This window comes from Anomaloglossus baeobatrachus, chromosome 5 (genome assembly GCF_048569485.1).
Source record: "Anomaloglossus baeobatrachus isolate aAnoBae1 chromosome 5, aAnoBae1.hap1, whole genome shotgun sequence".
NCBI classification, from domain to species: Eukaryota; Metazoa; Chordata; class Amphibia; order Anura; family Aromobatidae; genus Anomaloglossus; species Anomaloglossus baeobatrachus.
In genome coordinates this window covers 588246173-588318261 of record NC_134357.1, presented here as the reverse complement: position 1 = coordinate 588318261, position 72089 = coordinate 588246173, and the positions used below count along the sequence as shown (strand labels likewise).

Below are 72089 nucleotides of genomic sequence, written 5' to 3'. Positions count from 1 at the left end.
CTAAGAGACAAAAGGTTTTGGACTTTGCAAAATTCATGAACCAAGTTTGCCATTTCTAACAATTTAGCACAAAAATTTCAACTGAAGCCATAAAAGAAGGAAAGAAGCTTAAAAAAAAGCTACATAATGATGAGTCGGGCCCTAAGTGTTTTATCTTTTAATAAATATATGTTGGTATCGTAATATAATGACCAAAAGCAAAACATCATGGTATTTCTACCACGGAGAGAACAGGGTAGAAGTAGAACTCCGAGAAACAGTGGCAGAGTTGTCGGAGCCCAACAGTATGAAGCTATCGGAGCCCGTCCCGTGGACATTATATTATTTTGGGCTATTCATTTTTCTTAAGGGTACCTTACATGCTGCGATATCGGTACCGATATCGCTAGCGAGCGTATTCACCCCTGTCAGTTGTGCGACACTGGCAAATCGCTGCCCGTGGCACACAACATCACTAACACCTGTCACACGGACTTACCTTCCCTGCGACGTCACTCTGGCCAGCGATCCGCCTCCTTTCTAAGGGGGCGGTTCGTGCGGCGTCACAGCGACGTCACATGGCAGGCGTCCAATAGAAGCGGAGGGGCGGAGATGAGCGGCCGGAACATGCCGCCCACCTTCTTCCTTCCGCATTGCTGGTGGACGGAGGTAAGGAGATGTTCGTCGTTCCTGCGGTGTCACACATAGCGATGTGTGCTGCCTCGGGAGCGACGAACAACATCGTACCTGCAACAGCAACGATATTTGGAAAAGGAGCGACGTGTCAACGAGCAATGATTTGGGCAGCAGCACTGGGCCCGAGGCTCCTGGAAGGCTTATGACGCCCAAACCACTCACCATCTTCACGTAAATGACGGGTGGCCCGTAGCTGTGGACACTAAGCTGTGGAAGCCACACTCACTCTGAAAAGATTTTGGATCTCGGCAGTCTCGTCTTGTTGGTTTCAAGAAGCTGCACTTCAAACCAAAACAGCCATTACATCCCGCCTGACTCCCGTTTATTTGAAGGTGTATGTACAAGTGTGTATCTCAATAAATTAGAATATCATCAAAAATGTATTTATTTCAGCAATTCAATACAAAAAGTCAAAAACATATATTATACAGAGTCATTGCACACAGAGGGATCTATTCCTATATATTATATAGAGTCATTACACACAGAGGGATCTATTCCTATATATTATATAGAGTCATTACACACAGAGGGATCTATTCCTATATATTATATAGAGTCATTACACACAGAGGGATCTATTCCTATATATTATATAGAGTCATTACACACAGAGGGATCTATTCCTATATATTATATAGAGTCATTACACACAGAGGGATCTATTCCTATATATTATATAGAGTCATTACACACAGAGGGATCTATTTCTATATATTATATAGAGTCATTACACGCAGAGGGATCTATTCCTATATATCATATAGTCATTACACACAGAGGGATCTATTCCTATATATTATATAGTCATTACACACAGAGGGATCTATTACTATATATTATATAGAATCAGTACACACAGAGGGATCTATTCCTATATATTATATAGAATCATTACACACAGAGGGATCTATTCCTATATATATTATATAGAGTCATTACACACAGAGGGATCTATTCCTATATATTATATAGTCATTACACACAGAGGGATCTATTCCTATATATTATATAGAGTCAGTACACACAGAGGGATCTATTCCTATATATTATATAGAGTCATTACACACAGAGGGCTCTATTCCTATATATTATATAGAGTCAGTACACACAGAGGGATCTATTCCTATATATTATATAGAGTCATTACACACAGAGGGCTCTATTCCTATATATTATATAGTCATTACACACAGAGGGCTCTATTCCTATATATTATACAGTGCCTACAAGTAGTATTCAACCCCCTGCAGATTTAGCTGGTTTGATAAGATGCAAATAAGTTAGAGCCTGCAAACTTCAAACAAGAGCAGGATTTATTAACAGTTGCATAAATCTTACAAACCAACAAGTTTTGTTGCTCAGTTAAATTTTAATAAATTTTCAACATAAAAGTGTGGGTCAATTATTATTCAACCCCTAGGTTTAATATTTTGTGGAATAACCCTTGTTTGCAATTACAGCTAATAATCGTCTTTTATAAGACCTGATCAGGCCGGCACAGGTCTCTGGAGTTATCTTGGCCCACTCCTCCATGCAGATCTTCTCCAAGTTATCTAGGTTCTTTGGGTGTCTCATGTGGACTTTAATCTTGAGCTCCTTCCACAAGTTTTCAATTGGGTTAAGGTCAGGAGACTGACTAGGCCACTGCAACACCTTGATTTTTTCCCTCTTGAACCAGGCCTTGGTTTTCTTGGCTGTGTGCTTTGGGTCGTTGTCTTGTTGGAAGATGAAATGACGACCCATCTTAAGATCCTTGATGGAGGAGCGGAGGTTCTTGGCCAAAATCTCCAGGTAGGCCGTGCTATCCATCTTCCCATGGATGCGGACCAGATGGCCAGGCCCCTTGGCTGAGAGACAGCCCCACAGCATGATGCTGCCACCACCATGCTTGACTGTAGGGATGGTATTCTTGGGGTCGTATGCAGTGCCATCCAGTCTCCAAACGTCACGTGTGTGGTTGGCACCAAAGATATCGATCTTGGTCTCATCAGACCAGAGAACCTTGAACCAGTCTGTCTCAGAGTCCTCCAAGTGATCATGAGCAAACTGTAGATGAGCCTTGACATGATACTTTGAAAGTAAAGGTACCTTGCGGGCTCGTCTGGAACGGAGACCATTGCAATGGAGTATGTTACTTATGATATTGACTGAAACCAATGTCCCCACTGCCATGAGATCTTCCCGGAGCTCCTTCCTTGTTGTCCTTGGGTCAGCCTTGACTCTTCGGACAAGCCTGGCCTCGGCACGGGTGGAAACTTTCAAAGGCTGTCCAGGCCGTGGAAGGCTAACAGTAGTTCCATAAGCCTTCCAATTCCGGATGATGCTCCCAACAGTGGAGACAGGTAGGCCCAACTCCTTGGAAAGGGTTTTGTACCCCTTGCCAGCCTTGTGACCCTCCACGATCTTGTCTCTGATGGCCCTGGAATGCTCCTTTGTCTTTCCCATGTTGACCATGTATGAGTGCTGTTCACAAGTTTGGGGAGGGTCTTAATTAGTCAGAAAAAGCTGGAAAAAGAGATAATTAATCCAAACATGTGAAGCTCATTGTTCTTTGTGCCTGAAATACTTCTTAATACTTTAGGGGAACCAAACAGAATTCTGGTGGTTTGAGGGGTTGAATAATAAATGACCCTCTGAATAAACTTTTCACAATTTAAAAAAAAAAAAAAAAAAAAAGAAATAACATTCTTTTTTGCTTCAGTGCATTTCACACTTCCAGGCTGATCTACAGTCCAATGTCACAATGCCAAGTTATTCCGAATGTGTAAACCTGCTAAATCTGCAGGGGGTTGAATACTACTTGTAGGCACTGTATAGAGTCATTACACACAGAGGGATCTATTCCTATATATTATATAGAGTCATTACACACAGAGGGATCTATTCCTATATATTATATAGAGTTATTACACACAGAGGGATCTATTCCTATATATTATATAGTCATTACACACAGAGGGATCTATTCCTATATATTATATAGTCATTACACACAGTGGGATCTATTCCTATATATTATATATAGTTATTACACACAGAGGGATCTATTTCAAAAGTTTATTTCTGTTAATGTTGATGATTATGGCTTACAGCCAATGAAATCCCAAAAGTCATTTTCTCAGAAAATTAGAATATTAAACAAGACCAACTGGAAAAATGATTTTAAATTCAGAAACTCAGAAATGTTGGCGCCTCCTGAGAAGTCTGTACAGTAAATGCCTTGAAGCACTGACTCCAGCAGCGTCCACTCCTTTTGAATATCCCCAAATTTTTGAATGGCCTTTTCTTAACAATCCTATCAAGGCTGCGGTTATCCCGGCTGCTTGTGCACATTTTTCTGCCACACTAATTCCTTTTTCCTTCCACTCAACTTTCCATTAATAAGCTTGGATACAGCACTCTGTGAATAGCCAGTTTCTTTAGCAATTACCTTTTGTGGCTTACCCTCCTTGTGGAGTGTGTCAATGACTACCTTCTGGACATTTGTCAAGTCAGCAGTCTTCCCCATGATTGTGTAGCCTACTGAACCAGACTAAGGGACCATTTTAGACACTTAGGAAGCCATTGCAGGTGTTTTGTGGTAATTCTAATTTTCTGAGATAATGACTTTTGGGTTTTCATTGGCTGTAAGCCACAATCATCAACATTAACAGAAATAAACACGTGAAATAGATCCCTCTGTGTGTAATGACTCTATATAATTTATGTGTTTCCCATTTGTATTGAATTACTGAAATAACTTTTTGATGATATTCTTATTTATTGATACAGTTGTATATACTTGGTCCTTTGTGTATGTATATGCTCCTGTATATAAAAGTATGTCTGTGTTGTGAGTATCATGCATAAAATTGGGCAACGTACGTGTGTGTGTGTGTGTGTGTGTGTGTGTGTGTGTGTGTATACTTATAAGCCTATCTATATGTGTGTGTAAACCTGCATATACAGTGTAGATCAAAATTAGAGAACAGCACACAATTTCCTAAACGTTGCAGTTATTGTGTCGTACAATCTGATTAACTCCTAACATGATGAAACTCGCAGGATTTTCCACTTATTTCATAAATGTAATTTATGTAAAGCACATAATAAAAATATAAATGAGATAAATGAAAAAAAAAACACAGATCAAAATTAGAGAACACTTACAGATCCCTGCAAATTATTGGTGTTAATCTGGCACCTGGTGCTAATTTCCTTAATTATCTGACCCTATGTAACTGGCGCCTAACTTTCCAGTTTGCACTGACTTTGCAAAAATGGTGACTGAAACCCTCCGGCAGCAGGTTGTCCAGATGAAGGCCAAAGGGGTGACCCTATCAGACATAGCAATAGAAGTTGGTTGTTCCAAGTCTATGATATTGAGAATATTGCATCTTTACAACATCACAAACTCTTTCAAGATGCTCAAGAAGGATGGTCGCCCTTGAAAGACAAATGTAAGAGAGGACAGGATAATGCGGATAATCTCCATGGGTAATCCTGTCACCACTGAAGATGGAATTGCTCGGAATTTCAGCACTGAACGGGGTAAGGATCTGTCTCCTCATACAGTCACGACGTTTAAGAGCATTTGGACTGAAAGCCGACTCTGCAGTGACCAAACCTCATTAGCAGAAAGAATCACAAGGCTAGACTCACCTGTGGTGAGGAGCATGTTGTGTGGACAGAAGTGTCCCCAGATCATTTTAGTGATGAAAGCAAGTTTAATTTATTTAGGTCTGATGGGAATCATTATGTTCAGCAACAAACTGGGAAAAGACTGAGCACAAAGTGTGTTAAGAAGTCAGTGAGCGGCGGTGAAGGAAGGGTCATGGTTTGGGGAATGTTTTCAGCAGAAGGAGTTGGACCTCTCATACAGCTACATGGCAGAGTGACTGCAAGTGTGGATCAGAACCTTCTTCACAACACGTGGCTCCTAAAGGGTGCTTTACATGCTGCGACATCGCTAGCGATGTCGAGCGTGATATTACCCACCCCCGTCGTTTGTGCGACATTTGGTGATCGCTGCCGTAGCGAACATTATCGCTACGGCAGCGTCACACGCACATACCTGTGCAGCGACGTTGCCGTGACCGCCGAACAATCCCTCCTTCAAGGGGAGGTGCGTTTTGCGTCATAGCGACGTCACTAAGCGGCCGGCCAATTGAAGCGGAGGGGCGGAGATGAGCGGGACGTAACATGCTGCCCACCTCCTTCCTTCCGCATTGCCGGTGGAGGCAGGTAAGGAGATGTTCGTCGTTCCTGAGGTGTCACACATAGCGATGTATGTTGCCGCAGGAACAACAAACAACATCGTACCTGCAGCAGCAACGATATTAAAGAAAGGAGCGACGTGTCAATGATCACCGTATTTGGATGATTTTGCGATCGTTGATCGTCGCTCCTTTGTGTCACATGATGCGATGTCGCTACCGGCGCCGGATGTGTGTCACTAACGACGTGACCCCGACGATATATCGGTAGCGATGTCACAGCGTGTAAAGCACCCTTTACTTGTGTCCATCAATCAGCCAGCAATTCTCATGCAAGACAATGACCCCTGTCACACAGCAAAATGGGTAACGCAGCTCCTGGAAACAATGAAATGGCCACAGCTCAGAGTCCTGATCTAAACCTAATAGAAAACCTCTGGAAAATCATTGGAAATTTGCAGTGGACACAACAGTCAAAGAACTGTGGAAGAGACTGGGAGAAGAGTGGACCAAAATCCCCCCAGAGCAGTGTGAGAGACTACTGCGGCCGCAGATGTGCTGGAGTCATTCACAGCGACGGCCGGTGCACGTCCTACTGATTGTCACTGTGGTTACCTGCAGAAAATTTACTGATAATCGCTCTCTGTGTTACAGTTATTGCTGCTCTCTAATTATCAGCATCACGTTTTGGGCAACTGTTCTAGTGGCATGGTGGACCCCTTACACAAAACCTTCACATGTTCATCAATGGAGATTACATTATTTCTGAAAAAAGAAAGTGATCAGACATTGTCCTCTAATTTTGATCTCCAGTGTATGTGTGTATACAACCCCGCCTACATGTGATCATGTATACAACCCCGCCTACATGTGATCATGTATACAACCCCTGCCTACATGTGATCGTGTATACAACCCCTGCCTACATGTGATCGTGTATACAACCCCTGCCTACATGTGATCGTGTCTACAACCCCCGCCTACATGTGATCGTGTATACAACCCCCGCCTACATGTGATCGTGTATACAACCCCCGCCTACATGTGATCATGTTTACAACCCCGCCTACATGTGATCATGTATACAACCCCGCCTACATGTGATCATGTATACAACCCCGCCTACATGTGGGTATATATGCAACCCCGCCTACATGTGGTCATGTATACAACCCCGCCTACATGTGGTCATGTATACAACCCCGCCTACATGTGATCATGTATACAACCCCGCCTACATGTGATCATGTATACAACCCCGCCTACATGTGATCATGTATACAACCCCGCCTACATGTGGGTATGTATGCAACCCCGCCTACATGTGGTCATGTATACAACCCCGCCTACATGTGGTCATGTATACAACCCCGCCTACATGTGATCATGTATACAACCCCGCCTACATGTGGGTATGTAATCAGGGGCGTAACGATGGCGGTCGCAGATTTCGCAACCGAGCCCGGGCATGGAGGACACCCGCCGACTCCAGATGAATGTGTCTCTCACCCACACACAAGTACATTTGTCTGTGTATAACAGCCATTGGGGATGGGCTGCTGTGTGCTCGCCCCCTCCCCTTGTCCCGAATATATAGCCTAGTGCTAACTACTGAAACACCATATACATAGCACAGTGCTAACCACCGAAACACCATACACATAGCGAAGTGCTAACCACCGAGCCACCGTAGATATAGCACAGTGCTAACCACTGACTCACCATACACATAGCACAGAGCTAACCACTGAGCCAACATGCTGCCAATGTATTAAGTATGAAACACAGTCGACAGATTCTTTTTTTTCCCCTGTGGAAGTAAAAGGAAAGCACGCAATGGAGTAACAGAAGACCTGCACCTACCTCCACCTGCAGAGCCGCACACTAGATATATGGCTGCTCTGTGCTTACAGGACCTGTGATGATGTCACATGGAGGGGAGGAGTCAGGGGTCACATGATCAGCTCCTCAGTGTATGCAGGATTCTGCTGTGCTGGTTGTCATGGTGCTGGATGAGGGGAAGTTTATGTGTGGGGTCAGGAGGGGTTTACAGTGTGGATGTAGCAGAGTCGTGTGTGTACGAGGTGTACGGAGCGGAGTCGTGTGTGTATGAGGTGTACGGAGCAGAGCCGCGTGTGTACGAGGTGTACGGAGCGGAACCGTGTGTGTACGAGGTGTACGGAGCGGAGTCGTGTGTGTATGAGGTGTACGGAGCAGAGCCGCGTGTGTACGAGGCGTACGGAGCGGAGCCGCATGTGTACGAGGTGTACGGAGCGGAGCCGCGTGTGTACGAGGTGCACAGAGCGGAGCCGCGTGTGTATGACATGTACAAACAGAGCTAAATGTGCCAGACTGGGATAGAGCGCATCGTCCGTTTTATCAAAAGGCATGTTCATAATTTCAATGTATCCATAATAAGTGGAAGCCTCATGGATGATCCAAATGAGATGTGTTTTTTCCCTTCCCCATGATCGAACCGAAGAATAGAGGGGATCCCTCCCAAGGACAGGAAACCTACAGCTTTAAAAAGCCTCTCTATGCGCATCAGTGGTTTCCTGTCCTCTGGGGAGACCTACAGTTACCCGGCGTCTGCCGGAGGAAGGTATTGTTTACCTTTGTCAGCAGGCCATCTATGGGGAGTGGAGCATGGCCAGGAATGGCATAGTATCTCCCCCTTAGTCATCCCTTAGTGACATCCAGACTGGGTAGTTTGAGGAATATTGTGAGGAATATGACATCCATATATGCCAGTCAACTGCCACTTTTCATATATCCTGCCTTGTGGCAAGAGGAAGTCACCAAGATCTGGGGACCAAATTACAGGTGACAAAAGCCAATTTAAACTAAGGAAGGCGCTCTAACCAGTGCAAGCCCCCATGCTGACAAAGTAATTCAGCTAGGGAAGTGAGCGGGCAACTGCAAGATTCAAGGCAGCTTCAAAGGTTTGGACACACCTTCTCATCTCTAGAACAACTATTAAGAGGAGACTTTGTGCAGCAGGCCTTCATGGTAAAATAGCTGCTAGGAAACCACTGCTAAGGACAGGCAACAAGCAGAAGAGACTTGTTTGGCTAAAGAACACAAGGAATGGACATTAGACCAGTGGAAATCTGTGCTTTGGTCTGATGAGTCCAAATTTGAGATCTTTGGATCCAACCACCGTGTCTTTGTAGAAAAGGTGAACAGATGGACTCTACATGGCTGGTTCCCACAGTGAAGTATGGAGGAGGAGGTGTGATGGTGTGGTGGGGGTGCTTTGCTGGTGTTTTGCTATATTTTTAGCACTAAGGTTCAGATACAGCTTTAAAGAAGGCAAATAATTAATTTTATTATAAAGGTTAATATAAAATACAAACTTAAAGGAAAAGTATGATATTGCGTACACTTTTGTATAATCAACATACAAAGGTTAAGTACAGTTAAATACTTACAATCACCAAGGAGTTTTGAACATCATCTGCCTGGAACATTAAGAATCAGAGAAGCACACCAAGGACAGAGGACTCCTGGAAATCCCAACACTGACCGGACGTCTCGGTACAGGTAACACGAGCTTCTGTCTGTGCTATATTTCTCTGATCTTAAATAGAGGTTTGTACAATAATTACAAACTTTAAAGTTAATGTGTTGTAGTCTTATTGATCCATGCCCTTTGATGGCCAATCTTTGGGCATAGATGAACTAGAGATACACCACACATCAGACAATGGGGTAATAAACCCACAGACATTCAAATCTCCCAAGAATACACATCAGGTATTTGAGCTAGGTAAATGGATATATTGTCTGTCTGTGTATATAGCAAACACATAAAACATCAGATTGTTGAACTAAATCAATCAGAGTTTCTATTTCAATGGATAGCAAACACACAAAACCATCAGATATTTGATGTAAGTAAATCATAAGGTTTCTGTTACAATGGTATATTGTCTGTCTGTATATTCAAGACAAACACACAGAAATCCTTAAGTATATACAAGATTTTGTAACCAAGTACACTTTGTCCATCTGATTAATCAATATGTTATAGTTTAACATAATGTATAGACTCAAAAAATAGCCATTTTTATATTTGCAATACAGCTGGTGACACTGTCGGGGATTTATTCAAAATTGAAGGCATACAGAACCAGCATGCCTACCACAGCATCTTGCAGCGGCGTGCTATTCCATCCGGTTTGCGTTTAGTTGGACCATCATTTATTTTTCAACAGGACAATGACCCCAAACACATCTCCAGGCTGTGTAAGGGCTATTTGACTAAGAAGCAGAGTGATGGGGTGCTATGCCAGATGACCTGGCCTCCACAGTCACCAGACGTGAACCCAATAGAGATGGTTTGGGGTGAGCTGGACCGCAGAGTGAAGGCAAAGGGCCAACACGTGCTAAGCATCTCTGGAAACTCCTTCAAGACTGTTGGAAGACCATTTCCGGTGACTACCTCTTGAACCTCATTAAGAGAATGCCAAGAGTGTGCAAAGCAGTAATCACAGCAAAAGGTGGCTACTTTGAAGAACCTAGAATATAAGACATATTTTCAGTTGTTTCCCACTTTTTTAAGTATTTCATTTAACATGTTTTCATTCATAGTTTTGATGTCGTCATTGTGAATCTACAATTTTTAGAGTCATGAAAATAAAGAAAACTCTTTGAATGAGGTGTGTCCAAACTTTTGGTCTGTACTGTGTGTATATATATATATATATATATATATATATATATATATGATGTATTATTTTAGTATTATTTAATTTATTTAGAGGCCTGTTCAATTGTCAGAGGTTTTTTTTTAGGTCGTATCAAGTGGCTCTGACTTCTTAGTGTCGTCAGGGTAGAGCTGCAAGGTGCGGTTTTGTCACAGATTGATAGGTTGATGATCAAGTGGAGGGGCGTCTGTGTGACACAATACTGCCCCCACCAAGTTGTGACAGGGAGTATGGCCTGGTATGGTGCGGTGTCTCCTGGGGAACCCCAGACAGTCATCCGGGGGGATACACGGCCTGGAATGGTGCATTGTCCTCCCCGTGAGATCTCTGAAATGGCGTAGAAGTATCTCCTAGGCTTCCTGTCGCCACCTGCGATGCTGGTGATTCCTGTTTAAGTCCTAACCGCCGCGAGGATACGGCAATGCGGTGTGTGTATATGGAGGCCTCCCTGGAGCTAGGATGAGTGGGTGACCTTCTGAGTCGGAACAGGATGTAAGTTTTGCATCTGGAGCACTGGTAACGTCAATCGGGGGGGGGGGGGGGGGGCATAAATCCAAATGCCGTACCAGAGTGCCATGTGCTGAATAACTGTTCCTGATGGATTCTACAAACCAGCTTTCTGAGGAAGCGTAAGAGACGGCATTATCGCCCTTGGTATCTCCCGCATCTGGTGGGGTGAGCTGAGGTGTTCCCTACACACGTCTCTTTGACACCTATGTTTTACTTGTGTTATTGTAGGACAGACTTAGGAAGGCACAGTCAAAGTCGAAACATAAAGAATTCTCACTAAGTAAAGTAAAGTTGGTTATGGCATACAGTAAAAGATTATACCAGGCCTCCATTAAAAGGACACTCTGAGAAATCTCCATCCCTTATGGAAAATGTGAGGTCACTGATCAGATTCGAAATTAAAAAATCATTGAAGGAATTCAAGGGACCAAGTACATCTTTATGGAGGCAAGAGGCCAAAGTGGATTCTAGCCTGGAGGAAGAGATTGAAGACAGGGAACTAGAAGGTGTTTTCTCAGAGGTATCATCCTCCTTGGACATTGGTGGGCCAGCATTGTTTTCCCATGAAGGATATGGGCAAACAGTGGTCAAAGCTATTAGAGCAACAATCAAAATGAAAGAGGTTAAAGACTGTAAAATTATGCAGCACATAATCTTTGGGGGACTGGAGTTGCGCAAGCATACATGTTTTTCTGTTCATAAAAACATAGCCACGTTGACTAAGAAGGAATGCAAATGATCAGATAAGAAAGCCTTTATCACAAGAGAAATTGAAAGGAAATATCTCTTCGACTTGGAGGATTCAGGGGTCTGGGATAAAGTCGCTAAGATACACTGGAGATCAATATTAGAGAACAACACACAATTTCCTAAATGTTGCGGTCATTATGTCGTCCTATGTGATTCTATCCTAACATGAGCAAACTCACAGTATTTTAGGCTTATTTCATATATTGAATTTTTCAAAAGTGCATAATAAAAAAGTAAATGAGATAAATGAAAAAGAATACTGATCAAAATCAGAAAACATGTTCAGATACCTGCAAGTTATTGGTGTTCATCTGCACCTGGTGCTAATTCCCTTAATTACCTGACAAATCCTATGTAACTGGCGCCTAACTTTCCAGTTTGCACTTGTAGCGCCCCTGAGACCCTCAGGGCACTACAGGGAACTGCATCCTCTAGGGGATACAGGACCTACCCCCTGGGACCTGGAGTACCAGTGCCGATACCACCAAAGCATAACCAAAATCCTAGTTCTCTACTACTCCACACCAAGAATATGGGGTTAATCCAGCAAGGGGATGGTCGCCATGGAAAGGAACAAGTCCCTGGGATTAGCCAGCCTGGTGGGAGGGGTCAGTAGAGAGTCTAGAGGAGTGTGGCACACAGGAGAGGTGTGCGGATGTGCCTGAACTGGGTCTGTGCAGCGGTGATCAGCAGGTCACAGGAGAGAGGTTGCTAGATTGGGTACTGGAGATACCGCTGGGACCGGAGCACGCCTATATCAGGCACCAGTTCTAAATGGTTTGATAAATATCTGCCCGGTGAGGACACCTTCATGGACTTCTCCGAACCAAATAATCCGGTGGGCATCAGCAGTAAACTAGGATCGGGGTTCGGACACTTACCTTCCCACAGGGTTTGCACTGCCCGCCGTACGTAGAAGGAGACTGTACCCCAAAAGGGACAGTCGGGCCCCAAACGCTCCACACTACAGGGACCCAACCAACAGAGAGTTCCGGGAACAGAGCAACCTGGGTCACTACATTGGCACTGATACTCCATGGGACCTGAACCAGCAACACCTGGGTCCAAGTGAGTAGACACTGTTAAAGACAACTTGGTGTGGTCTCCGTTATTATCCCTCATCATCTCCCAGGCACGGCCCAACCTGCGGAGGGCCTAACACCATTGCTGCAATCTGGACCAGCTCTGGGAGTACCCACATTTAGCAGCGGCAGTTTTCCATCATTAATCGCAACCCGCAGGTGGCGTCACATGACATTAACTCTATTACCCCTGTAAATATCCCCCCTTACAAAAGGGGCCAAGGGCATGGGACTGGGCAACGGTCACCAGAGTGACATTCCCATTTGTTACTGCCCGGGACCGAGTGCCCCCTTCCCTGGGCGTGACAACCCCTTTTTCCTGGCGTCACGAACAGGATACGGACAAGGCCCGTTAACACGGGTGACGTGTGCCTTAAGGAACAGTATTTAATGGACTATTTGTGTAAAGACTACCGACATCTTTAATGAAGAAAAATTGGCTGTGTAATCATTGTGCCCAAAAGAGCACGAAACTGCAAAAGCGCATGAGCAGAAGCCCTACCTACGAGTCCTCAGAGCACGGTGGAACTCGGAAGTGACCTGACTCGGAAGCTCCCAGTGTGCCCCAGTCCCCGCGAGAGTGGTGAGAAATGACCAAGGGGGAATAGCAAAATGGAGGCGCCGAGAGATGACGGAGGTTAACAGACCTGTAAACGGCAAAGATGTCTGCCCCTCTAGCCTGGCGACCCAGTCGCGGAGCTGTACCCTGGACTGTGGAGAGGCTGGAAGCGGAGGTCCAGCGGCTGGAGAACCTGCGGTGAATTGAGGAATGGGAGGCAAAGATGATGGGGGTAGTGGCAGCCATGGGGGCTCAAGAGAATGGAGCGCCGCTTGACTGGACTGCACTGTCCCAGACCCCCAGGGTGCATCCTCAACCAGGCAGCATCCCCGCCAGAGCCAGCGAGACCAGAAGCGGTCGCATCCCTCTCTCCGCTGGAGAAGGAACAAGCACCAGCTCCTGCTCCAGTGACAGCAGTCCAGTCTCCGACGTCATCGGAAGCCGCAGAGGAGGCTGCCACCAGTGCTGACGACTACCCACAGGTACTGTTCCCAGCCACTGAATAGGGAATGGCAGGCCTGATTCCGAAATCAGAATGGGTACCGCATGCAGGGGGCAAGTTCGTCCGCGATGTCGTGATATACGGTGTCTGGCATTGGAGCACCAAAGCCAGAGGAGCCTGTGTACCAACCTGCTGCGGTTCCCTTACCAGCCTCCGAATCTGCGACAGCACCGACACCCCAGCTGCCACCCAGGAGCAGTAGAGGTGTGCGTACCCAGTGCACCCAGACCTCGTGTGCTGATCTTAGGAGGCCAGATGACCCCAAAGACCCCCTTATTTAATGGTGATAGCGGAACCTGGCTACCCCAGCAGTTTAAAAGGTTAAAATGTTGAAATGTTATGTGTGCATTGGTTGTCTTCTTTAAAAAAAAAAAAAAATCTGCATAAATCAGAAAAATGTTGAATAATCCTTGGAACAGTAACCTGATTGACCTGTTTGAAAAATTAAGTTAAAAATGGACCACAGCTGCAGGACTGGCAGCAGCCAACACAAACTTGTGTATTGTACATAGTTGCACCAAGTGTGCCTCCCAGAGTAATCCTTTTCACCATCAGGACATTGATACCACCACCAAGGAGAGGAAGGTTGGAGGAAAGGTCTGGGATAGAGAAGGCCCAGACCTGGTCACCACTGAGACCGGTGACCTGCCTCCTCAGAGGGTTTTGGGGAACCAGGACCTTTTTGGGTGGTGGGTTGATGGGGGGATGCTTAATGTTGGTAACGTTTAAGTGAATTGCCTCCCCTGTGCGGGAGGAATGTTATGTTTGAACTAATTACCCTTTTTTCTATTCCGGTTACAATAAAAACTCTATTTCACTTACAGCCCAAGAATGCGCTGTGTTTAACCAAGGGGGAATGTAGCGCCCCTGAGACCCTTAGGGCACTACAGGGAACTGCATGCTCTAAGGGATGCAGGACCTACCCCCTAGGACCTGTGCCGATAGCACCAAAGCACAACCAGAATCCTAGTTCTCCACTCCACACCAGGCATAGGGGGTTAACCATGTAAGTGGATGATCACCATGGAAAGGAACGAGTCCCTGGGATTAGCCAGCCTGGTAGGAGGGGTCAGCAGTCAGTAGAGAGTCTACAGGAGTGTGGCACATAGGGGAGGTGTGCAGACGTGCCTGAGCTGGGTCTTTGCAGCGGTGATCCGGGGGCACAGGAGAGAGGTCGCCAGGTCAGGTACCGGAGATACCGCTGGGACCGGAGCACGCACGGGGCACAGGGCCCTAGATCAAGCGCCAGTTCTACATGGCTTGATAAATACCTGCCCGGTGAGGACACCTTCATGGACTTCACCGAACCAAATAATCCGGGGGCATCAGCAGTAAACTAGGATTGGGGTTCGGACACTTACCTCCCCACAGGAGCAGTATACTAGGATTGGGGTTCGGACACTTACCTCCACACAGGGTCCGCACTGCCCGCCGTAGGAGACTGTACCCCAAAAGGGACAGTCGAGTCCCAAACGCTCCACGCTACGGGGACCCAACGAACAGAGAGTTCCGCGGACAGAGCAACCTGGGTCACTACATTGGCACTGATACTCCACGGGACCTGAACCAGCAACACCTGGGTCCAAGTGAGTGGACACTGTTAAAGACAACTTGGTGTGGTCTCCGTTATTATATCTCATCATCTCCCAGGCACGGCCCTACCTGCGGAGGGCTTTACACCATTGCTGCAATCTCCCCCAGCTCTAGGAGTACCCACATTTAGCAGCGGCGGCTCTCCATCATTAACCGCAACCCGCAGGTGGCGTCACATGACATTAACTCTATTACCCCTGTAAATATCCCCCCTTACAAAAGGGGCCCAGGGCACGGGACCGGGCAACTGCAATCAGAGTGACATCCCAATTTGTTACCACCCGGGACCGAGTGCCCCCCTTCCCTGGGCGCAACACACTGACTTTGCAAAAATGGTGTGCCATTCCTAAGTGACAGAAACCCTCTGGCAGCAGGTTGTCCAGATGAAGGGCAAAGGGGTGACCCTATCAGCCATAGCAAGAGAAGTTGGTCATTCCAACTCTGTGATTTCGAGAATATTGTATCTTTACAACATCACAAACTCTTTCAAGTCCCCTAAGATGGCTGGTCGCCCTCAAAAGACAAATGCAAGAGAGGACAGGATAATGCGGAGAATCTCCATGGATAATCGTTTCATCACTACAGCTGGAATTGCTTGCCAGTTCAGTACTGAACAGGGTAAGGATCTGTCTCGTCACACAGTGTCACAACATTTAAGAGCATTTGGACTGCAAGCCGACTCTGCCGTGACCAAACCTCTCATTAGCAGAAAGAATCAAGAGGCTAGACTCTCCTTTGGTGAGGAGCATGTTGTGTAGACAGAGAAGTGTCTACAGTTAATTTTAGTGATGAAAGCAAGTTCAATTTATTTGGGTCAGATAGGAAGCTGGGGAAAGACTGAACCCAAAGTGTGTTATAAAGTCAGTGACAGGTGGTGGAGGAAGGGTCATGGTTTGGGGAAGGTTTTCTGCAGCAGGAGTTGGACCTCTCATACAGCTACATGGCAGAGTGAATGCAAGTGTGGATCAGAACCTTCTTCAACAACACTTGGTTCCTTACTTGTGTTCATTACTCAATCAGCCAGCAATTTTCATGCAGGACAATGCCCCGTCTCAACGTTTTGGTACAATTTTCTTCCAGGAGATACAAATTTGGTGCTGAAATGTCTGCACTAAATCCACATCTGCAAAAATAGCACCAAGACTCAATGCGATATTGATGTTTTTTTTAGCACCAAATTTGCATCGCCTGGAAAAAAATTGTACCGAAACGGCATCAAAATCGTTTTTGTGCGGTTTGTTTTGCTAAGAGATGCAGGTTTGGTGCTGAGATTTATACACCAAATTCCTGCACCAAATCTGCATCTTCTGTAAAAAAACAAACCACATCAATATCACATCAAAACTGCATTGTCTTAGATGCATTTTTTTTGTCAGAAGATGCAGACTTGGTGCAGGAATTTCGTATATAAATTTCATCATCATATCTGCATCTCTTGGCAAAACAACCCCCGCGGTTTTTTGCCAGGAGATGTAGGTCTGGAAACTCAGTTCACCTGAGGTGAGGTCACTGAGTTCAATGAGGTCACTTGAGATCAGATTACAGATGGGGTACCGTGGGAACCTCCAGCTGTGACTGCAGATAAACTGAGTGACATCACCGCTCGCAACTGTGGCTCAAACAGTCTCTGCCTGAAGCCACAGCGGGCGGTCACATTTCCTAATGTGCCTGCATGCTGCGACTTCAGTAGGTAGCACAACTGATTTAATTTTGGAGCCTCGTGTAGATTACATCGTAACTGGGTATTTGGGGTTAATAAATTGGAGAAAGATGGTGGTTTTTATTTCAAATAAAGGATTTTTTTGTGTTTGTGCTGAGAATACCAGCCCCCAGCTATTGGCGTTATCTGAGCTGGGTATCAAATTATTTTTTTTAAATAATTTAAGAAAACAAAAAAAAAAAAAGCTTCATAGGGTCCCTCTCAGTTTGATACACAGCCAAGATAAGCACACGACTGGGGGCTGTAACCTGTAGCCATGTGCTTTGTCAAGGCTGGGTATCACGTCAATTTAATTTATTTTGACACCTTTATAGGGACGCAGACATCGTGTGTGGTACCAACCAATCACAGACGCGGTCACACAGTGTGGGAGTGCGTTCTGACTCGGTACCACTCAGTAATTATAACTTTCCTGATCTAATCCCCCTAGCCCTTTCTTCCACCATTTTACAGCAGAATGTTTGGGTCCCCATAGGCTTATATGGGGAACATCATCCGGGCAGATGTTCGGGTTCAAGTTGAGTCCCGAACCGGATTTTTAAAAAAATCTGTCCAGACCTGCGAAACCCGAATATCTGCAAGTTTGCCCATCTCTAATTATTATATCTTATCGGGAGACAACACTGAAGTGATGAGACTTTGATACAATGTAAAGTGTACAGCTTGTATAACAGTGTAAATTTGGTGTGCCCGAGTGGTCATGTTAGTCATCCAGTTAGAGTTAGAGGCCTTTAGAGACTGCAGAGCTGGGACATCTAATCTGTACAAGACACGGACGTGTCAGGTGTTGTAGTATTGAGTTAAACCTTATTTTACTTTATTTTCCCACATGTCCACTATTGTGTCTGTTGGGAATAAGAATGAAATAACCAAAAATACTTAATTCAGCCATTTCTTAGACTCAGGTATATAGTTTAGTAGATGTAAACTAACACACATATTTATGCATGCTTTTGTTTCTTACTAACATATATATTTTTTTATATATATATATATATATATAGATATATAGCACATGTAACTTGAAGATGGCTGCCACATCCTGTCTGCACCCAAGATGATGAACAAAGGAGAATTCCTACAGTTTGGACTGACCAATCCAGCAGAGACTATGCAAATTCCTATACGTTCTGAGCCCCGACCTGCGATACTTGATTGGGCTATACTTTTGTCTACACCCTTTACTTCCTGGTCCTATAAAGGCTTTGTCTAAGAATAAAGTTCAGTTGGTTAGCGTCTGTCATGGAGAAGGTTCATAACTGATACAGTGTCTGTTATTTACTTCTCGAAGTGCACTCATGACATTATAATTTGGAACAGCAGTCAGATCCCGAGAGACCGCTTTAGTCTCATCATCCTCAACATGTCCATAACACGCACCAAGGAAAACTTTAAGAAGGCAACTTGCTTTTACAGGACAATATACCTGCTCACTTGGTCTATCATTTCTGGCGCGACAAACACAGTAGTGGAGGTGGCTCGCATGGTTTGTAATAGTGAGATCACAGATGTCCATGCAAGCACCATGCGTTGCACTTTTCTGAAGTCTGGAACAGTGACCGGAAAAAGGTGAAGAAGCCTCGGCTTCAATGTAGTCATAAAAAGCTTTGGCTCGAATGTGTAAAAAAGTACTAAAAGTGAACAGTAGAAGATTAGAAACGGGCGATTTGGAGCGATGAGACAAAAGTTAATAGACTATGCTCTGATGGGTGCAAATTGGTCTGGAATAAACAAAGGAAAAATTTGCTAACTGATCGAGAAAATGAAGGAACTGTCAAGTTCGGTGGTGAAAGCCTGATGATATGGGGTTGTTTCAAAGCCTAAGGCGTTGCATACTTCACCAGGATTGATGGTGGTCTCAATGCTGAGCTATATGTGAGTATCCTACAAGACAAGTTACTTCTTACACTCAAGTACTATGGGTATGAAGAACAACAACCTTAAGCATATGTCGAGATCGGTGAAGAAATGGTTCAATGACAATGAAGTAGAGGTGATGGATTGGCCCTCAGAGTCCCCACCCATAAATCAATCGAAGACTTGTGGGAAGTGTTGAAGAAAAAGCTGTATACATACCCAAGTGAGTCAACCAGTATGCATCAAGATTGGGAACGTGTAGAAAAGACTGCCTAATTTACCATCTGTATGTGAACAATTTTTATACTCTTTTTGAATAAAGCATCTACTAATTTTTTATTTTTTTTTTGCATCTACCACTGGCTCATTGGAAATTCTTGGACACTTTCAATCGTATGTTCTGGTACATGACAATTGGAACATAGGATTTCAGATCTGAGTTATTGGACGTTATAGCACAATGATGCGTCAGGCCATGTTTCCTGTATTTATACTTTGTTGGATCAGTGTTTGTTTAATCTCTCATTTCCATAGTGTATACCACCACAACAACATTCAATTAGGAGATTTACATGTTTCACTTATCATGTTAGATTTTGTTTTATATTAAATATTTATCCTGTATAGTAGGGTCTAAATTCGGAGGTATTGTTATGGATCAATAAGCATGGATGTCCCGCAATTCGAGATCTCTTTTATGGTACTATAAGTGGATCCATAAGTGGATCTTTTATGACATTGGTTTACTTTATTTGGTGCCATATATTTGTTGGGAACCTAACGAAATATAAGTTCTCTCAGAATATGCCCTTTTAGGAAAGATTTTGTTTGAATATGTTCCAATTTCCTTCTATAGAATTTTACAAATATGTGGTGATGAGATTCAGTATAAATAGATTATAGTTTTTTTTATGGTTTTGTGATTTGACAGATGCTTAGAGCCCCCCCAAAAAACAAACAGTTTGTGACTACTGATCGGTGAATAGTAACTATTCGTGTTCGGATTTTGTGCTATTCCAGTATTCATCCCAAAAGAAAGATGCTCGGGATTCCCCATTGATTTGCATTAGGTTCACAATACCAGAATAGTATTTTGGGATTCGTTACAAATAATCCGAACATGAATAGTTACTATTCGCCCATCACTACTTGTGACCTTAATTTGTATGCAGATTATTTCCAATAAAGTACCATCACAATTTCAATTAATCTTTCAGAGTCGTAATAACTTTATTAACCCCCTATCCACCCCTACCTGCCACTTGCCTCCAAAAAATCCACACAGTTCCAGTAATCAAATAATAAAAATATTGTGGATCTTTGATTGCAGCAGAAGAAAATAAATGTAATAAACACAGTAGGTTTATTGTAGGTGTATTAAACAAAAAATTTCCGGCTCTTTGATGTTTATGAAGTTATGTCGGTAAAACATTTCTAACATACAGAACATAATTATGTCTTATCCTTTGTGTGAGTCTTTTGATGAACAATAAGACTTGATCTCCATTTAAAACATTTTTCACATTTTGGACATGAAAATGGCATCTCTCTTTTGTGACATCTTTGATGTCTGACGAGATCTGCTTTAGCCCTATAACATTTCGCACATTCCAAACATGAATATGGTTTCTCCCCTGTGTGACTTCTCTGATGTATGACAAAAGCTGATTTATGGCTAAAACATTTGCCACATTCTAAACATGAAAATGGTTTTTCTCCTGTATGAATTCTCTGATGTATAGTAAGAGTTGATTTCTGCTTAAAACATTTTCCGCAATCTAAACATGAATATGGCTTCTCCCCTGTGTGCGTTTTTTGATGCTTAACAAGATTTGATTTCCAATTAAAACATTTTCCACATTCAGAGCATAAAAATGGCTTCTCTACTGTGTGATTTCTTTGATGCTTAATGACATCTACTTTAGTCCTATAACATTTGCCACATTCTGGACATGAAAATGGCTTTTCTCCTGTGTGAATTCTTTGATGTGTAACAAGATTAGATTTGTCATTAAAACATTTCCCACACACTGGGCATAAAAATGGTTTCTCCCCCGTGTGAATTCTCTGATGTGTATCAAGATCTGATTTCCACTTAAAAAATGCCTCACATTCTGAACATGCAAATGAAGGTTGCTTTTTCCTTGTGTGAATTCGATGATGTCTAATAAGATCTGATTTCTGGATAAAACATTTATCGCATTCTGAACATGAAAATGGCTTGTCTCCTGTGTGAATTCTCTGATGTATAGCAAGAGTTGGCTTCCATGTAAAGCACTTCCCACATTCTGAACATGAATATGGCTTTTCTCCTGTGTGAATTTTTTGATGCTCCCCGAGATTTGACTTTCGATTAAAACATTTCCCACATTCTGAACATAAATATGGCTTCTCTCCTGTGTGAATTCTCTGATGTGTAACGAGATCTGAATTATGATTAAAACTTTTCCCACATTCTGAGCATAAAAATGGCTTCAAGCTTGTGTAAGATCTTTGTTTTTGAGCACCCTGTCTGTTAGTCTTATTTTGCTTAACAGCCAGTGATGAATCAGAAGAAAGGACCTGTTGATCCGAAGATATATCCATGTCTTTGTTGTGAAGGGCTGGGGGTATATCTGGGATAATGACGTGTTCTTCATATGTATCTAGTGTAATTCCACAATCTTCAGCTTTAAATTCTAAGGACTTCAGAGAGCTCTCTGGGTTTCTAATAAAGACATCTATTAAGAAGTAAACAGATTGATTTTGTATTAATACAATAAGGGCCTTTAATTTCACAAACGCATTCTAAATATTTTCAGTTTTTGACTAAACACTATCCATGGCGGCCTTACATAATATCACCTAAGTAGAAGAATATTTTAGGAAACCATAAATGTACAAGTATATAAATATGTAAGTATAAAAATAAAATAAAAGGACACAGGTTCAAATAATGTGGCACAGAATCATTAGTCAGCAAGTGAGTATAATCTGTGGCTTCTCTGCATTCAATGGCTAGTACTCACCCAAGTGGTTATCAATAGCAATATCCTCTTTCCATAGCTCATCACTTCTAACGTATGTTCCTGTACTGTTAATATGGGTCAGATCTTCCCCCTGAAACAAAAAGTCACAGACAGATGGAGAAGTCACATCTACGATCAGCTCTAATCCTGCCATCTCCACCGCTCTCATTACACAAGAATAACACATATAATACTGGAGGAAAAAACAAGACTGAGCACAAGATCTTCACAGCCGTCTACACATCATAGGGAGATTTCATGGCACCTTCTCTCCATCTACCTGATGATCCTGAGGAACATCGGGATCTTCTTGTTTACAGTCCTGTGGGAAAAGAGGACGGGGACATCTCTCTGGTGTTGTCCTCTTACTGGATAGAGCTGGAGGAGACACATACAGGGACTGAATTCATTCCTTACATACAGATAATTATAGGCCGTGTGTATTTAGTCCTGTCTATTACCTGGTGATGTGAGGGGCTGGGGAGCCTCCATCATGGCGTCCTTGTACAGATCTTTGTGTCCTTCTAAATACTCCCACTCCTCCATGGAGAAATAGACGGTGACGTCCTGACACCTTATAGGAACCTGACACATACAATGATACCGTCACCCCCGATCCCTTCATAGCGTTACTGTATAATGTCCCAGTATTCCCAGCAGTGTCACCTCTCCAGTCAGCAGCTCAATCATCTTGTAGGTGAGTTCTAGGATCTTCTGGTCATTGATGTCCTCATGTATCGGGGGGTGAGGTGGAGGCCCCGTGATTGGGCTCAGGGGTCTTCCCCATGCCTCAGACACAGGGGCCTGACAGCGCTCACTAGAGGTCTTCTTCACTACTGTGTAATCCTGGTTATGGAGAGACACAGTAATAAATCTCACTACAGACATTTCCAGAGTCCTCACCTCTCCAGTTCTGTCCATCTGTTATTCCCATAGATAAGAATTATGTACTATGACGTCATCAGAACCTCTCACCTCTCCAGTAATCCGGAAGAGGATCTCTAGGGTGAGGTGTAATATCCTCTCCGCCATCTTGTCCCTGTCCCTATCCATCCTGGAAGGGATATCGTAAATTTTGGAGAAGATATGAACTAAAATGTTTGCATTTACTAGGAACCTAAATGAAAAGAAGATAATAAAATTATACAAAATAAGTTAAAAAAAAATACTGAAGCGTTCATGCTTGTATAATTTTTTTAAGCCTTTGTCCTATCAGTTGTGATCATAAAAGATTCAGACCATGGAGATAATTAATAATATGAGGAACTTGAGGTACAAACATCATTAATGTAGTGATTTTTTTTCTAAATAGGCTTTTAAAACTGCTCTGAGGAAACTAAAAAAAGTAACACGTCACTTCAATTTGGATTCCTCATTCCTACACCAAACTTAACATTAAAATAAAAAAAAAAAACAACTGAAAGAAACGCATGAAAAGAAAGAAAGAAAAGCTTAAAATAAGAGTCAGAATTGGAGAAAATCTTGTTGAAAAATTGGTTCTATTTCTGAGCTTTCTTGGCAAACATATCCAATAGAAAAAAATACTTGTTTGTGGTGTGTTTTTCACTTGTTTTTCCATTTGTCTATTTCATATATAGTTGGGGAAAAAGTTATTGAACACATCAGAAAATTTCTAACCTAATATACTTCTAAAGTTGTTATTGACATGAATTTCTCACTAGATATCGGTAACAACCCATCCAATACACACAAGCAAAGAAATCAAACCACAGATGTCCATAAATTAAGTTATGTGTAATAATGAGAAATGAGACAAGAGAATGCATGAAGAAAGAGAGGTGCAAAAAGCCATGGAAAGTCATGACACCAGCTGAAATCTGTAAATAGGAAGCAATTGTGCCAGTTAGTGAAAAATAATAGCTGATTCAACTGATGGCTTATAAAAAGGTGCCTCATTAACAAGGTGCCACACAAGAAACATCTCATGATGGGTAAAACCAGTGAGCTGTCTCAAGACCTTTGCAATCTTGATGTTGTAAAACATACTGATGGCATTGGTAACAGAAGAATTTTTAAACTACTGAAGGTTCCAATGAGTGCTGTTGGGGGCCATAATCCAGAAGTACAAGGAACATGATTTCACAATAAAACGGCTACAAGCAGGTGCTCCTGCAAGAATTCAGACACAGGAGTGAAAATAATTATCAGAAGAGTTGTCCAAGAGCCAAGAACCCTCTGTGGAGAGCTACAGAAAGACCTTGGTTCAGCAGATACAATTTTTTGACCGAAAACAGTAAGTAATGCACTCCCCCTGCATGGCCTGTATGCACTCTCCCCACGAAAGATTCTATTACTAAACAAAAAGCAGCTTCAAGAGTATTTAAAGTTTGCTCAACAACATTTAGACAAGCCTATGAAATATTTGGAGAATTTAATCTAGTCAGCTTGGATCAAAATTGAACGCTTTGAACACTATAATGCACATCATGTTTGGAGGCCAAAAGGCTAAATACCAACAACAGTGAAGTGTGGAGGTGGGAACATCATGGTATGGGGCTGTTTTTCAGCAGACGGCACTGGCAAATATATTTAAGTGTTCAATACTTATTTCACCCACTGTATTATTTTTGTTTTCATTGTGATTGGTGTGTAAATCTTTCAGCTGATTCATCAATTGCTACTTTTTGTACAATAGTAGTCTCCACAAGTCATTTTTGAAGAACAAGTGACTTTTTGTATTTAAAATATGGTTCAAACAGGTAAAAAACAAAAAAGAGCATTTTTTTATTTTGTGCAAAATGTATATACCATTTGTACAATATTTAAAAAAGTAGGCAAAATAGTATCAATGAATACCACAAGGCAAAAAAAAGTGGCATAAAATAATCCAGTGTTTGATTTTTGTATAAATATATAGGTTGGTATTACTATATTATGGCCAAGAGCAAAATGCTGTCATGTTAATTGTACTATGCCGTGAACAGAGTAAAGGTTGAGCTCCGAACAACAAAGGAGGAATCTATGTTGGACCCTACATTGGCTTGTGAAAGTATTCTCCCCCTTGGCATTTTTCGTATTTTGCTAACTCACAACCTGGGATTTCACAGTTTTTTTTGAGGATTTGCATCAGTTCATGTACAAAACATACCGACAACTGTGAACATTTGGTTTTATTTTTATATTGAAGCAAACAACTAGGACAAAGTAACTGAAAACTTCAGTGTGCATAACTATTCACCCCCTAAAGTCAGTACATTGTAGTGCCTCCTTTTTCTGCAATTACAGCATCAACTCACTTTGGAGAAGTCTCTATGAGCTTTCCAAATCTTGCCACCTGGAGTTTTGCCCATTCCTCAAAGAAAAACTCCAGCTCCAGTTCCTTCAAGTTAGATGATTTCCTCTGGTGAACAGCAATCTTCAAGTCTGACCACAGATTCTCAATTGGATCTGGTCTGTGACTCAGCCGCTCCAATACATTTAGATGTTTCCCTTTAAAACACTCGACTATTGCTTTAGCAGTAGATTTGGGTCATTGTCTTGTTGGGAGGTGAAACCTCCGTCCCAGTTTCAAATCATTGACAGACTGAAACAGGTTTTGCTCAAGAATATCCCTGTATTCCGCACCATCCATCTTTCCCTCGACTCGGACCATTTTCTCATGTCCCTTCTGACGAAAAACATCCCCACAGCATGAGGCTGCAATCATCATGTTTCACTGTGGGGATGGTGTTATTGTGTTGGTTTGGCACCAGACATAGCTTTTATCTTGGAGACCACAAGCTTCAATTTTGATCTCGTCTGACCACAATACCTTCCTCCATACATTTGGGGAGTCTCCCACATGTCTTTTGGTAAACTCAAAATTAACTTTACAATGTTTATGTTGAAGTAAAGGCTTTTTTTCTGGCCACTCTAGTATAAAGGCCAGCTCTCTGGAGTGTATGGCTTATTGTGGCCATATGGATAGTGCATCTAGTCTCTGCTTGGGAACTCTGCAGCTCCTTGAGGTTTACCTTTGGTCTCTGTGCTGCCTCTCTAATTAATGGCCTCTTTGCCTGGCTGACAGTTTTGTTGGGCGGCCCTCTCTTGGCAGGTTTGTTGTGGTACCATGTTCATTCCATTTGATGATTATTTGATGGGGCTCTAGTGGATCATTAGGGATTGGGATATTTTTTTAGAACCCAACCCAGACTTGTATTTTTCATCACTTTGTCTATGACTTGTAAGGAGATCATCTTGGTCTTCAAGGTCTTGTTTGGAGATCTCCTTGGCCTTCATGGTGTTGTCTGGAGATCTCCTTGGTCTTCATGAGAGTGTTTGGATATCGCCTTGGTCTTCATTGGAGTGTTTGGAGATCTCCTTGGTCTTTATGGTGTTGTTTGGAGATCTCCTTGCTCTTTATAGTGTTGTTTGGAGATCTCCTTGGTCTTCCTGGGATTGTTTGGAGAGCTCCCTGGTCTTCATGGGATTGTTTGGAGATCTCCTTGGTCTACAGGGTGTTGTTTGGAGATCTCCTTGGTCTACATGGTACTTTTTGGAGATCTATTTGTCCTTCATGGTGTTGTTTGGAGATCTCCTTGGTCTTCATGGGATTGTTTGGAGATCCCCTTGGCCTTCATGATGTTGTTTGGAGATCTCCTTGGTCTTCATGGTTTTGTTTGGAGATCTCCTTGTCCTTCACGGTGTTGTTTGGAGATCTCCTTGGCCTTCATGGGTTTTTTATGGTTAGTGGGGCCTCTAGCCTAATGGTGCTACAGCCTCTGTGGCCTTACAGAAGAGGAGTGTATATACTAGCAGACCATGGAACACTTAGATTGCACACAGGTGAACTTGCTCTCACTAAGCATGTGATTGTGAAGGTAATTGCTTTCACCAGAATTTTTTAGGGCTTCATAGTAAAGAGGGTGAATACATACAGTGCCTACAAGAAGTATTCAACCCCCTGCAGATTTAGCAGGTTTGATAAGATGCAAATAAGTTAGAGCCTGCAAACTTCAAACAAGAGCAGGATTTATTAACAGATGCATAAATCTTACAAACCAACAAGTTATGTTGCTCAGTTAAATTTTAATAAATTTTCAACATAAAAGTGTGGGTCAATTATTATTATTCAACCCCTAGGTTTAATATTTTGTGGAATAACCCTTGTTTGCAATTACAGCTAATAATCGTCTTTTATAAGACCTGATCAGGCTGGCACAGGTCTCTTGAGTTATCTTGACCCACTCCTCCATGCAGATCTTCTCCAAGTTATCTAGGTTCTTTGGGTGTCTCATGTGGACTTTAATCTTGAGCTCCTTCCACAAGTTTCCAATTGGGTTAAGGTCAGGAGACTGACTAGGCCACTGCAACACCTTGATTTTTTCCCTCTTGAACCAGGCCTTGGTTTTCTTGGCTGTGTGCTTTGGGTCGTTGTCTTGTTGGAAGATGAAATGACGACCCATCTTAAGATCCTTGATGGAGGAGCGGAGGTTCTTGGCCAAAATCTCCAGGTAGGCCGTGCTATCCATCTTCCCATGGATGCGGACCAGATGGCCAGGCCCCTTGGCTGAGAAACAGCCCCACAGCATGATGCTGCCACCACCATGCTTGACTGTAGGGATGGTATTCTTGGGGTCGTATGCAGTGCCATCCAGTCTCCAAACGTCACGTGTGTGGTTGGCACCAAAGATCTCGATCTTGGTCTCATCAGACCAGAGAACCTTGAACCAGTCTGTCTCAGAGTCCTCCAAGTGATCATGAGCAAACTGTAGACGAGCCTTGACATGACGCTTTGAAAGTAAAGGTACCTTACGGGCTCGTCTGGAACGGAGACCATTGCGGTGGAGTACGTTACTTATGGTATTGACTGAACTAATGTCCCCACTGCCATGAGATCTTCCCGGACCTCCTTCCTTGTTGTCCTTGGGTTAGCCTTGACTCTTCGGACAAGCCTGGCCTCGGCACGGGTGGAAACTTTCAAAGGCTGTCCAGGCCGTGGAAGGCTAACAGTAGCTCCATAAGCCTTCCACTTCCGGATGATGCTCCCAACAGTGGAGACAGGTAGGCCCAACTCCTTGGAAAGGGTTTTGTACCCCTTGCCAGCCTTGTGACCCTCCACGATCTTGTCTCTGATGGCCTTGGAATGCTCCTTTGTCTTTCCCATGTTGACCAAGTATGAGTGCTGTTCACAAGTTTGTGGAGGGTCTTAATTAGTCAGAAAAGGCTGTAAAAAGAGATAATTAATCCAAACATGTGAAGCTCATTGTTCTTTGTGCCTGAAATACTTCTTAATACTTTAGGGGAACCAAACAGAATTCTGGTGGTTTGAGGGGTTGAATAATAAATGACCCTCTGAATAAACTTTTCACAATTTAAAAAAAAAAAAAAAAAAAAGAAATAACATTCTTTTTTGCTGCATTTCACACTTCCAGGCTGATCTACAGTCCAAATGTCACAATGCCAAGTTATTCCGAATGTGTAAACCTGCCAAATCTGCAGGGGGTTGAATACTACTTGTAGGCACTGTATACACATGGCAATTTTTAGTTATTTGATACCATAAATTTAACTTTATCCTATATTTTTCTGACTTCACTTCACCACCTTACTATTTAGTGCTGATGCATCACACAAATTGGATTACAAAAATATTCAAACACAGGTAACAAATAGGTAAAAAGACAGGGGGGGATACTTTTGCAAGCCACTGTATGTCTCCATAACGAGGACTAGAGGAAAATTGGCCTAAATGCACCACTCGTAGTGTGAAGTTACACAAACATTATATTAATTGGAATATTCACATTTCCAATTCTGGGACAACTTGTCGACCAAACTCATTTATTCCCGTGAACGGGTTCGTGAAGAAAATGGACGACATCTGTGTGCTGTGTATTATATATGGATCAGTTGCGAGGAGACGCTTAGGAACTCTCGTTATATTTTTGTCTAAGTGTAATGTATGTGGAAAACAAATTTAAAAATATATATATTTATGGATATGCATGTGTGAATAACGACAGATAGGAATGGAGACTCTGCACCTACCTCCACCTGCAGAGCCGCACACCAGATATATGGCTGCTCTGTGCAAACAGGACCTGTGATGATGTCACAGTCATGTGATCAGGGGAGGAGTATATATAACAGTACGGAACCTGTTATTTCAGCAGATCGGATGTGACCAGAGTCCCTGTCGGAAACATTCATGGGACGGAAAGGACATTACTTATTACAGGAGACAGAACTACACCTCCCAGCAGCTCCTGGGAGTGAGGCAGGAAGTGGAAGGAGCTAGTAATTTGAGGGAAAATGGAAAAGCTGAATAGTTGTCTGTCCTGTCAGGAAGATTATGGGAGAATTCACTATAGTCATCTGAGAGTACGCCATTTTAGCTGAGGTAGCCTGAGAGAGAGCGTTGATCTTATTATTAGAGACCGACTATAAGAAAGTATCCTTCATCATATCTGAGGTAGAAAGAGAGCGCTCTCCATTATATCTGAGGTAACCTGAGAGAAGAAAGAGAGTGTTCTCCATTATATCTGAGGTAAACAGAGAGAGAGAAAGAGAGCGTTCTCCATTATATCTGAGGTAAACAGAGAGAGAGAAAGAGAGCGTTCTCCATTATATCTGAGGTAAACGGAGAGAGAGAAAGAGAGTGTTCTCCATTATATCTGAGGTAAACGGAGAGAGAGAAAGAGAGCGTTCTCCATTATATCTGAGGTAAACTGTGGGAGGGAGAAAGAGAGCGTTCTCCATTATATCTGAGGTAAACTGTGGGAGGGAGAAAGAGAGCGTTCTCCATTATATCTGAGGTAAACTGTGGGAGGGAGAAAGAGAGCGTTCTCCATTATATCTGAGGTAACCTGAGAGAAGAAAGAGAGTGTTCTCCATTATATCTGAGGTAAACGGAGAGAGAGAAAGAGAGTGTTCTCCATTATATCTGAGGTAACCTGAGAGGGAGAAAGGGAGCGTTCTCCATTATATCTGAGGTAAACGGAGAGAGAGAAAGAGAGCGTTCTCCATTATATCTGAGGTAAACTGTGGGAGGGAGAAAGAGAGCGTTCTCCATTATATCTGAGGTAAACTGTGGGAGGGAGAAAGAGAGCGTTCTCCATTATATCTGAGGTAAACAGAGAGGGAGAAAGGGCGCGTTCTCCATTATATCTGAGGTAAACTGTGGGAGAGAGAAAGAGAGTGTTCTCCATTATATCTGAGGTAAACTGTGGGAGGGAGAAAGAGAGCGTTCTCCATTATATCTGAGGTAAACAGAGAGGGAGAAAGGGAGCGTTCTCCATTATATCTGAAGTAAACTGTGGGAGGGAGAAAGAGAGTGTTCTCCATTATATCTGAGGTAAACTGTGGGAGGGAGAAAGAGAGCGTTCTCCATTATATCTGAGGTAAACTGTGGGAGGGAGAAAGAAAGCGCTCTCCATTATATCTGAGGTAAACAGAGAGGGAGAAAGGGAGCGTTCTCCATTATATCTGAGGTAACCTGAGAGGAGAAAGAGAGTGTTCTCCATTATATCTGAGGTAAACAGAGAGAGGAAGAAATAGAGCGTTCTCCATTATATCTGAGGTAAACAAAGAGAGGAAGAAATAGAGCGTTCTCCATTATATCTGAGGTAAACAGAGAGAGGTAGAAAGAGAGCGTTCTCAATTATATCTGAGGTAAACTAAGAGAAAGAAAGAGCGTTCTCCATTATATCTGAGGTAAACAGAGAGGGGGAAAGAGAGCGTTCTCCATTATATCTGAGGTAAACAGAGAGGGAGAAAGAGAGCGTTCTCCATTATATCTGAGGTAAACAGAGAGGAAGGAAGAGAGCGTTCTCCATTATATCTGAGGTAAACAGAGAGGGAGAAAGAGAGAGTTCTCCATGGTAGCATAAAGCCCACATTCATGTACATTCACAACAATAAATAAATACGCATGACTACAGAATAGATTGGCAAATGGCCGTGTTGTTTTATTAATGGTTACGTTAAAATACATAACTTTAGAATAAATAAGATAGTTTTCCTTCAAATAAATAAATATACCAAATACCAAAAATTACTCCAAAATCCACATATACATATCATACCAAAAATCCACCCAATAAGAATTGGGTGATTTTTTTTCCCAACCGGCCTGAGCATCAAAGATGAGCAGGCCCCCCAAAACAACACAGCCACTGCTCAATTGCATTCTGAATTCCCACATTATAAATATCCAGACCCACGTCCGACAAATGTATCCCATCTCTCCTATACAAACCTTGAATATAACCCTCTAAATCTATATGTCTATAGGAAAAACCACCCATTTGCTGGAAACACCTGCTCATTGACCGATTAACCCTTTTTCGAATTTTTTCCATAAAAACTAACTTTTTACTGCTCCAAATAAGTCGAGGAACAATTTCTGAAAAAATCAACGAAGAACCCGGAAAAAGTGAATGTATTAGAGAAAAATCCCTCTTCAATTGGCGCAACAATTCTAACGTTTTTATTCTACCAAGATCATTACCCCCTATGTGAAAAACCAATAAATCAGGATTCGGATAACGACCTATGAATTTTTTTACACTAGAAACCAAACTTTCAATTCTTAAACCTCTAATACCGAACCAAAAAACATTTACAGAGTCCAGATTAAATGAAAGATTCTCAGAATAGTTTCTACTTGAAGCTCTCATCTGGGCCCAATGGATGAACGAATGCCCGAACAGCCAGATGACTAAAGGGCCTAAGATAGTTGAAGAAAGAATACATGTATTACAATAGGTTAGGACGAATATACAATCTGTACCTATTGGAAGTCCATCTTCCAATGCTGCGAATCTTTTTTACCCCCAACCCCGCAGCCGCAGCCTCAGTTGCAGCCCCAATTCTAAATGAATGGGACAAATAAGCCTTACCATCCAATTTCAGCTTCACCAAACATTTCTTTAAGACTGCAGAGAACTGGAACCGGGAAACTGACGAACCATCTTTATGTAAAAATAAAACCCCTGAAATGTCCGGGCGAATGGAAATCCAATTAGATAAATTTTTGACTGGACAAACAGAACAACCCGGTATGGCTTTCAACTTTAAAGACACACCTTTTCCGAGTTGATCTGTTTTTGATTTTTTAATAAAAAGAAAAACAAACGATCCTTTTATGACTATATCCTCCCGTAATAAACTAGATGTGCTATTTTTGTTACTAGAAACCACTTCACCCACTCTTAGTGCTGCAAAAAAGGAAACAATAAAAATAGCCCTAAACAAGATAAGCTCAAAACCATCAAAACATACCTCAGTAAGAATTCCCCATAATCTTCTTAACAAATCAAATGAAATAGGCCGCCTCTTATCCGGCGAAAACGATAGCTTCCTCAAACCCTTTAAACACTGACACACTGCAAAATTCTTTAACAAAGATTCCCTTCCATTCAACTTAAAAAAGAAAGAAACACCCGATAAGATTTTATGGATAGAAGCATATCCATACCCCTCCGAAACATATGAATTAATAAAATTCAACAGCGGCTGCACCTCACCAGAAAAAGTCTCAAAACCCTTGTCACTACAAAATAGCACCCACTTCAACCAAGCAGCAGAATAAGATTTCCATGTAGATTCTGCTACAGAATTTTTTATATAAAATGGAATTAACTCCAAATTGCCCCCCATAGCTGGGACGGACAAAGCGTTGCCTGTAAATCTGCCCCTGGCAGACATACCCGAAATTCCTCCAATCTCTGAAATGACAGATGATCAACAGCAAGGTTATAATTTGACAAAGCAAAAGACGCCTTAAGAAAAATGTTATACTTAAGACAAAGGAAAACCAGTTTCCTTAACAAAGTACACAACATTGGACACTTCGAAGAAAAGCAATTTATTGTAAAAACCAAACCCTGACTATCAGAAAGCAACAAAATACGCCTGTTGGCTAGCAATTCACCCCATAAAAAGACCGCTACAAGAACCAAAAATAGGTCCAGCACCACTTTCCTGCCTAATATCCCTTTCTCCCTCCATTCTACAGGCCAGCTCCCACCACACCAGTGAGAACGAAAAACAATACCATAACCAAAACCACTCACTACACTAAAGAACAAGTCTAACTCCCCAGATGAAACAAAATCACTCTGAACACAACAAAACCCATTAAAAGAATCCAAAAAATCAAACCAAACGCGCAAGTCCGCCTTCACTTCTTTAGAAACTCTGATATGTGCATTCGCCGTCGTCACCCCTTTTGTGGCATCATATAGCCTCCTAGAAAAAACCCTACCCATTGGCATGATCTTCAAGGCGAAATTCAGACTACCTAACAGAGATTGAAACTCTCGTAAAGTAGCCTTCTCCCTACCCAACAAGACCACAATCAATCCCTTTAATTTGACAATTTTTTCCTGTGGAAGGCTCAACTCCATTTTTTCCGAATCTATGACAATGCCCAAAAACTCTAACCTGGTACAAGCAAAAACCGTTTTGTCCTCCGCCAACGGTACCCCGAAAAAAATCCATAATTCAAATGAAATTAAACAACAATTTTGCACAACTCCCTGACAGCCGATCCCCAACAAACAAAAAATCGTCCAGGTAGTGCAAAATCCCTCCCTCTCCAACTGAATCCCGAAATGTAAGAAAGTGGAAAAGATTGAAAATAAAAACAAGAAAGTGAAAATCCCATAGGTAAGCATTTGTCAAAATAAAAACCAAAATCAAAATAAAAACCCAAAGAATTAAAACCAGAAGGACAAATGGGAAGTAACCGGAAGGCAGATTTTATGTCAGCTTTAGCCAGCAAAGCACCATTACCGAACCTCCTTAACAAATCCACGGCTAAATCAAATGATGCATAGCTGACTGAAGCTGCACTAGAATCAATTTCATCATTCAAAGAACCACCCTTGGGTTAGGATAAATGATGAATTACCCTGAATGAATTTGGTTCCTTCTTAGGGACAATTCCCAATGGTGAAATTCTAAAATTAACAAAAGGGGGGGGACTGAAATGGGCCTGCTACCCTACCTAACCCTTTTTCTTTATCAATGTGCAACCTAACAGCGTCCAGCTGCACATTTATAGATTTAAGATTCCTAGTGACAGTACAACCTACACCTGAAAAGGAAGGAACATAAAAACCATCCTTAAAACCATTACAAATGATTTCCGCTTTCCGTCGGTCTGGGAAGCGTCCTAGCCATGGAAGCATTCTTTCCAGGTTCACCGGCGTCGGGGCCCTTGAAAAAATGCTCCCTGCCTCAAGACGCCGATAAACCGGGCTGACCATGCTTTCTGAAGCACTTAAACAAGGGGTGCACCCCGCCACAAAATGAACACTCGTGTCGAAAACGGCAATTGTTCTGCCATTTGCACGAGGACTCATTAAAAGCAAAGCACGCCCCACGCTTAACAGTTTGATTTGCTGGCTGTCTAGAAAAAGTGCTCCTCTGTGGCAGCATTAAATTCAGCCAAAGGCCTACATCTTTAATACCCCACTTTAAAGAGGAATGCACCGACAGTTTTTGTCTAAAAGATTCATCATAATTAAGCCAGGCGAGCCCACCAAAATTATGATATGCTTCCAATATACTGTCTTGGTGTTGAAATAACCCACTACACATATGAGGGAAGTTTTCCCCAAGGACCGCAGCATAAATACCAAAGGCTTGAAGCCAGGAATGAAAGGATCTAAAAAATGTTCTCCTCTCACTCTCTGCTTCCTGTTTAGCACCAGCCTTCTCGACTTTATGCTGCGACTCCCTTGCAACAGGGAGAAGGGTAAACACATCCACATATTCTAACTTCCATATTTTTTCCTTAACGAACGCACTGAGATGAAATCCCAAAGGTGAGACCTCACACACCAGTGCCTCCTTTAAGTGTGGCTCAGCCCCACCAAGGGTCCCATCCCGAGACATCCCAGGCACAGGACCCCCAGGTAGCCGTCCACTATGCGCAAAAAACTCAGACATTGTCTGCAAGACAACGTCTTTAACTATGTCCCTATCACAATTAAACAAGTCAAAATTCTCACCAGCACGATCCGACCGTCTTCCCACGATATCTTCTCCAAACGACTGTCTGGCAGGTTCCCTTTCCTCTTCGTATCCTTCAGAAGCGCTCCAGGCCAGCAACTCCACCGCATCCCCAGCTGAGGTCTTTTGCAAGGGGAGCGGTAAAGCACACTGACCCGGCGGCGCCTCCGCCGCCATCGCAGAAGAGATCGCAGCCGCCGCTGCCAATGACGCTGTCGCAGCGCCGCCTGATGACACCGGCGGCCGAGGATGCTGGGAGTCGCGTGCTGATTCACCGGCTTGATCACGCCGGCCCCGTCTCCGCTCTCGCGATGCTGCAGACCGACCGCCCACAGCGACTCCGCCCTCTCGCGACACTTCAGCTGGTTTCTTACTCTGGACCCGGCTTTCACGCGATGCTGACGCCTTCCTTAATCTCCCATCCGACCTGGACGCCGCCGGCGGTAAGTCAGCTTCATCCCTTCTCCTCTTCTTCCTCAGTATCAGCCGATTCTCGCTGACGTCCTCCGCCTGAAACACTTCATCCGCCGCCGTCGCCTCCGCTGCCGCCACCGCCGCTGGAACCGCCTCCGGCGCCGACACCCCGGACATCAGGCAAGACCGCAGCCACTCTTCTCCGCCTTCTTCGCCGGCCCTCCGGAGCAGCTGTTGGAGCAGGGAGTCCATCTGATTCTTCTTGCTTCACAGGTGACTCTGACACAGCTGACCAAAATACTCCCGCTCAAAACCACCACTAACCAATCAAAATGTTCAAATTTGGGCGCGCAACAGGCTGAACAAAACCAGTTCCAGCCTGTTCGCGTTACCAGCTGTAAACACAAAATTAACCCTTTAGGGTCCGCTAAAATTAATAACCAGCCACCTACTACAATTTTAACAAACCTGAGCAACATAAAGCATTAAAAACTACCATAGGGGGCTCATGCCACCATGTAATCTCCAGGTTTATATACCCTGGCGATTTCCCATTATATCTGAGGTAATCTGAGAGAGGGAGAAAGAGAGCGTTCTCCATTATATCTGAGGTAAACAGAGAGGGGGAAAGAGAGTGTTCTCCATTATATCTGAGGTAACCTGAGAGAGGGATAAAGAGAGCGTTCTCTATTATATCTGATGTAAAATAAGAGAAAGAGAGCGTTCTCCATTATATCTGAGGTAAACAGAGAGAGGGAGAAAGAGAGCGTTCTCCATTATATCTGAGGTAAACAGAGAGGAAGGAAGAGAGCGTTCTCCATTATATCTGAGGTAAACTGAGAGGGAGAAAGAGAGCGTTCTCCATTATATCTGAGGTAAAAAGAGGGAGGAGAGCGTCTTGAATTTAGTGAGATTCTTATTTTATCTGAGGTAAATGGAGAGCGAAGAAGAGCATCCTGCATTTTGGCTGAGGTAAACTTATAGAGGGCAGCCTCCATTTTATCAAAAGAAAACAGAATCATCCATCTTGTCTGACGTAGAACCAGAATGAGAATCATCTGTGATGTCCCTGGACTATCAGGTCGTCACAGTGTATTACACAACCTGCCCTCCCGTGCAGTATCCACCTCCTTTTTGGTTATGGGTCCCCAACTATATAGTGTTGCCTACATCAACTAATCAAAGCCCTAGGTACACTCTGCACCGCACCCACCAAACACACCAGTGGACAGCTTGAGTGGAATAGAGTCGCCCACTTGGGGGGTTGGACAGGGGAGGTCAGGAGATGATAGTTGAGCTTGAGAAGTGATAGAGAGAGGAGGTCAGGAGCAGGGCTCCTAGGAAGCTTTCTAGGTGGCAGATGGCGGTCTGGGCCTAGAGGAACTAGACCCCCGGTCGCAGGGGATCGTGGCAAAGGGCACAGAACTGTTGAGGAGGACAGCCGGTGGCCTTGCACCATCACCGGGCTGGGACCAGGGCACGACTGGACCCTTGGTCAGGGAGTAGCTTCAGGCTACCTGACAATTTACCCGACGAGAACGGAGCCTTCAAGATCCGCTCTTCACCCTCTCCAAAATCAGGGTACTAGCGCAACGAGGAGGATAGGACTTTCCACTGAAAACGGTCCAGAAAATCCCAAGCGTGAACCCTGAGAGCAAGCTCCCACACTTAGCCATTGTGGGGAGCGGGACCCGGCAAGTTCCATACTACCGGGACCAACAGAGAAGTAAACTTAGTGCCAGGAGATCACAGATCACCAGGCAGCACCATTGGGGACGGGATCCGAACTAGCTCCCCTCAGCGGCAGCGGTATCCAGAAGTTTGGTTTATCCAGTTGTTGGTGTCAGCTTAATGGACCGAGTGAGTACGCAAGTGACCCCTCTACATCCGACACTTCCCCACCATCACTGAGCCCCGGGGTATCCCCCCTACCCGTGGAGGGTCACAACACCTGGCTGCCCTCTTCCATCATCCCCGGGTACTCCCAACTGCAGCGGGGGTACTCCAATTACCACATACCACTGGTGGCATCACAAACTCTAATACATCTCCCTGTAAATACCCCCTTCATTTGAGTGACTGCACGACCCCCGGGTCCGGAGACCCCTCGAGCCACCGCGGATCCAAGCAGCTCGACTGCTGGCACGGGTGCGGCACACCTCAATTTTTCAGAGGCAAACACTGCATCTTCCATTTTATCTGAAGAAAAAAGCGCATTCTCACACTGCATAACATTGGTCTGCATGGCTGTTGTCCCAGAAGGAAGCCTCTTCAAAAGATGAACAAGAAAACCCGTAAACAGTTCGCTGAAGACTAACTGACTAAGGATATGGATTGCTGGAACCGTACTATGGTCTGATGAGACCAAGATAACATATTTGGTTTCGATGGTGTCAAGCGTGTGCAGCGGCTCCAGGTGAGCAGCAAGAAGACAAATGTGTCTTGCCTACAGTTAAGCATGGTTGTGGGAGTGTCATGGTTTGGTGTTGCATGAGTGCTGGTGGCTGTGTGGAGCTACAGATCATTGAGGGAACCATGAATTCTATCATGTCCTGTGACATACTAAAGCAGAGCATGATCCCCTCCCTTCATATTCCAACATAACAACCCCAAACACGTCCAAGATCACCACAGCCTCGCTAAAGAAACTGAGAGTAAATGTTCTGGACTGGCCAAGCATCTCCAAACTTAAACCGTATGTGTGGGGCCTCCTGAAATGGAAGATGTAGGAGCACATGATCTCTAACATCAACCAGCTCCATGATGTCGTCATGGAGGATGGAAGAGGATCCAGCGGCTCCTTTTGAAGTTCTAATCACCTCCAGTTCCAAGAGTGTTAGCACAGATCTGGAAATATATTGGTGGCCACACAAACTATTAACACTTTGGGCATATTTGATGATTTTCACTTAAGGGTGTACTCACTTTAGTTGACAGTGGTTTTGACTTTAATGGCTGTATATTGAGTTATTTAAAGGTCACCAAATGTACACTGTTATACAAGCTGCACACTGACTAATGTATATTGTATCAAAGTGTCAGATCTTCAGTGCTGTCTCATGAAAAGATATAAAATATTTACGAAAATATGCGGGGGGAGGGGTATTCACATTTTTGGTATATGTCGTATGACACGGACATGATTTATGATGCACTCACATGATTGCTGAAACACTCCTGTGATAAAACAAACAGTGAAAATGTGTTACCTCACAAAATAGCAGCTGTGCACGCAGGGGATGGTTGGCAAACTTTAGCCTTGGGGGCAATCATAAAGCAATGGCCATCGAGTTGCGGCAGCTCATCTGTAGCCTGCTTATGTCTGACCACAGCATTAAAGCAGCAGAGGTAACAGGCTTTAAAAATAACGGTAGTTGGTACATAGATATGGGAACAGAACAGAGCATGGTGCTTACATAGATACAGGAACAGAACCAAGCTTACTACATAGACAATATATTTCCCAGAGGGGCATTGCAGCTATAAGTCCCCTTACTGGCAGCCAGACTGGCTTGCAAAGTCTCCTTAAGGAGAATAGTGTTCCCCCGTGGTCCCCACATAGCTTCTCATGAGCCGGATCAGACACCCCATGCTTTGCACTGACGAGGGGCAAGCACGCTGAAACACCGTGTCTGCAAATTGGGATTCTGATCTGGCATAAATCCTAAGTCATATGCAAAGGATTGGTAAAAATCCACTTTTGACTTTTAGGATCGCTACCTCCAATAGGTGGCGCTGCGCTAGAGTTTGTCTCCTTTCCTGGAGAGACAATTTACATAGACATGAGAAATACATATATATATATATATATATATATATATATATATACATATACACGCATAAAAGCACATACACATTTTACACATACACAAAAATACATATAAACAGACATAAATATACATTGACATATTCACAAACACACATGGATTCATACAATCATATGTGGCAGTGCAGGGTGCGCTACATGGCGTCACTTTACTGAATTTAAAAGAACCAGGACTGTGAACAGAAAAAGGAACCATTGTCCCACAATCAAAAAGAGGTTGAGTAATGAAGCCTATTGAAGTAAATAAAAAGTCAGTTTTTTTGAATAATAGGCACAATATAAAAAAATGTCTATAATTTATTAATATGCACATGATTTAAATGACTTACAGTGACCACTGATAGAAAAGTAAATCAAGTTCTAAGTTGTAAAGATGTGATGTAGCCACTAGAGGGCGCCCATACAGAAGGAACAATTAACCCCTTCACGACCGGCCGATTTTTCGCTTTCCGTTTTTTTTTTTCGCCATTCTTTTTTTTGCTCGGAGGTTGCTGGAAGGACCGCGGACGGGTGGTGGCCCGGCGGTCTGGAGCAGTATACGAAGAACAGTCAGCACCAGGGCAGGGGCCTCTCGGACCCCGGCAAGGCTAGGAGTCGCCATAATTTGCCAAATCCGTCAGTGAAGGGGACGTCTGTCTCCAAACAACCAAGTCCCGATTGAAGGCAACAGTCCAACCGTGGTAGGGAGACACCGCCAGGGCACCAGTTTCTCAGGGTCAGCGCCTGCGGGCAAAGTAGGGCTCCTCCGGCCCATATCCAAGCCGGGGAGCGGGTTACCGGTGGGAACCCATCGCAACCATCATCAACTTAGGTGCAGGAAAAGGGACCGTCGCCGTCACCTACTGGGGAAAGCAAGTGCAGCCGTCCGTGGGAACCGTCTTTCCAGCCGTGTGTTTTACCGAGAACTGTGTCATCGTCTCAGGCTGAGTGAGTACCACAGTGCCGCAAGGCACAGCGCTGCCCCCGCGTCCCTGCGCCCACCAAGCCCTGCATCTCCCACCTCATCACTGGCCCCCGGGATCACCAACCCCTACCCACGGAGGGGCAACACAACAACTTGCTGCTCCATACCATCATTCCCGGGATCCCCATACAGAGCAGCGGTGGTGTCAACAAATCACCACAACCGTGGGTGGCGTCACGGACAATAGACTATACCCCAAAACTCAATCCCCTTTCACTCACGGGCGAAGAGCGCCGCTCGAGAACCCCCGGGATCCGGCCCACCGCTCGAGCCACCACTGAGCAGCAGCAGCCGGACCCGAGCAGAGGGGTGAGCGCAGTGCTGACACCCTCCTCCCCGCCCGCGACAATTATATCTGAGGTAAACTGTGGGAGGGAGAAAGAGAGCGCTCTCCATTATATCTGAGGTAAACTGTGGGAGGGAGAAAGAGAGCGCTCTCCATTATATCTGAGGCAAACTGTGGGAGGGAGAAAGAAAGCGTTCTCCATTATATCTGAGGTAAACAGAGAGGGAGAAAGGGAGCGTTCTCCATTATATCTGAGGTAAACTGAGAGAGAAAGAAAGAGCGTTCTCCATTATATCTGAGGTAAACAGAGAGAAAGAGAGCGTTCTCCATTATATCTGAGGTAAACAGAGAGGAAGGAAGAGAGCGTTCTCCATTATATCTGAGGTAAACAGAGAGGAAGAAAGAGCGTTCTCCATTATATCTGAGGTAAACTGTGGGAGTGAGAACGAAAGCGTTCTCCATTATATCTGAGGTAAACAGAGAGGAAGGAAGAGAGCGTTCTCCATTATATCTGAGGTAAACAGAGAGAGGAAGAAAGAGAGCGTTCTCCATTATATCTGAGGTAAACTGAGAGGAAGAAATAGCAATCTCCATTATATCTGAGGTAACCTGAGAGGGAGAAAGAGAGCATTCTCCATTATATCTGAGGTAAACAGAGAGGGAGAAAGAGAGCGTTCTCCATTATATCTGATGTAAACTGTGGGAGTGAGAATGAAAGCGTTCTCCATTATATCTGAGGTAAACAGAGAGAGAGAAAGAGAGTGTTCTCCATTATATCTGAGGTAAACAGAGAGGAAGAAAGAGTGTTCTCCATTATATCTGAGGTAAACAGAGAGGGGGAAAGAGAGTGTTCTCCATTATATCTGAGGTAACCTGAGAGGGAGAAAGAGAGCATTCTCCATTATATCTGAGGTAAACAGAGAGGGAGAAAGAGAGCGTTCTCCATTATATCTGAGGTAACCTGAGAGGGAGAAAGAGAGCGTTCTCCATTATATCTGAGGTAACCTGAGAGGGAGAAAGAGAGCGTTCTCCATTATATCTGAGGTAACCTGAGAGGGAGAAAGAGAGCGTTCTCCATTATATCTGAGGTAAAATAGGGAGAAGGAGAGCGTCTTGAATTTAGTGAGATTCTTATTTTATCTGAGGTAAATGGAGAACGAAGGGGAGCATCCTGCATTTTGTCTGAGGTAAACTTATAGAGGGCAGCCTCCATTTTATCAAAAGAAAACAGAATCATCCATCTTATCTGACGTAGAACCAGAATGAGAATCATCTGTGATGTCCCTGGACTATCAGGTCGTCACAGTGTATTACACAACCTGCCCTCCCGTGCAGTATCCACCTCCTTTTTGGTTATGGGTCCCCAACTATATAGTGTTGCCTACATCAACTAATCAAAGCCCTAGGTACACTCTGCACCACACCCACCAAACACACCAGTGGACAGCTTGAGTGGAATAGAGTCGCCCACTTGGGGGGTTGGACAGGGGAGGTCAGGAGAGGATAGTTGAGCTTGAGAAGTGAAAGATAGAGGAGGTCAGGAGCAGGGCTCCTAGGAAGCTTTCTAGGTGGCAGATGGCGGTCTGGGCCTAGAGGAACTAGACCCCCGGTCGCAGGGGATTGTGGCAAAGGGCACAGAACTGTTGAGGAGGACAGCCGGCGGCCTTGCACCATCCCCGGGCTGGGACCAGGGCACGACGGGGTCCGTGGACCCTTGGTCAGGGAGTAGCTTCAGGCAACCTGACAATTTACCCGACGAGAACGGAGCCTTCAAGATCCGCTCTCCACCCTCTCTAAAATCAGGGTACTAGCGCAACGAGGGGATAGGACTTTCCACTGAAAACGGTCCAGAAAATCCCAAGCGTGAACCCTGAGAGCAAGCTCCCACACTTAGCCATTGTGGGGAGCGGGACCCGGCAAGTTCCATACTACTAGGACCAACAGAGATGTAAACTTAGTGCAGGAGATCACAGATCACCAGGCAGCACCATTGGGGACGGGACCCGAACTAGCTCCCCTCAGCGATATCCAGAAGTTTGGTTTATCCAGTTGTTGGTGTCAGCTTAATGGACCGAGTGAGTACGCAAGTGACCCCTCTACATCCGACACTTCCCCACCATCACTGAGCCCCGGGGTATCCCCACTACCCGAGGAGGGTCACAACACCTGGCTGCCCTCTTCCATCATCCCCGGGTACTCCCAACTGCAGCGGGGGTACTCCAATTACCTCATACCACTGGTGGCGTCACAAACTCTAATACATCTCCCTGTAAATACCCCCTTCATTTGAGTGACTGCACGACCCCCGGGTCCGGAGACCCCCTTGAGCCACTGCGGATCCAAGCAGCTCGACTGCTGGCACGGGTGCGGCACACCTCAATTTTTCAGAGGCAAACACTGCATCCTCCATTTTATCTGAAAAAAACAGGGCATCTTCCATTTTATCTGAAGAAAAAAGCGCATTCTCACACTGCATAACATTGGTCTGCTTGGCTGTTGTCCCAGAAGGAAGCCTCTTCAAAAGATGAACAAGAAAACCCGTAAACAGTTCGCTGAAGACAAACTGACTAAGGATATGGATTGCTGGAACCGTACTATGGTCTGATGAGACCAAGATAACATATTTGGTTTCGATGGTGTCAAGCGTGTGCAGCGGCTCCAGGTGAGCAGCAAGAAGACAAATGTGTCTTGCCTACAGTTAAGCATGGTTGTGGGAGTGTCATGGTTTGGTGTTGCATGAGTGCTGGTGGCTGTGTGGAGCTACAGATCATTGAGGGAACCATGAATTCTATCATGTCCTGTGACATACTAAAGCAGAGCATGATCCCCTCCCTTCATATTCCAACATAACAACCCCAAACACGTCCAAGATCACCACAGCCTCGCTAAAGAAACTGAGAGTAAATGTTCTGGACTGGCCAAGCATCTCCAAACTTAAACCGTATGTGTGGGGCCTCCTGAAATGGAAGATGTAGGAGCACATGATCTCTAACATCAACCAGCTCCATGATGTCGTCATGGAGGATGGAAGAGGATCCAGCGGCTCCTTTTGAAGTTCTAATCACCTCCAGTTCCAAGAGTGTTAGCACAGATCTGGAAATATATTGGTGGCCACACAAACTATTAACACTTTGGGCATATTTGATGATTTTCACTTAAGGGTGTACTCACTTTAGTTGACAGTGGTTTTGACTTTAATGGCTGTATATTGAGTTATTTAAAGGTCACCAAATGTACACTGTTATACAAGCTGCACACTGACTAATGTATATTGTATCAAAGTGTCAGATCTTCAGTGCTGTCTCATGAAAAGATATAAAATATTTACGAAAATATGCGGGGGCAGGGGTATTCACATTTTTGGTATATGTCGTATGACACGGACATGATTTATGATGCACTCACATGATTGCTGAAACACTCCTGTGATAAAACAAACAGTGAAAATGTGTTACCTCACAAAATAGCAGCTGTGCACGCAGGGGATGGTTGGCAAACTTTAGCCTGGGGGGCAATCATAAAGCAATGGCCATCGAGTTGCGGCAGCTCATCTGTAGCCTGCTTATGTCTGACCACAGCATTAAAGCAGCAGAGGTAACAGGCTTTAAAAATAACGGTAGTTGGTACATAGATATGGGAACAGAACAGAGCATGGTGCTTACATAGATACAGGAACAGAACCAAGCTTACTACATAGACAAGATATTTCCCAGAGGGGCATTGAAGATATAAGTCCCCTTACTGGCAGCCAGACTGGCTTGCAAAGTCTACTTAAGGAGAATAGTGTTCCCCCGTGGTCCCCACATAGCTTCTCATGAGCCGGATCAGACACCCCATACTTTGCACTGACGAGGGGCAAGCACCCCGAAACACCGTGTCTGCAAATTGTGATTCTGATCTGGCATAAATCCTAAGTCATATGCAAAGGATTGTTAAAAATCCACTTTTGACTTTTAGGATCGCTACTTCCAATAGGTGGCGCTGCGCTAGAGTTTGTCTCCTTTCCTGGAGAGACAATTTACATAGACATGAGAAATATATATATATATATATATATATATATATATATATATATATATATATATGCATAAAAGCAAATACAAATTTTACACATACACAAAAATACATATAAACAGACATATAAATATACATTGACATATTCACAAACACACATGGATTCATACAATCATATGTGGCAGTGCAGGGTGCGGTACATGCCGTCACTTTACTGAATTTAAAAGAACCAGAACTGTGAACAGAAAAAGGAACCATTGTCCCACAATCAAAAAGTGGTTGAGTAATGAAGCATATTGACGTAAATAAAAAGTCAGTTTTATTGAATAATAGGCACAATATAAAAAATGTCTATAATTTATTAATATGTACATGATTTAAATGACTTACAGTGACCACTGATAGAAAAGTAAATCAAGTTCTAAGTTGTAAAGATGTGATGTAGCCACTAGAGGGCGCCCATACAGAAGGAACAATTAATATATCACATCCGCACAAAGTAAGATAGGTCAGTGTATAATTTCAATATTAACGCCACAATGATCATGTGGGGCAGGGTTCCAGCTGCCGACAGGTCACTTCTGGCAATCACGGATGTTAATCCCTAACACCTGATGGGATACAAAAATATCTCACATACGTTCACACAGTTCCCTGAGGAAGCCCATGCGAAACCTGCGTCGGGGCTGTTTACATATGCAGGGATTTATCACTACATGGAGAAGCACTTGATGCTTGATGATCCTCGGTTCATTATTGTTGCTTTTACACCATCTCCCATATTGAAATAATACATGTTTCTGGAATATCTTACATACAAACACCCCATTCTACCTTTATGAGAAGCTGAGTTTCACCCCCTTTTTTTTTATAAAAAATTTCTTCCGTTTATCTGGATTTTTAATGTGTGTTTTTTATTCTTTTTCTTTATTTTAGTAGTAGTTCAGTGATTGTGACCTAAGGCATGGACACTGCCGTCACTTCCCATTTATTTTTCATATTCTTGAAAATGGCATTCCGCATCTTGGCCTTCCTCTTCGTCCTTTGACGTTGGGTTTTCACTTATTTATTCATTATAGGTTTCACCATTATTTTTGTCTTTTGTTTCCTTCTCCACAACCCTTTTTCCCATATATGTTTTTGATCAATGTTCATTTTTTTTACATTATTTTTCAATTATTCCCCCCTTTCTTTCTACATATATTTCTTCCACGTTTTTTTTTTACTCACTGCCTTCATAATTACATGCGTAGATCTTACATACATTCTCCACAGTACTTTATTTCATATCCACTCTCACATTAACATTTCTTATTCCCTTTCCCTCTGTTTTTTTTTTTTTGTTTTCCGAACATATGCCATATTAGATTTTAGTTTGCTCATATTTCATCACAATAAATATGGCTACTGCTGTTTGTGCATGCGTACTGGCGCTTCTGTCCTCTTGTGTCTCTAATGGCATCCTCACAGGGCAGTACAGGTCATTTGATGTCACATGAAATTTTTCCTTGACCCACGCTGTCTCTGGGATTGGCGGAAATGACGCTTTCGCAACTGGAGCCCCATCCCGCATGCGCCTGATCATTGCGGAGTTACTCCCATACACCTGATGTCACATGTCTTCACACATGCTCACACAGCCCCATGAGGAAGCCCATGAGAAACGCGCGTCGAGGCTATTGACATATGCAGGATATATCATTATGTGGGTAAGCAGTTGTTACATGATATACTGTATTATTTTGCTCAGTTCATTATTTTGGTACACCATCTCCCATGTTGAAATGGTCACACAATGACCATTCTTACTATATATTATTGGATCTGTCATCTTAATACATGAGCCTCGTGCCTTCTCTTTTTTTTGGGGGTCATTCACTCATTTTTTTTCTCATTGTACATATGATATCACTTTAGCAGACATATCACACATGCTACTGCACAGTCGTAACTACTGAACTGTAATGTGGCTGGGCCGACACAAAAACATTTAAAATCGCAGTGGCGGCCTGGTCGTTGAAGCAGCAGGCAGTGTAGTGGTCAAGTACAGCTGTTGGGGGATATATACCTCCCCAACTTAGCCAATGCGTTCGCACGCTACTGATGTTATGTGTATACCACTTATCATAAATGTATTATGCTTCCCCACCCAGGCTAGGAGCTGTGATATGGGCCGACCATGAACTGAAGCATCTCTGCATAGTCAGACACGGCAAGTGATGATGATTAGCAGCTAAAAGGTGAGAATATCTGCAGGGTCCTAAAAGGAAAGGGATAATCCCCAAAAAGAGACGATACATAGAATACCATTAACACCACAGCAGGAAGAATAGAATGTACGGGAGCAGTTTCTGTAGTCAAATGCTGCGACCTTCTACAGCCGGACACCACAGGACTGTCTGTCAACCTTGACACTTCCATGACTCTGTAGGATTTTCAATAGTATTTTGCTAGCATGAGGTCCAAGCGCAATAGTCAAATAGTTTCCACAGTCAGTAGCAGCTCCCTTCTTCGGAATAGGAATAAACATTGATCTTGTCGAGTCCTTGGCCCATTTACCAGTTGTCCATATCTGTTGACACAGGCCTGTTATAGCATCAACTGCTGCTTCAGAAGACTTTATTAGCTCTATTGGAATGTTCTCACACTTTGTTTTTTGGTAGAGGCTTTATTGCAAGAACGACTTCGTCTTAACCCTCAACTGGTGAGGTGGGATTTTTGGCACGCAATTGGTTATGTGGGACTTCCTATACCCCAGTGTTTAGAAATCTCTAATTTTTTACAGATAATGCCAAGAACACGCTTGTTTTTTTTTTCTTACACAAATTTTTATTGAAAATTAAATGCAAATGCAAATTACATCAGAATGTGAATCAACACATGTATCAAAGAACAATTGTAAATAGTCTCATTGAATATCATACCCAAAAGGATATTGAGCATGTGATAAACCATCAGGTATAACACATGTAAAACACAATCCCTATGTTATATTAATAAACCCAAGACCGTATCATAGAGAGAAAAAAAAAAGATTAAGAGAAAAATGGAAAAAGAAAGGAGACTAAGGGTGGCTTTGCACACTACGACATCGCAGGTGCGATGTTGGTGGGGTCAAATTGAAAATGACGTACTTCCGGCATCGCATGCGACATTGTAGTGTGTAAAGCCTAGATGATACGATTTACGAGCGCAAAATCGTCGTAATCGTATCATCGCTGCAGCGTCGGCGTAATCCATGATTACGCTGACGCGACGGTCCGATGTGGTTCCTCGTTCCTGCGGCAGCACACATCGCTGTGTGTGAAGCCGCAGGAGCGAGGAACATCTCCTACCGGCGTCACTGTGGCTTCCGTAGGATATGCGGAAGGAAGGAGGTGGGCAGGATGTTTATATCCTGCTGAACTGCGCCCCTCCGCCGCTATTGGTCGCCTGCCGTGTGACGTCGCTATGACGCCGCACGACCCGCCCCCTTAGGAAGGAGGCGGGGCGACGGCCAGAGCGACGGTCGCAGGGCGGGTGAGTGCGTGTGAAGCTGGTGTAGCGATAATTTTCGCTACGCCAGCTATCACACGATATCGTACCTGCGACGGGGGCGGGGACTATCGTGTGCGACATCGCAGCATCGGCTTGCGATGTCGCAACGTGCAAAGCCCGCCTAAGAGAGAGACGACAACGACAGGGGCACATAAAGACAAACAATGACAGATTAAGGGAAGGCTTGGGGGGGTGGGAGGGGATAGGAGAGCTTATGTACCTCGTACCATGCCATTTAGACCATTCCAAGGTGACCAATCTCTTTGTGATAGGTAAATCTAGATCAGGGGTGGGCAATTAATTTTCCCATGGGGCCGCATGAGAAATTGGGATTGGTTTAGAGGGCCGGACTAATATAATTAACTCAGTTCTACCCAATATACTACATCACTACACCCCCTCCATATACTACACCTGTAATAAACTACACCACTACACCCCTATATACTATACCTGTATTATACTACACTCCCTCCATATACCTGTAATATACTACACCCCCATATACACCTGTATTATACTACACCACTATATAATACACCTCCGATATACTACATCATTACACCCCTATATACTACACCTGTAATATACTACATCACTACACCCCTATATACACCTGTAATATACTACAACTCCATATAGCACACCTGTAATATACTACAACTCCATATAGCACACCTGTAATATACTACAACTCCATATAGTACACCTGTAATATACTACAACTCCATATAGTACACCTGTAATATACTACATCACTACACCCCTATATACACCTGTAATATACTACATCACTACACCCCTATATACACCTGTAATATACTACATCACTACACCCCTATATACACCTGTAATATACTACACCTCCATATAGCACACCTGTAATATACTACACCTCCATATAGCACACCTGTAATATACTACACCTCCATATAGTACACCTGTAATATACTACATCACTACACCCCTATATACACCTGTAATATACTACATCACTACACCCCATATACTACACCTGTAATATACTACATCACTACACCCCTATATACACCTGTAATATACTACATCACTACACCCCTATATACACCTGTAATATACTACATCACTACACCCCATATACTACACCTGTAATATACTACATCACTACACCCCTATATACACCTGTAATATACTACATCACTACACCCCTATATACACCTGTAATATACTACATCACTACACCCCTATATACACCTGTAATATACTACATCACTACACCCCTATATACACCTGTAATATACTACATCACTACACCCCATATACTACACCTGTAATATACTACACCTCCATATAGCACACCTGTAATATACTACATCACTACACCTCCATATAGCACACCTGTAATATACTACACCTCCATATAGCACACCTGTAATATACTACACCTCCATATAGCACACCTGTAATATACACCTCCATATAGCACACCTGTAATATACTACACCTCCATATAGTACACCTGTAATATACTACACCTCCATATAGTACACCTGTAATATACTACACCTCCATATAGCACACCTGTAATATACTACACCTCCATAGAGCACACCTGTAATATACTACACCTCCATATAGCACACCTGTAATATACTACACCTCCATATAGCACACCTGTAATATACACCTCCATATAGCACACCTGTAATATACTACACCTCCATATAGTACACCTGTAATATACTACACCTCCATATAGTACACCTGTAATATACTACACCTCCATATAGCACACCTGTAATATACTACACCTCCATAGAGCACACCTGTAATATACTACATCACTACACCTCCATATAGTACACCTGTAATATACTACACCTCCATATAGCACACCTGTAATATACTACACCTCCATATAGCACACCTGTAATATACTACACCTCCATATAGCACACCTGTAATATACTACACCTCCATATAGCACACCTGTAATATACTACACCTCCATATAGCACACCTGTAATATACACCTCCATATAGCACACCTGTAATATACTACACCTCCATATAGTACACCTGTAATATACTACACCTCCATATAGCACACCTGTAATATACTACACCTCCATAGAGCACACCTGTAATATACTACATCACTACACCTCCATATAGTACACCTGTAATATACTACACCTCCATAGAGCACACCTGTAATATACTACATCACTACACCTCCATATAGTACACCTGTAATATACTACACCTCCATATAGCACACCTGTAATATACTACACCTCCATATAGTACACCTGTAATATACTACATCACTATTATTATTTTTATTATTATTATTATTTATTTATAGAGCACCATTGATTCCATGGTGCTGTACATGAGAAGGGGGTTACATACAGAATACATATACAAGTTACAGTAGACAGACTAGTACAGAGGGAAGAGGGCCCTACCCTTGCGGGCTTACATTCTATAGGATTATGGGGAGGAGACAGTAGGTGGGGTGTAGGTGGGGTGGCAGCTCCGCACGGTGGTGGGGCGGCAGCTCCGCACGGTGGTGGGGCAGTGAGGTCATTCAAGGTTATAGGCATTTCTGAACAGATGAGTCTTTAGGTTCCCCCATATACTACACCACTATATACACCTCCATATAGCACACCTGTAATATAGTACACCTCCATATAGCACACCTGTAATATACTACACCTCCATAGAGCACACCTGTAATATACTACATCACTACACCTCCATATAGTACACCTGTAATATACTACACCTCCATATAGTACACCTGTAATATACTACACCTCCATATAGCACACCTGTAATATACTACATCACTATACCCCCATATACTACACCACTATATACACCTCCATATAGCACACCTGTAATATACTACACCTCCATATAGCACACCTGTAATATACTACATCACTATACCCCCATATACTACACCACTATATACACCTCCATATAGCACACCTGTAATATACTACACCTCCATATAGCACACCTGTAATATACTACATCACTATACCCCCATATACTACACCACTATATACACCTCCATATAGCACACCTGTAATATACTACATCACTATACCCCCATATACTACACCACTATATACACCTCCATATAGCACACCTGTAATATACTACACCTCCATATAGCACACCTGTAATATACTACATCACTATACCCCCATATACTACACCACTATATACACCTCCATATAGCACACCTGTAATATACTACACCCCCATATAGCACACCTGTAATATACTACATCACTATACCCCCATATACTACACCACTATATACACCTCCATATAGCACACCTGTAATATACTACACCCCCATATAGCACACCTGTAATATACTACATCACTATACCCCCATATACTACACCACTATATACACCTCCATATAGCACACCTGTAATATACTACACCCCCATATAGCACACCTGTAATATACTACATCACTATACCCCCATATACTACACCACTATATACACCTCCATATAGCACACCTGTAATATACTACACCTCCATATAGCACACCTGTAATATACTACATCACTATACCCCCATATACTACACCACTATATACACCTCCATATAGCACACCTGTAATATACTACACCTCCATATAGTACACCTGTAATATACTACATCACTATACCCCCATATACTACACCACTATATACACCTCCATATAGCACACCTGTAATATACTACACCTGCACCCCCATATCACACACACTACACCCCATACAGCCTGCACCCCCATATCACACACACTACACCCCCATATGTCACACACCCTGCCCACATATCTCACCCTGCCTGTACCCCAACTTACCCCTCTCAAACACTCTGCACCCTTCACATCCTTCTGTCAGCCTGCAGCCCTCATATGCACTCACCCTGCAGCCCCCTCACCCTCATGTCCCCTCTTTTCTTATTACCAGTCATGTGTCCACATCTCCTTCAGGATTCAGTCTCCTGCTTTCTGCCCGGCATCCTGTGTCCTCCCACACAGTCACATGGGCGTGACATCATCGCAGGTCCTGGAAGATGAATTATTCTGTCTGCTGTGCTGTGCTGCTCCTTCTCCTGCACTGACTGTGCGGACCTGCACAGGATCTCTCCCTACTCGGCACGCTGCAGCCCGGCTCCACTGCACCGGCTGAAGACGGGCGGGCCGGTCACAGAGAGCAGGCGGGCCGGATGTGGCCCGCGGGCCGCCCCTTGCCCAGGTCTGATCTAGATCCACCTGTGGAGATCAGGTGACTCTCGGAACATAATCAAGCTTTGCCAAACCAAATAATATCTATCCATGTATAATTGATTGTAGGAAGTGAGCCGCTCCATTCTACTCAGGGCATCCATTTCTGTCACCCAATCCTTCAGAGTAGGGGCAACAGATGATCTCCACTTTCTGGGGATAATAGCGTGAGCTGCAGTGACACAATGTTTTAAAAGACCTTGCTTAATTGTCTTGACTGAGCCAGGGATCATAGATAACAAGCATAACTGGGGGGTTTTGTGCACCTCCACTCCCGTGACCTGAGCATAGACCTCCAAAATCTTGGACAACAATTGCTGTATTGGTTGACACTCCCACCAGATATGTAGCATACTGCCTGGGGCCGCACCGCATCTCCAACACACTTCCGAGATGGAAGGGTAGATTTTGTGTAAAGTTTCTGGGCATTTGTACCATCTAGTAATTATTTTATAGTTCTGTTCCTGTGCTTTACAAGCCATCGGGAGTTTGTGTGCACAAAAGAAAGCTCTCTCCCACTGATCCCTTGGTATTACCTCTCCCAGTTTCCTTTCCCATTCTTTTTTAAACCAAGGCTCATCATCAGTCTGGTGTTGAGTAAGATTTGAATACACCTGAGATATGGTGTGTTTAGGAGTAGTGTCCTGGAGCAAAAGAGAGTCAAATTGGGTTAATTTGGCACTTGTCAGCCCCCTCATCTGAAGGGCAGCCACAAATGACTGTAGTTGAAGGTATGCAAACCAAGGTACTGATTGGTCCGGGAAGTTATCCCTTAAGTTAGAGATGGTAGGATAGTTGCGAGGGAGGAATTGCTGACTTACCAGAGGAAGAATCCATCTCTTTATCCGTGACCAAGTTGAAGTCTCCTCCTAATATTAAGAATCCTTCCAAAAAGCTTTCCAGTCTACGCAGATATCTCCGGCATGACTTAACCGGTTCTTTGTTCGGGAGATATAAGTTAGCAAAGGTATAAGTCTGACCTTCCACTGACATTTTTAAAAAACACAAACCGTCCCTGCTCATCCAGATCTATCTCTAGCACCTTTTGTTGCAAATTCTTATGCACCGCTATGCTCACCCCTTTAGATCTGGAGTCAGGGTTGGAGCTATGGTACCACTGCGTAAAGTATTTGTTTTTGACCTCTGGAAAGTGTTGACTTTTAAAATGTGTTCCTGAATAAATAACACCTGTACCCCCATCTTGTGCATGCCATATAATATTTCTGCACGTTTCTGAGGGGTATTCAAACCTTTAACATTGAGCTAGGCCACCTTAATTGCTGACATGTTGATTTTTTATTCCTCCTCACGGAAGAGACCTGTTGGGTGGGATAGGGAATGGACACTGGGAAGTAGGAAAAGGTACGCACAAGAAGTACGATAAGAAAAAAGCTGAAAAAGAAAGGTACCACAAAAAAGACTAGAATAGCAAGCCTATAAAGAGAATAGGCAAGCTCCTTGACACTATGTCAAGGAGAAGTTTTATGGAGAATCCAACCCACTTGCGTTGGGGTAGATGATCCACTACTTGTTGAAACAAGTTTAGTAAGTGGGGGTGTCTTTCAATAACCGTAAGAAACACCCATAGGGGATCCCCTACAATATCACATAACGTAATGCATAAACACACAGAAAAGGACCGGTAATGACTCCTAACCTATCTGAGACCATTATTTTATGTCTTGAATGAAACATCCTGTCAGGATGTCCAACTGGTTAAGTAAGTATCTTGGGAATAAAACAATCCCATCACTTTAATTTTCATAAAAGGAAATGCCGGGTGACCCTGGCTCCATCCCAACCCCCCTTCCCCACCACGCACCCCCCTCCGACCACCAGCTCCCAAGGGAGAGAGGAGGGCCAGAGGAGCCACCGGGAGAAGGAAAGGGAGGAAAGAGAAAAAAAAAAAAAAAAAGGGGCCCACACCCTTACCTATTGGGACGGTCCCGGCCACCCCCGCCCCTCCACCCAGCAAATAAAGCTCACAAAATCTAGCATTCTAAATCTAAAGAAAACTCATATTCACAGTTCAGATGAACGTGTAGACCGGCGGATCATTGATGATTCTTCGTTTCTTGGCCGTGACTGTTGCTGTGCTGCTCTTCTGCGGGTAGTAGGCCTCTCAGGAGGTGCCAATGGGAATGATGGCCAGTCCAGGTTTGGTATTGGCGGTAAATTAAGGCACTCTAAGAACTCTGATAAGCCACTTGGATCTTTAAAGGTCACCATACCTCTTTGATCTCTGACCTGCAGTTGAAACGGAAACCCCCAAGAATAGGGAATATTTCTCTCTTTCAGTGCCTCCAGAACCGGTCTCAGGGCTCGTGTGGTTCTAGACAGGTCTGCAAGAAACATTAGGCGGGCTCCGTCGAAATCAAATGGGCTCTTGATCCTTGCTTGTCTCATTATTTCCTCCTTTACTGTATAACAATGGATTCGGCAAATGACATCTCTAGGGTTGTTGGAGTCCTGATTACGAGGCCTTAAAGCTCGATGGGTTCTATCAATCAGCAGCTCCTCTGTGGGTTCCCTTCCGAGCAATGAATTGAAAATACCTTTAAGGGTAGAGAATAATTCCGCTGCAGGGGTTGCCTCTGGGAGTCCCTGGATCCTAATATTATTGCAGCGGTTATGGTTCTCCAAGTCTTCTACTGTACCGAAGAGGAAATGCAATTGTTCTGAGTGAAGAACAAGGGTGTCACCCTGTGTCTTCTGCTCCACCGCCAATGAGGTCGAAGTTGCTTCCAGTTGGGAGACTTGATCTGACATCTGCACCACAGAAGTTTTCAGGGCCTGTATTTCAGCTTTATAAAGAATCTCTAGTCTCCCTATGTAGCCCTCCATGTCTGCTTTAGTTGGAAAGTTCATCATTTGGGATCCGAGATCTTTAAACTCTTCAAACACTAGCGACACGTGCCTCTGGGGTCCTGCAGTTGGGATAGCGAAGGGGACCGGGGTGAGGGGTCTGCTGACGTGATCTCCGGCATTGTTGGTTTCAATAGGCAAAGACTGCCCCATATTTTGTTCTTCCCTCTGTGCAGTTACTGGGATGGTAGATTGGACTGCAGCCGCCATTTTGTGATCCGCAACTTTAAGATGGGTGTTTCCTTCTTTAAAAAAATTCTGTATGCTCTCCTGCAAGCTTGTGTTTTGGGTCTCTCCTGGGGCTGGGGATGATGCCAGTGAGGGTTTTCTACCTCTCTGCACCATGGGAAAACTAATAAATTCAGTCCACGCGTATTATGGTGTTTAGTAGAGGGGTCAGAGTAATCAGATTTTTCCACAGATCTGTGAGGAGTCAGTGTGGCGCCCTGGACTAGCCAGGTAGCCACAGACAAAACACACACACACCCCCACCCCTGGACAGTAACATTAGTCAGACACAAAACCCTTGTTGCCTCCCTCCAGGGTCTGATGTCCACACCAGGTGGGGCGGAGCCAGGCGGTTGGCCCCACCCACCGAGGAGTTCACAGGCCTGGAGGCGGGAAAGCAGTCAGTTAGAGTTTGGAGTAGATCAGTTCAGGAGGTGAAAGTGAGAGGTCACGTCCTGCGAGTGTCTGGGTTGGAGCCCAGGCACTGAGAGCAAGGTCGGCAGATGGTGGTGGCCGTCTGCAGGAGTTGGTGGAACTCCGCAGAGCTGTAAGGACCGGGGCTGGGCGGTGGCCCACCCCTACCGGACCGGGGAACGGAGTGAAGCTAAGCACACCCAGGCAGGGCCATCGGACCCTGACCAGGCTTGGAGCCGCCGACAATAGTCAAATCCGAATGTGACAGGAACCCCCGGGGTTCCCTAACAACCAATTCCCGATTGAAGGCAACCGCTCACACCGTGAGGACATACAGCCACCGCCACCGGCTAGAAGTCCAAGAGCCAGCGCCTGCGGTCAAAACGGGCTCCTCCGGTATCTATACACCGGGGAGCGGACTACCGTTGGGAAGCCATTGGAGTCAACACAGTACACAAAGGTGCAGGGAGAGACAGCCACCATCACCTGTCCGGGGAGAGACACTGCAGCCGGCTGCAGGACGCGTCCATCCAGCCGTTTGGTTCACCGGAGACTTTGTGCCTCTATTGCTGAGTGAGTACACCCGTGCCACCCGGCACCGCGCCGCTCTGTCCCTGCAACCCTGCACCTCACCGACCCTGCCTCCCCGTCACACCACCAGGCCCCGGGACCACCAACCCCTACCCACGGAGGGGGAAAACAACATCCCAGCTGCTCCCTACCATCGCTCCCGGGATCCCCGTCACCAGCAGCGGTGGTGCCCATCTTCACCACAACCCATGGGTGGCGTCACAGACTAAATCCCCAAAACAAACCACCCCCTTTTCACTCACGGGACTCGAGCGGCGCTCCTCGCCCCGGATCCGGCCCACCGCTCGAGCCACCGAGCAGCAGCAGCAGAGCCGGACCCGAGCGTTAGCGAGCGCAGCGCCCCGCTGCCCGCGACACCTTGGCATCACGAACAGGATAGAACTGATCTACTTACCAGTAGAAGTGCGCCTTGTGATCCCCGCCGGCGGCGTCCGGTTGAAAATTTTGAAGCGCCGCCATCTTTGGCACGAAGATTTCCCGCTCGAGCGTCTTCCCCGAGCAGGGAAGGCGCGAAAAGCGAAGCCCCGCCCCCAAAAAACAGAAGTGCTAAAGAGAACCAAGGGGGGGCGGGTGAAAGCCTGCTTAATGTAGTCGAGGCCATAAAAGCAGGGACGCCAGGACTCTGCAACCATTTGGTTCCTGGAACACTGCTGCGCAAGATGACCCGTCCGTCCGGCACCACTGAAACCCCAGAGCCCACGCCAGGAACAGCGGCGTGGGTGAAGGTCCGGACCGCACGAATGTGCAGCCGCCTGCAGGCCCAAGTGCAGTCTCTTGTGGAAGAATGGATGGCCGACATGGCGGCGGCCGTGCGGAGATGTGAGGTGGAGACAGAGTTAGAGGATTGGGCAGGTGACCCACGCCCCTGTGTCCCCGAGGGACCGGTCGCTGCGGCTGAGGTGCCCAGTCTGTGCCCGCTCACCCTGCTGCCTCCCCCGCTATCCGTTTCGGCTGCTGCTGCCCCGCCACTAGGCCCGCTACCCCCACCACCGGTAGCGGAGTTCCGGCCGTCCGCCCTGGAGGACCATCCTGCCAGCGATGTCCGCAGACGACCCGCACCGCTACCATGGAAGATCCAGCGGGAGGTGCCCGTCCGCGAAGAAAGGCCATCGGCACCGGAAGTGGCCGCACCCAAGACCGTCCCGGCTCCGGTAGTCCGTCCGGTCCAGAAGGAGGCGGAGGTCCAGCCGGTGAGGACCCGTTCCCAAACCCCAAACCTCGGCTGAGGCTGCGCCGGGTCGCCGCTGTGAGGCAGCACCCCAGGCCATGTCACCGCGGGACCTTCCAAAAAGGGCGCCAGTTGTGGGCAGCGTAAAGGAAGTCCCGCGGGGACCGACCACAGACGCCCCTTATTGGTACAGGGAACCGAACCCGCTGGGCCGGAAAATTGCCGAGAGAGAGCGACAAAGAGCCGAAGTGGTGGCCCGCACCATCCGCGAAAAGGACAACCTCCGCCATGCTACATTCCGGGTACAGGGGCCCGGTGTATGAAGGTCAGGTCCAGAGATTTGATCCCCATTGGGGGTACGGCTTAATTTATGAGCCAGGCCTGGAGGGCGAGATGTTCGTGGCTCGCCGAGATGTGCATGCCCATCTGACGACGGGCCACCCAGGCCGAGACCTGCTGCCAGGTGACCTCGTGTCCTACACTCGACCCTGCGGGGAGAGGGGCTGGTTTGCCCTCGATGTAAAGGTGAGGGAAGGCCGTAGTTTCCAAGCGGAGTCCCAGTCCCCTCCTCCACCTTGCCATCAGGATGTCGAGGTGGAGAAAGTCAACGAGGAGGTCGACCTAAAGTGAAGGCAGCGGTCCACTGTTGCACCCTGTTGTCCCCCGTTGGGACCCTCAGCAAGATGAACACTAATCAATCTGAAAAATCACCTGATTACCGTCCGAGAAGAGAACCGTCCCCGTTGGGACTGGAGTTGCCCTGTTGTTAAGTTCATTCCCATACCCACATGAGAAACTCCTCATGAAAATGGCCGAGAACTAGCAGGCCACCCACGAACTTGTGGGCCTGTAAATAATGTTGTGGGATGGATACCGTTGCCGCCTCCGGAGAGGCAGATTGGAGGAAGGGCCCACAGCAGAGCAGGCTGGAGCCCGGCCACCACCAGGACCGGTGGCCATCCTCCGCGGGTCAGGGGTCCCCCTTGGACGTGGGGTCCCCTGAAGTGACAGTCGGGTGCGAGTTACCGTACCCGTTCCCGCTCGGGCAGCCTGAACCTGGACTGGGGTCAAGGGGTGCTGCCCACTTCTTAGGGGCAGCATCAGGGCTAGGTTGCTTGGGTGGGAGAGCGGAAGACATCCGTCCGTCCGTCTGTCAGTATTAAAAATGTTTTATATGTGCAACGTTTAAAGTGATCAGAAGAATGCTTATGTTGATATGTTTACCGTTTGCATGTTATTTATTTTTTTACAGTTTTGAAAAATAAAACCGGTGATGGACGGGCAGCCCGCGGACGGTCTGCATTTTACCAAGGTGGAATGTGGCGCCCTGGACTAGCCAGGTAGCCACAGACAAAACACACACCCACACTCCCGGACAGTAACATTAGTCAGACACAAAACCCTTGTTGCCTCCCTCCAGGGTCTGATGTCCACACCAGGTGGGGCGGAGCCAGGCGGTTGGCCCCACCCACCGAGGAGTTCACAGGCCTGGAGGCGGGAAAGCAGTCAGTTAGAGTTTGGAGTAGATCAGTTCAGGAGGTGAAAGTGAGAGGTCACGTCCTGCGAGTGTCTGGGTTGGAGCCCAGGCACTGAGAGCAAGGTCGGCAGATGGTGGTGGCCGTCTGCAGGAGTTGGTGGAACTCTGCAGAGCTGTAAGGACCGGGGCTGGGCGGTGGCCCACCACTACCGGACCGGGGAACGGAGTGAAGCTAAGCACACCCAGGCAGGGCCATCGGACCCTGACCAGGCTTGGAGCCGCCGACAATAGTCAAATCCGAATGTGACAGGAACCCCCGGGGTTCCCTAACAACCAATTCCCGATTGAAGGCAACCGCTCACACCGTGAGGACATACAGCCACCGGCTAGAAGTCCAAGGGCCAGCGCCTGCGGTCAAAACGGGCTCCTCCGGTATCTATACACCGGGGAGCGGACTACCGTTGGGAAGCCATTGGAGTCAACACAGTACACAAAAGGTGCAGGGAGAGACAGCCACCATCACCTGTCCGGGGAGAGACACTGCAGCCGGCTGCAGGACGCGTCCATCCAGCCGTTTGGTTCACCGGAGACTTTGTGCCTCTATTGCTGAGTGAGTACACCCGTCCCATCCAGCACCGCGCCACGCTGTCCCTGCGCCTCACCGACCCTGCCTCCCCGTCACACCACCAGGCCCCGGGACCACCAACCCCTACCCACGGAGGGGGAAAACAACATCCCAGCTGCTCCCTACCATCGCTCCCGGGATCCCCGTCACCAGCAGCGGTGGTGCCCATCTTCACCACAACCCGTGGGTGGCGTCACGGACTAAATCCCCAAAACAAACCACCCCCTTTTCACTCACGGGCAAGGAGCGCCGCTCGAGTCCCCAGATCCGGCCCACCGCTCGAGCCACTGAGCAGCAGCGCTGGATCCGAGCGTTATCGAGCACAGCGCCCCGCCGCCCGCGACATCAGCTCCGATTATTATATTATCTCCGAAATAAAAAATAAAAACAGGTAAAAAAAATGTAAAAAAAATTGCTTAAAAACCCCCAGTATAAAATATACTATCTTTTTACAAAATAGACCCTTTTCAGAAAAAAAAGTAAAATAAGAAATAAAAAAACAGAGTCAGGAGGGGACCGATGATTTCATCAATTGTCTTAAAAGCATTTAATGTTAAACATTTATTTTTAAATAATTTTGTCCTCCATAGATAATTCTGGAACCTTTGAATCATTTTATTGATAGATGTTTTCATATTTATTATGTGTTTTTGTCATTTTCAGCTGCATTGATATGAAAATATACTCATTTAGAATACAGATGATGGCAGTGAAAGGGTCAGCATCTGTCTCCTTTCTGGCGTAAAATACCTTGACATCTCGGAAAATTTGGTGCAGAATATTTGGCGAAGGTGCATAGGAGTTGTAAAATGCACCGAATTTATTAAGAGATGCGCACCCTTTAATGAATTAGGTGCGTCTTACTTAGCTAGTACAGCAGTCTTCAGTAAGAATGGAGTGCAAAAACGCCAGTCTTAAAGGCAATCTGTCAGGTGATTTTGTAGTACATTACTAATGTTACCTTTAAATACTTGATTAGTGTCTTGTGCGCACTAGTCAAATGTGTGTAAATACTATTTGCATATTCACTGCTTACCTCACCCACTCCCAGAGTATTCACTGTCCCTCCTGAGACGTGGGAGGGAGTATGGGTGGGGGCAGAATTGCATATTCAGTTCAGATTTACTATCACTGAGAGGTAGGAGGGGAAGCAGGGCATCTGCAGTTTGTATTTATATATGCTTGACAAGTTACTAAAGGTACCGTCACACATAACGAGATCGCTAGCGAGATCGCTGCTGAGTCACGGTTTCTGTGACGCAGTAGCGCTCCCGTTAGCGATCTTGTTATGTGTGACATCTACCAGCGATCAGGCCCCTGCTGTGAGATCGCTAGTCGTTGCAGAATGGTCCAGGCCATTTTCTTCAAAGGCGATGTCCTGCTGGGTAGGACACATCGCTGTGTTTGACACTGTGTGACAGGGTCACAGTGACTGCTGAGATCGTTATACAGGTCGCTACTGCGACCTGTATCATTCCTGCATCGTTGGTAAGGTCTGACTGTGTGACATCTCACCAGCGACCTCCCAGCGACTTACCAGGGATCCCTATCAGGTCGCATCGTTTTCGGGATCGCTGGTAAGTTGTTGCGTGTGACACCACCTTAAGTCACACTGAATTCTATGGAGCTTACAACAAGATAACAGGATAACGCAGAGCAATAAAACTTACTGATCCTGAAAGGTAAAGCCCTATTTAAAGATAACATTAGTATTGTACCAGAATATCGCCTGACAGATTTCCTTTAAGGAAATGTCGATGCAAAACATTTTAGGATATTAAAGCCGCAAAGGACTGATGCAGTAGACTGGTTTCAAGAGTGAAGACAATCAAACTATAAGGAAAGTTTATTATATCAAAATCAAAACTAAGTGATCATATAATTTAACAAGAGCATAAAATGCTGCCCTTGTTGCATGTCCAGAAACTGGAATAAATCACTATTGGGCTATGTTCACACAGCGACTTTTAGATGTCAGTGCAGCAGATAAGTTTTCCCAGGTAAAGGCACTTCATGAAAACATAGACAGCCATTGTCCCGAAGCAGCTTAGTCATCATGCTTCCTCCATTGTTGGAATTTTTTGCTCTATACTGTCAAGAATAGAGAGTGGGCAGTTTCATAGCGGAAGCTGCCCAAAGAATGAACATGTCCCTTCTTTAAATCACTCCAGAGTTTGTTTTTCACATTGCTCTCCATTATATTCATTAGATGGAGTGTTCTTGCGGAGCTTGTTTAGGCAAATAATGGGTGGAATCTGCCTACAAAAAGTGGTAATGTACACATTAGAAGGATAGAAGGGTGGTGTTATGCTTCTCCGCCCCTCCACCTGCTTCCTCTGTTTCTTGTACAGCTCAATGATTATAAAGTGACCTGCTTCTTTTTTGAAAGTCTGTGCCACCGCTGTCGCCATGATTCCAGTGGGCAGTGCATGCGCAGTGTGATTCTGTGGGAGTTCTTTAGGTGTTTAGTAAAATGGTGCCAGATGCGGCGCATGCGCAGACTGATATTTCAGCTCAATTACCTCTTCATTAAGCCAAAATCTTAATCTGTGCATGCGTCGCATCTGTCGCTATTTTATTGAAGACTATAGAATTACAATGCGAACAGTCTTCAATAAAATGGCATCATGGCAGCGAATGTACAGATCGAAATTTTGGTCATTGAGCGGAAATCTGACACATCCGACATATTTTTATAGAAGACTTGCAAACCGCCCGCAGAATCACTGTGCATACATGTTGCCCAGTGCAAATTTCAAACAGGAGGTAAGAAACAGAGCAGTCAGGTGGAGTGGTGGAGAAAAAGCAGAAGACCATACCCTCAAGTCCAACCCCAATGCACAAGCGATGCCCAGATGACATCATCTTGCCAGTCAATGAATCCAGTGCCTCCAAAGAGTGGCGTGTTCCTCGCCTCAAATCTTACTCAAGTAAAATTTTTGGTGAATTTTTATACCCACGTGGGTACAGCTGGGTGACACTAGAGAGAATAACAAAAGTTGCAAGGTTTTTACGCAACTTCACATTGCATAAAAATGTTGTGGGTTTACAAAGCAATTTACTCCAGAATTCTGTCACGATCACATAGATGAATCGGACAAATGCCTATAGGTTATGGATTCAGTCCTTCCAGTTTTTAAAAAAATTTTACTGCCAAAAAAAAAAAAAATCAACTTTTCCAAATGGAAACTGCTTTAGGAAATGCTCTTCTTTTGGAGACGATTTGAAGTTTTTCTTCTCCCAAACACATCAGTAACCATCATTATAATGAATGAAGTTCCCTCACCTGCTGTTCTAGTTCTATAAATTTGGTTCACATGTCCAGCATTCATCCCTTAAAACCGATCCAGTAGATAAAAATCCTAGATCAGTTGCAAACTGATAAAAAAAACACCCTTCTTTGTGTATGCCCTTTGATGCCTATGAAGTTGTAGTGTGTGAGTAAAACATTTCTTATGTGAATTTTTTAATTGTCATTAAGGCATGATTTCCTATTACAACATTTTTCACTTTCTGATCATGATAATTGCCTCTTCCCTTTGTGACTTCTTTGATGTTTAATAAGATTTATTTTAGCCCTATAACATTTTTCACATTCTGAACACGAATATGGCTTCTCCCCTGTGTGGCTTCTCTGATGCATAACCAAAGCTGATTTATGGCTAAAACATTTCCCACATTCTGAACATGAAAATGGTTTTTCCCCCGTGTGAATTCTCTGATGAATAACAAGAGTTGATTTCCGCCTAAAACATTTTCCACAATCTAAACATGAATGTCGCTTTTCCCCCGAGTGATTTTTTTGATGCCTAACAAGACCTGATCTCGAATTAAAACATTTCCTACATTGTGAACATGAATTTGACTTTTCCCCTTGATGGATTCTCTGATGCTTCGAAAGATCCGATCTCCTTTTAAAAGATGTCCCACATTCTGTACATGAAAATGAAGATGGTTTCTGCTTGGTGTGAATTTGATGATGTCTAATAAGATTTGCTTTCAGGTTAAAACATTTTCCACATTCTGAACATGAATATGGCTTCTCCCCTGTGTGACGTGTTTGATGTCGAACAAGAGTTATTTTAGCACTATAACATTTCCCACATTCTGAACATGAATATGGCTTCTCTCCTGTGTGGCTTCTCTGATGTATAACACAAGTTTCTTTACGGCTAAAACATTTCCCACATTCCAAACATGAAAATGGTTTTTCCCCTGTGTGAATTCTCTGATGCATATCAAGAGTTACTTTTTGCTTAAAACATTTTCCGCAATCTATACATAAATATGGCTTTTCCCCTGTGTGAATTCTCTGATGCATAACGAGATCTGATTTATAATTAAAACATTTCCGACATTCTGAACACGACAATTGCTTTGTGCTTGTGCGACCTCTTCGTTGTTTAACACCCTTTTTGTGACTTTTACTTTGCTTAGTCTGTAATGAATCAGAATATAGGACCTGTTGATCGGATGATAGGTTTTTGCTGTGGAAGGGTGAAGGTATATCTGGGATACTGCCATGTTCTTCATACGTATCTTGTATGATACCATGATTTCCCCTATTACATTCTGAAGGTATCAGATGTCTCTTTTTGGTCCTAGTGAAGATATCTACCGAAAATAAAAAAAGTTTTATTAATGCAACTGTAATTTTATTTTGTTAAAGGGGTTGTCTCCTTACAGAAAAACCTGATCCATGGGTGCCGTTTGTGCAGTTTACTCCACAAACTGCGCATTACTCACCATGGGTGAGTGTTTGCTGCTTTCCCCGGTGTCTGATATTGGCTGCAGCGTTGATGTCTTGTAGACAGCGTGGCAAACAGACAATCAGTGAGCTCAGTGGCATGGCCTGCTTAGAGCTGCTATTTTTACTGATTGTCACCACTAAAGACGGACGTATTTTTCCTTATCTGCTTTAACCACATTTTCCAGTACCACTTGCTTCTCCTTTGTACTGCACCCCCCCCGCCCCTCTTCTTTGTATTATTGAATAGCTCAACTTTTCTGAGTTATCCACAAGCTAATCTAAGTGTAAAATTCACCATATGGTTCTGTTCAGTCTCTGCTCTGGGACAGTGCACTACCTAATTGTTTTATCTTTTGCCACCTATATAAGTATAGCTCCCAAGTGGTCTTACTTTTGCAGCTGGTTATAGCAAAGCTCAATTCTTCTGCAATCCTCCACAATGGCAGTGTAGAGCTGTGTATGTTGTCTAACACTGACAATTTGATTTGTGAAACTGAAGATGCTGTTCTACAGAAGATAATCATGTGCTATATGCATTAATAGAAGTTATGTTTGTTGCTTGCTGATGAGGGACCAGTGATGCTATATGCATCACTGGTCCTTCATCAGCAAGCAACTAACATAACTCAACAAATCTTAGCTCATCTATACAGAGCCCCATTTTCCAGCATATCTCTTATTTCAGCCCCTTGTAACCAGTCATCTCCTGCAGTATGTATTCTTTCTGTCCCCTGTATACAGCCCCCTCCTGCAGTTCAGCTTCCTCTTAGACCCCTGTAACCAGTAATCTCCTGCAGTATGTAACCTTTTTGTCCTCTGTATACAGCCCCCTCCTGCAGTTCAGCTTTCCACTTAGCCCTCTGTGTACAGCCGCATCCTGCAGTATATCTCTCAACCCTCTATGCAGAGCTCCCTTGTGATGGTGGGATATGGTGTATTGTATATCATGTTGTCTAGGTTCGTATTTACGCTTGGTTCACTGTCCATTATTTGTATTGCTTGTGTGTACATTGTATTGTCTATAGGTAATCACCCCCTGTAATGTTCCTGTCTCTTAGGGTACCTTCACACTTTAGCGATGCAGCAGCGATCCGACCAGCGATCTGACCTGGTCAGGATCGCTGCTGCATCGCTACATGGTCGCTGGTGAGCTGTCAAACAGGCAGATCTCACCAGCGACCAGTGACCAGCCTCCAGCCAGCAGCGACGTGCAAGCGACGCTGCGCTTGCACGGCGCCGGCGTCTGGAAGCTGCGGACACTGGTAACTAAGGTAAACATCGGGTATGGTTACCCGATGTTTACCTTAGTTACCAGCTCACACCGCTTAACTTAGCGTGTGCAGGGAGCAGGAGCCGGCACTGGCAGCGTGAGAGCTGCGGAGGCTGGTAACGAAGGTAAATATCGGGTAACCACCTTGGTTACCCGAGGTTTACCTTGGTTACAGATTACCGCAGGCTGTCAGACGCCGGCTCCTGCTCCCTTCACATTCAGGATTGTTGCTCTCTCGCTGTCACACACAGCGATGTGTGCTTATCAGCGGGAGAGCAACAATAAAAAAACGAACCAGGGCTGTGTGTAACGAGCAGCGATCTCACAGCAGGGGCTAGATCGCTGCTCAGTGTCACACACAGCGAGATCACTAATGAGGTCACAAAAAACGTGACTCAGCAGCGATCTCAGTAGCGATCTCGCTGTGTGTGAAGTACCCCTAAGTCTGGAGGAAGGGGGCCTGGGATCCACCTAAACTCTCTGCTTACCTGGGGGATTTGTCATTCTGGTTGAGACTTAAAAGAGAGAAGAAGCAGGACTGAACCTCTGAGGGAAAAGCCCAGGTAGAGGCATTCAGGTAGGACCCAGTTAAGAGATATGCCTTTACGCTGGCTGCTGGGCTCACAGTAGCCCATAGTAATAAAACTTTGTAAAGAAAAAATAAATCCAAATGCCAGAATTGTATGTTTTTGGGCACCAAACCTCAAAATAAAATGCAATAAAAGGCAGTTAAAAAGTTGTAATGCCATCACATAAAGCCACCTAAGTGGAAGAATTGTTTAGAAAATCATAAAACAAACAATTTATCAAATGTATCACAAAACTATATCAGACACGGAGAAGAATCTGTGACTTTTCTGCATTTAGTGGTTACTACTCACCTGGGCGGTTATCTGTAGGAATCTCCTCTTTACTCCGCTCATCACCCCTCACATATGTCTCTGTAGTATTAATATGGGGCAGATCTTCCCCCTGAAACAAATATTGTAAAAGTCACAGACAGATGGAGAAGTCCCATCTATGATCAGCTCTAATCCTGCCATCTCCACCGCTCTCATTACACAAGTATAACACATATAATACTGGAGGATAAAACAAGACTGAGCACAAGACCTTCACAGCCGTCTACACATCATAGGGAGATTTCATGGCACCTTCTCTCCATCTACCTGATGATCCTGAGGAACATCGGGATCTTCTTGTTTACAGTTCTGTGGGAGAAGAGGACGGGGACATCTCTCTGGTGTTGTCCTCTTACTGGATAGACCTGGAGGAGACACATACAGGGACTGAATTCATTCCTTACATACAGATAATCATAGGCCGTGTGTATTTAGTCCTGTCTATTACCTGGTGATGTGAGGGGCTGGGGAACCTCCATCATGACGTCCTTGTACAGATCTTTGTGTCCTTCTAAATACTCCCACTCCTCCATGGAGAAATAGACGGTGACGTCCTGACACCTTATAGGAACCTGACACATACAATGATCCCGTCACCCCCGATCCCTTCATAGCGTTACTGTATAATGTCCCAGCATTCCCAGCAGTGTCACCTCTCCAGTCAGCAGCTCAATCATCTTGTAGGTGAGTTCTAGGATCTTCTGGTCATTGATGTCCTCATGTATCGGAGGGTGAGGTGGAGGCCCCGTGATTGGGCTCAGGGGTCTTCCCCATCCCTCAGACATAGGGGCCTGACAGCGCTCACTAGAGGTCTTCTTCACTACTGTGTAATCCTGGTTATGGAGAGACACAGTAATAAATCTCACTCCAGACATTTCCAGAGTCCTCACCTCTCCAGTTCTGTCCATCTGTTATTCCCATAGATAAGAATGATGTAATGTGACGTCATCAGAATCTCTCACCTCTCCAGTAAGCCGGAAGAGGATCTCTAGGGTGATGTGTAAGATCCTCTCCGCCATCTTGTCCCTGTCCATATCCATCCTTGATGGGTCATCAGGAGAATTCTCTTATATAGAAGATCTCCACTGAGAGGATCAGATATTGTACGGACCTGAATAGGGAGAAGATGAGAAAATGGAAAATCATAAAGCATCCCATGTAAAAAATACTTACTGAAGTGGTGATTCCAGTACAAAGCAGTAATCTGATGATCTGATCCTGTATGATGCCAGAAGGAAGCTAATGAGTAGTCTATTTTTATTGTGGCAATTAAACCTTCCACGATATCCGCCTCTGACAGAGGTACTGTTGCATGTGGCACCTTGCAAAAAAAATCAGGTTGGCTCCCTAAACCGCTAATTGAGCAAACGCTCAGAAAGTGTGAGAGCAGGGCACATGTAGCAACAACATGATGGCCCTCAAGTTTAAGGACAAGAGGGATGTCCTTACCTTGACCACAATACACTGTGGCGACCTCACCACGGTCACTGTCTGAGACACTACAACAGAAGTCACAAAACTAGATAGTATCCTGGATCATCATAAATTCATGGGGGTCTAGATTTCTCAAATCAAGTCCTGATGAAATGAATATTAGTTTCCATCCACATAATGGTGAAGTCAAGAATATTTGGGCATCAAATTGTGGAGTACATTTTCTTCTACTTATTAACATTATTTAACTGCCTTCAGCTTGATCGCGAGCCATGGGATCTTGATGGTTGAACACTCCGTAAGAAGATCGATTTTGTGCAGCCTAGATAGGTCCATTAGGGTCTTCTCTGCTGATATCGATTGATTGTATCAAGCCATCGAGGTTCCTGGTCTTCCTCTTCGCCTTGTTCTTTCTATTCCTCCGACTATGATGTCCTTCTCCAGGGATTGCTTTCTTAGTATGAAGTGTACACAAGTCGTAGCTTGGTGATCCTTGCATCGAGTGACATGTCTGGCTTGATTTGTTCCAAAATTGATTTGTTTGTACTTCTTGCCATGCATGCTATTGATAACATCCTTCTCCAGCACCATTTTTCTAAGGCATTGATACATCTTCTGTCTTTTTTCTTCATCGTACAGGTTTCGCATCCATATGTTACTACAGAAAAGACAAGACTATGTACGAGCCGCATCTTCATCACCAGTGAAATGTTCCTCGATTTGAGGACCTTATTGTTGATTTGCCCATAGCTATTTTCCTATTGACTTCTGGTGCCATTGCTGCCTCTTGAGTGATCACTGATGCAAGTTGGTTTAAGCCCTTTACAACTTCCAGTTTGTCACCATCCATCTCAGATGTGTCCCGGTCGTACCTGGCAGTAGTCAATATCTTTGTCTTCTTTGTGTTGAGTAGGAGTCCCATGTTCGAACTTTTCATCCTGACACTCCGTAATAAGTCCTTTATTCCACCTACGCTTGTTGCTATCAATGTTTTTTCATCTGCATAGTTAAAGTTGTTGATGATTCGTATCACCGTGTTCTGTTCGGACTGTTGCTTCTTGGTTGATGTAAAGGTTCTTGATGAGGCGGATCAGATGGTTCGGACACACATCCTTCATGGCATTCCAAACCTTCTGGTGATCAACACAGTCAAAGGCTTAGTTGTAGTCAATGAAGCAGGAATAGATGTCCTTGTTATATTCTTTGCTCTTTTACTACCCTTGTGAAAATGAAAATACTTGTCATAGGGTATGGAACGATGGAACTGGGACTCCTAGGCTGACCCTAAGACTGGGGCCCCTGCGCTGCCCCTTATTTCAAAAAGGTAGGCTCAATAGTAGCCAAGTTCGAGCCCCCAGAGTGACCTGTTATGATTCAGGGACTGGGGAGGATCAAAAAATGCGGAATCCCAAAAAGGTAACAGAGTGGCTGGAAACTTAAAGGACTACAGACCTAATCCTTACACACAATTAACAGTAGCCGTGGGGCGTGCCTACGATGACCTGGATGCCTCGACAAAGCCGGAGAACTAAATAACCTCACAGATAGAAATATAAGAACGCTAATCTGCCTCGGAGTAGTCCCCAAAGATAGATAGATAGCCCCCCCACATGTAAAGACTACGGTGATATAGAAAAACACAATACAAAGCCAGAAAAGACAGATTCCGCAAAGTTGAGGCCCAAACTATCTTTGTAGAAAATGATAGGAAAGAGCAACTGGCTGCATCCGTAAAAACTTTAATATATACCAGCACTTCTGATATGGAAAAATCCTGAGGTCAAACAACCTCTCCCCCACTGTATCAGCACTCAGATGTTACTGGGATCCAAAAACACTAATACAGATGAGGGACTGAATTAATACCAAGCATGACAAACACAATACATTGCATAATCATGGAGCTAAGTATACAGACACTCCCAGCAGGGAATGATCCTTTTCCACCAAGAACTCCACACAGACAAAATAGGAATCATGCATTGGTATCAAAGCAGAAAAAGCAACAAGAAAGTAGAAAGCAAACTGCAGAGGTACAAAGACCACTTATCTGAGCGGAGTTCTGGTAGTGAGCAGAGCTGGTTACAGAATGTTCTTAACACAGAAGAGTAATTGACCACCGGCAAGTAACAAGAGAAAGCTACTAAGTTAAATAGCCCAATCTGACCCTGATTGCCAGTCCTCTGCAGGTGTGTTGCTTTCATTCCACACATCAACTGCACCGCCAGCACTGACCACAAGAGGGAGCCCCAAACTCGAAAACGTATTCACAACAGTGACCTTGTGAACTGAGCCCTGATACTACTCCACCCTCACCCAGGGAGCGGGCTAGAAACTCAGTAAAAGAAAACCCACAAACAAGCACAGACTAAGGTAAATGAATGCACACTGCACTCAAACACAAAGGAGGGACAGTATGTGAACTTGGGAGCAATGCAAAAAGAGGAAGGAAATAAATGCCCAACTGGCGAACTCACACATTACGCAGAACAGCAACTTGAAGATCACCATACAGCAGGAAAACCACAGGAACTGAGGTAGAAGAAGCTATATCCGGCACTGAGCCCAAGAATCCAGAACTTTATAAAAGCTGGAGAAGGTGATCAGCAGTCTGAGCTCCTAGGAGCTGATCACAGGCCTGCCGAAATTAACTCCAACTGTGCCGGAGAGCAGTAAACCCAGAACCAGAAAGGAAGAGTAATCCAGCTGAGTGTTCACGGTGATTTATTAGCGCAATACAGACAGTGCACAGAAGACGTTAACGCGTTTCTGGCTTGACGCCCTTAATCATAACCAATAAATCACCGTGAACACTCAGCTGGATTACTCTTTCTTTCTATTGCTGTGTGGCCAGGGCAGGGCCAATATCTGAGACTGAGGCACGGTGAGACCAGGTGTGAGTGAGCTGGACATCTTTCAAAGCCAGAACCAGCCGACGCTCATGGCAGGTTGTGCAACTAAAGAATCCCAGGCATTGTGTTGGGCTTTGCAGTGTGAACAGAGTCCGACACCGCCATGACACCCAGCAAGTGCAATACAGAACACCGCATGACAACACATTTTTGCAACAAAACAACATTCTTCACTTTCACATCCCAATGTTATAAAATTCTGTAAAGCCCCTATGGGGTCGACATACTCACCACACCCCTAGATGAATTCCGTGAGGAGGGTAGTTTCCAAAATGAGGTTACTTGTGGGGGTTTCTGATGTTTTGACAAATCAGAGGATCTTCAAAATGTAACATGCCATCTGCAATTTTTTTCAGTCACAATTGCAATGAAACGCTGGAGTTGCCGGCAGGTCACAAAGCGTAGACCGACGAGAGCGGCGATGGTAGCAGAGGATGACAGTGGAGGGAGGAGTATATTAAGAGGGCAGGGGACTTGGATTTAAAGGGAACCTGTCACCAGATTTTTCCCTATGAAACTAAAAGAATCACCTTCTGCAGCTCCTGGGCTGCATTCTAGAAAGGTGCACCTTGGCCCTGACTCCCCTTTTAGACCCCAAAAATAACTTTATAAAACTTGGCCCTTAGGTATGCTAATTACCTTGGTGGGCCACAGGGGTTGGCTCATTTTCTGCTCCGTTCCCCCCTCCTGCCTCTGATCGCCGGCCTCCTTCCTTGATTGACGCCCTCCGTAATCCTCCTCGTCGCATTTTCAAATCTCGCGCCTGTGCAGTTAGGTCTGCTCGCGCAGGCGCAGTTCTCTCTGCCATATCTCGGGCAGAGCGCCGGTGAGCTAAAGATTATGGGTGGGTACTAGGATGACGCTGGTGAGGTCATGCACAGCAAACACCTCACCAGCGTCATCCTAGTACCCTAGTACCCGTCCATAATCTCGCGCCTGCGCATTTAGCTCACCGGCGCTCTGCCCGAGATATGGCAGAGAGAACTGCGCCTGCG

At 44.6% G+C, this 72089-nt stretch overlaps 1 pseudogene; it reads right to left on the bottom strand.

The window, feature by feature from the left end:
- Positions 1-20415: 20415 nt before the first annotated feature.
- On the bottom strand, positions 20416-67514 carry LOC142312490 (uncharacterized; annotated as a pseudogene).
- Positions 67515-72089: the final 4575 nt, after the last annotated feature.